Source organism: Myiozetetes cayanensis, unplaced genomic scaffold, assembly GCF_022539395.1.
Source record: "Myiozetetes cayanensis isolate MyiCay16 unplaced genomic scaffold, myiCay2020 scf22, whole genome shotgun sequence".
Lineage (NCBI taxonomy): Eukaryota > Metazoa > Chordata > Aves > Passeriformes > Tyrannidae > Myiozetetes > Myiozetetes cayanensis.
The window spans coordinates 9,719,763-9,781,001 of NW_026087434.1; the positions used below are offsets into that span (position 1 = coordinate 9,719,763).

The window sequence follows — 61,239 nt, forward strand, 5'->3', positions numbered from 1 at the left end:
AGTTTGCTCTCAGCTTCAGCAGGATTTTAATTCGACACTCAGCAAGAAGCCAGAGAGAACAGCAATTGCAAATTCGACTGCTGGGAATGAAATAAAGCTGATGAAAGGATAAGAGCAACAAAAATCCCCTTTATTCATTCATCTGATTTTACTGTTTGAAGTTCTCCAAGAGCTGCTTCCCACCCAAACTCCTCCCCATAGATGTGAATTGGAGGCCGTGATAAAGATGGAAAGAGATGATCACAGGCTGTGAAAAGGGCAGGAGGAGGAACAGATCAACAGAAGAGGCAGCAAGAGAGATTTGGGAGTCAGGATCCCATGACAGATTCCAGGGAAGGTGAAAAACCTTGTCTAGGTGCTGAGGCCACAGTGAAAAGCCAGCAGGAGAAACAAATAGCTTGACAAGTGGTTTGTTTCTGTTTATTCCAGGATGGACTCGATCCAACATCAGGTGGAGTTGACAAGTGCCCATCCATTACCCTCAAGGGGCTTTGGATCCGCTGGAAATTGAGCCATGGGGTAAACTACCATGGTTAATTAGCCAAGATCCTGTCCCAGGCCAAACACTTCCAGATGGGTACTGAAGTGAGGAATGAATCCTTGTGGGTCCCCACCACCACCTCAACCACCCCAGGATCCGCTTTCCAACCCTGAGTTTTGAAAACTGCCTGAGGAACAGGAGAAAAAGCCACGAGGGTTTCCCCAGCAGCAGCAGTTGGCAGGCACTGCACCCCCCAGGGTTTTTTTGTTTTGTTTTGTTTTGATTTTGGTTGGTTTTTTTCTCATGGGACATGTTTGACAATGCTCCTGGTGACAGCTCAGGTTCCATGGCACAGGACAGGACAGCTCAGTGAACAATACCCACAGGAACGCTGCTGGCATTTTTAGCCCAGCTGTGTGTTCTGTGTGTTCTTTGCAGACACAGCATTAGTCCTTTTTTCACTTCTAGTTTTTCTGCTTATGAAGGGGAAGAGAACATGGTAAAAAGAAGAAAAAATAAAAAAAAAAAAAAAAAGAGAAGGTGGAGTCCAGGATAGAAATCTCTGGTGCTACACCCGAGACGCTCCAGTGTGCACATGCAAAGAGCAACCAAAATAGAAGGGGTGGTTTCTCAGCTGCTGCTGTTAATTTGACAGTCACTTAGACCAGGGGAACATCTGACCCCAGAGCAGGATGGGTGATGCCCCAGCAAGAGATACTGGGCCAGGCTGGTGTAAACAGGGATGATACACCAGATCTGTAGGCAAGAGCTTGCCCCTGCTATCAGAAAAGCAGCACTGCCTTGAATTAAAAGCAGCTCAAGCTGCTGATTTCTCTCCAAGCCTGGCTTTAGTCACCTTTCCTGCTGATCTCTGGCCTGTATCCCCCAGATGTCCCACCAGCACCTCTGCTGGGAGGTGGTTGACAGGGACAGCTTGTCCAGCCCATGGGAGCCATGGAGTAGGAGGAACACCGAGCTGGGGGAGCAGCCAGAGCACAGAAATTCAGCAAAAAGTGCTTGTTTATGTGAAAACACGAGGAGGCAAATAGTTGACATTAAGCTTTCGGGCAGGCTGTGGGACTGGGCAGTTCCTTTCAGCCCTCACACAAAGGCACCCTTTTTGTCTCTCTGCAAAACAGAAAGGAGATTGAAGGGTCTGTGGAATTCCTGGGCATTTTTTTCCCCTGGGAGACGCAGTGGCCCTGCAGTCCAGTTCCAGGAGGATGGAAAGGACGAGATGTTCATGGATGGCTCCACACCCCCCTCCTGCCCCGCTGCTGTCACAGCCCCCCCAAACCCGTTACACCCCCAGGATCTCCTCTCCTCGGGATCAGGACCCACAGCTACACCCACCCCTGGAGGTGGTGGAGGGAGCCATTGCTGAATCCATCCCCTTTGAGAGGGGACAGCAGCTCCAACCTGCTGAGCATCTCCAGTCCAGCTGATACACCAGGTTTCAGGTGTGTCCTGGGAGCCAGGACAGGTTACCTTGGACTCATCAATACACACAAGCCTCCAGACCCCCCCAGTGAAGAGGATCAAGCCCACACCAGCTTCCAGGCCTGCCCAGCTCCCCAGCCACACCCATGCTCCTGTCCCAGCAAGGACCAGGGTATTTCTGCCGCTCCATCAGTGCTGTTTCCAGCAGCGCTGAGGATTCCTCTCCATTTTCTTCATGGAAGAAATTACATGACAGTTTTGCCCCCAGAAGTTTTGTGCCCCAGAGAGCCCACAGAGGTCTTGAACCAACCCAACCCAAACCCAACACCCAGCTGTTCCACAGGGCACCTGTGGAACACGGCAGGGCTCTTACTCCACCTCATCTTGGCAAAAGCACAGGGATTTCTCCAGGTTCATAAAGGCACATGGATCTGCCTCCTACCTGACCCTCTGTGAGCACCTGCCAGCTCAAAGACTAAGGATCTGGCACAGATCCCATGACCCTGCTCATCCTGAAGCTCCTCACACCCCAGGGCACTTTCTGCCCATGTATGGTGTCCTTGGTAGGCTCTGCCACGGGTGCTAGTGGAACAGGGGTGAGAGCTGAGAGTCATCACCAGCAGGGCAGCAACACCTCCATGCGAGTGAAAAGTGCCAGAGAAACCCAACCCTGATACAGCAGCCACAGTTTCATGGAATCACAGAATGGTTTGGGTTGGAATGGACCTTAAAGATCCTCTTATCCCACCCCCTGCCATGGGCAGGGACATCTCCCACTAGCCCAGGTTGCTCCAAGCCCTGTCCAACCTGGCCTTGGACACTTCCAGGGATGGGGCAGCCACAGCTTCTCTGGGCAACCTGTGCCAGTGCCTGCCCACCCTCACAGGGAACAATTTCTTCCTAAAGAAGTTCACTGGATGAAAGTCCCATTAACACCAGGACACGGTGCAACTCCTGCTGTTTGCAGCCATTTCCCCACCCTACCCACTGGGCAGCAAGGGGAGAAACAGCATCTTCCAAGTTCATTTGGAAATCCAGCACATTTTCCCCTTCCTGCCCATGCCCAGCACACAGCCCAGGGCAATAAGGTCGTTTCAGGACAGCCCTGGTACAAAGGCTGGTGACACAGAAAATAAAACCCCCATTCTCCTGCAGCATGACCCCCCCAGTGCCAGCAGAAGTGTGTCATCCCATCAAGCACAGGGAGGGAACAGCAGGGCATTGTGCCCACAGCACAGCCCGGCACGTGCTGGTCGGGGGGAGCACCAGGACCTCCCGTCGGGGAGGGCAGAGGAGTTGGCAGAAGAACCTTTGCCCTGTTAACTGTGAGACTGCGAGAGAGGAAAGAAAAAATACAGAGTGCACAGCTACATCTGATGGAGGCATTTTGGAGAATAACCAGTCCCAGCCACGCTGGGGCTGAGCATCAGCTCCCATTTCCCCCAGGAACTGGGAACAGCCTCCCCCAGCCCTCCCTGCCCGCTCCCACCCCCTGCACAGCAAGTGCTTTACTTGAAATCACAGAATATCCTGAGTGGGAAGGGACCCACAAAGACCATCACAGTCCAGCCCCTGGCCCTGCACAGATACCCCAACAATCCCACCCTGTCCCTCAGAGCATTGTCCAAACCCTCCTGCAGCTCTGGCAGCCTTGGGGCTGTGCCCACTGCCCTGGGGAGCCTGTTCAGTGCCCAACCAGCCTCTGGGGGAAGAACCTTTCCTGAGATCCAACCCAAACTTCCCCTGACACAGCTCCAGCCATTCCCTGGGTCCTGTCCCTGTCCTCAGAAAGCAGAGGTTGGTGCTGCCCCTCCTGAAGGAGTTACACACAGCTATGAGCTCTCCCCTCAGCTCCTCTTGCCCAGGCTCCTGGAGCTTCCCCCTTCACTTTTAACTCCTGATCACCTCTGGAAAGGATCCCAGAGGTAAAGAACAGCCACCTCCTCTGAGAAGCCAGAGGAGCCCTTTCTGCTCCCCAGCATCTGGCCAGGGGCCACATCCCCAGCTGGTTTTAGGGCTCTGATCCCTCTGGAGCACCGTGCATCCCCAGGGAGAGCTTAACCTCCTTGCTGGCCACCAGAAACAAGATCAGGACTGGGGTGTGGAGGAGGAAGCAGTGCTGGGGTGGACAATGGGCTCTTTGTCTGCCTGGGAAGGGAGACAGCACCAGTTCCATGGTGGGCTGGTGGGACAGAGCAGATCCGCCTGCTCCTCCTTCGCTTCCCGGAGGCCCCTGCGAGAAATCCTGGCATTGCCACTGCAGAGCAGGGCTTTGCTTGGAGCAAACTCATTTCAGAGCTCCAAGAAAGCTTTCTGCTGCTTGGAGCATTCTTAACTCCCAGTTTGAGTTTCCCTAATAAATCCCAGATTGCTCAACTTCCATGGCACTGGGCTGTGAGCTCAGGCAGCAGTTAACCCTTCACAGCCCCAAACAAGGAGGGAATAACCTCCTGCTTTGTTTGCCTTCAGGGACTTTTTTGGGATAAGCTGCTCACTAGGGAAGGGGACAGATACTCACAGTATCCATCCCCAGCCCAAAATCCAGCACCCCTGCAACACAGCACACACAGATTTCCTGCAACCTGTACGAAGCACAGGGATAAAGGGGCTCCAAGAGAGTGGGAGAGGGACTTTGGACAAGGGCCTGGAGTGACAGGACAAGGTGGAACAGATTCACACTGACAGAGGGCAGGGTTAGATGGGATATTGGGAAGAAATTCCTCCCAATGTGAGGGTGGGCAGGCCCTGGCACAGGTTGCCCAGAGAAGCTGTTGCTGCCCCTGGATCCCTGGAAGTGTCCAAGGCCAGGTTGGATGGGGCTTGGAGCAACCTGGGCTGGTGGAAGGTGTCCCTGCCCATGGCAGGGGGTGGAATGGGATGATCTGTAATGTCCCTTCCAACCAAAACCATTCTGGGATTCTGTGATTAAGGCACAACTGTTTGTGGCAGGGAAGGGATGTATCCAGCATCTTGTCCTCACATCTCTGACCTTCTCCTGCACCTTCCAGAGTGTGGGGTCTGGTTATACCAGGTGCTGCAAAGCATCCTGGGAGTTGTAGTTCTAAGTACTCTGTCACACATGCTCTGTTGAATGCTTGTATGGGATTGGCTTATATTACCTGTGTGACGTGGCAGCATTTGAAACTGCTATATAAGCTGGGACTCCTTGAATAAACTCTCTCTCTTCTTACACATCACGTTGGTGTCGCCATGGTCCCCATGGGACTTATTATTTATTATATTAATAACTGCTACATATGGCGCCCGGAACAGGGACCTAAGCCTTATCCTGAATCAGGAAGAAATACGGACCAGACGTCAGGTACCAGCCTATATTTAACGCTGAGGGACGTCCGCCGTGAAAAAGAAAGAAACGCCAGGTACCAGAGGAAGGGAAACTCTGATGGGCGAAGGCGGGAGAAACCGCGAGTGAGCTCGAAAAAAGGCCTGAATTCGGTAGGAAATTGCCTACGTTTTGAGAGGACGCTCTCGAGAAGAAAAATCTACGTCCCAGGTGAGAGGGCGGGAGAAAAAAGAAAAAGAGAAAAAATGAAAACTTTTAATTCACGTGAACCGCAGAATATTGCAAAAGCTTTAAGCTTAATATTGAAAAGACTTTGGAGACAAGTTAACAAACATAAAATAACTGGACTTTTAAAATTGATGAAAATAACTGTTTTAGAACTACTGTTATTTACAATTCTTAGTGAAATTGCTTGGAAAGAGGGGTGGAGAAGCAGAGAGAAAATAGAAATAAAAAAGGTGGACACTTTAAAACCCTCGCAAGGGAACTCGTCCACAGAGAGAAACTTTGATTCTTCCCCTCCCCCAAACATTGTAAAACATGGAACTCCACGTGCTACTGCTGTGTGGAAAGGGGGAGGGGGTCCAAGAGCACGGAAGAAAAGCCTTAGAATATACCTTTTTGTGCTGAATTTTCGCGGATACGAGAATTCCGGGAAAAAGGCGCGTGTCGCGGGTTATGTGACTGGTAAAAGGGAACAAACTTTGAATCCCCAAGCCATGGCAAACTTGCAGACACGTGGAGACCACGCCGGAGCATGGGCGGCACCATCTTGCCCATGCCGGGAGCAGGAGGTAATGCCTTCTCTTCCTGTCTCGTGGCCATGTTATGGACTGCCTCTGCTGGAGGCACGCATGGAACATGGTCCGTGCTGGGAGCCGGTAGCTAAGCAACAGCTGCTGTGCCTACCAGCAACAGCGGCGCGATGTTTAAAAAAGATCCGTGATAGCCGCTCGACGTTGCGAGCAGCGAGCCCGGCGGCGGGCACAGAGCGTGGGGCTGTCGAGGTGCTCGGCAGCCGCAGCGAGTCAGGCCGGGGACGGAGCTGCGCACGGCTCCGCAGGACTGCTGGCGGCGGGGGCGACTCCGGACCCCCCGGGCCCGGCGACTCCGGGACGGGACTCGGCAGCGACGGCGACCTCCTCTCGCGGTGCCGGCTGGTGTCGACCAGGCTGCGGCGGCGGTTCCTGCGCAAACCCAGATGGCAGCGGCGGCGGCACCACCGGGAGCGGCGGGCCCGGCGCACAGCATGGAGGGGGCCGGGCGGCCGGAGCGGCGCCGCCGCGGGGCGCCTCTGTCCGGAGCCCGCAAGCGGGCCAAGGTCCGGCCGAGGCGCGGCCGAACGGGAGGCGGTGACCCGAGCGCGGAAGCCCCGCCGCAGCTGGCGGCGACTCCCGCCGCGCCCCCGACCCGCGTAGAGCTCCCGGCGGAGCTCCGTGTGGAACCCCGGGCCGGGGGGGCGGCCGCCGTGCCTGAGGAGAAGCCGCGGGACGGCCCCGCGGCCATCCCGGGCGGCCGAGCAGGCTTGCGTCGGGACTGTGGCACAAGTTTGTAAATACAGCTGGGGCGGCGCGGCGGCTTCGGCGAGCACGTGTCGGCGGCGCAGAACTGCGAGGCCTTCGCCGCCCGCCTGCCCTTGGAGCGCGGGCAGCCCGTGCCGGCGGCCGGGCCGTGCCTGGAACTGACGGCCGCGTCCCACTACAGGAGCCAGCCCGCCCGTGTAGCCGCTCCCCTGAAGCGGACCACGCGGCCGCAGCAGCGCGGCCCGGAACAACCGCACATCGGCACAGCGCGGCGCTGACCAGCGACATGGGCCCCACCGTAAACGGGCCGGGCCATGGCCGCAGCAACTCCGGCTCCTCCGGGAGCCTCAACAGTGATAACACCGCCTCCCCACTCCCGTGAGAGAGGCGGCGCCCCGGACAAAGACCTGGGCCGGGGCCAAAAATAGAAACACTGAATTTACTGACTGTTTTTACATGTTTTACATATAAGCCTTTAGAAATTATTACAAATGTTTTTGTCTAAAATAATTTAGTTAACTGTCTTTAGTTTTCTATTTAATAAGATAGAAAAAATCCAACATTACCTTCTAATACAGTTTTAAGTTTCTAATTTCCTTGTAGCTTTGTTTAAATTACTAATAGTCACATTTACTAAGTATTGTTTAAAATTGTTAAATTCTTAAATGTATCTAAATAAGTTTAAGTTTATAACTATCTCCTTTAAGTAGTAATTAGCATCTTTAAGAATTTCTATTATTATTAACAGATTATAATAGTAACCTATTAATTTCTCTAAGTACACACTCAAGAATGTACACACTACTTACCTTTATGTACACACTTACTTACACACTACTTACTTTTATGTATCAGTATTATACCTTTAAATTCATTAACTTTCCATATTCACAACAAAAGAAGGGGAGTAAGACAGTGAGAATATGCATGTAAATAAGTAAGTAAATCCTGAGTCAAACAATTTTCATTCTGACCAAACACTACATAAAAGTTTAAGTTATATAACTAGAATATGAAAGCAAAGATTACATGTATGCATGAATGAAAAATGATTGGGGTGGCCACCCGAATGAGTGAAAGAGACATTGTGTGAATGTATGAGTGTATGTGAACCATTTACACCTTATACAAAATATCTGAAACGAACACACACAGCAAACACTACCTCTAATACATCGCCTTAATAAAAGACAAAACATGATCTTCCTCTAAACTTTTCCTTGTGTTTTAATAAAGTAAGTTTTCCCCAGTTATATGTAAACCCTCAGATTGATAAAAGTTTTTGTTCTACCCAATTGCAAAAAACCCTTAGGTAAATAAGGTTTAAGCAAGAAATAAGTTTACTATGTCAAGTGAAAAACGTTTTGTTAAGAATTGCACTGTTTTTTAAATTTACCCTGTCTTGTCTTATTAATAAAAATGGGGGAATTGTGGGGTCTGGTTATACCAGGTGCTGCAAAGCATCCTGGGAGTTGTAGTTCTAAGTACTCTGTCACACATGCTCTGTTGAATGCTTGTATGGGATTGGCTTAAGTTACCTGTGTGACGTGGCAGCATTTGAAACTGCTATATAAGCTGGGACTCCTTGAATAAACTCTCTCTCTTCTTACACATCACGTTGATGTCGCCATGGTCCCCATGGGACTTATTATTTATTATATTAATAACTGCTACACCAGAGGTGCTGCCTGGAATGGCTGTGGAGGGACTTAAGTGACCACAGCAAAGCAGGAAAAGCAGTGAGTGCTCTCAAAGCACTGATGGCCATAAAAACCTTCAAAACCTCTATAGAAACAGAGTCTTCTCAACATTTTCCTCTCCACCCAGGCTTCCCTCCAGTCTCTTTCCACTGCTGCTTAGACCAGTGCAGCAGGCTCAGCTCAGGAGGAGACACCAGCTCAGCAGAGGCTCCTCACCCTCCTGCAGCACCCAGCTCCACCAGAGAAGAGCCACCACCTTCACACCCCAGCCCAGACAGGCATGTCCTGAGGCCAAGGGGACAAATCTGGCCCTGCACAAACCTCCTCCCCAGCTGCATTCCCAACCTGCCTCCCCTCATCTCTCCCCTGACTGACCCCAACCCAGGCAGTCTGGGGGCTCAGGTTGTGTTAAAATCACCCCACTGTTAATCCTGTTATCCACTGGGGTCTCTCATATCCCCACTTCAATCCTGATGTTTGTAAACACCCTGGGAATAAAAATCAACCCAGTGCAGCAGGGCCATGTACCTGGAATCCCAGCCAGAGCATCCCCCTTGGAAATCCTATGGATGCTCCACTCCACAGACCGAGGAAGAGCCAGGACACCTCATGTGTGTATGAATAAGCACATGGAGCTTGAGCTACACTTTGTGACTCAGCAGGACTTTCCCTGGAAATGAGCTGGCCTGGGGAGTTATTTTAGTGCAGCTCCTGTTTTTAGTGACTCTTGCAAGACTCCCACTGGCTGAGCAACGCAGCAAACCTTGCTGTGAGCTGGATCTTCCTGGAAGCTTACTCACTCACGGAACTTCACCCCCTTAAACCTTCCCAGAGGAGTCAGGGATGTTGCTCCCTGTGTGCAGATGAACATGCAGAGTTGGAGCTGTCATAGTTTCCCTGGTGTTTGTGCCTCTCCAGCCATGTGGGGCTATGCTGTCCCCACATTAATCCCCCAGGAATGCCATGGCATTTCCCCAAGGGCTCTGGCTGGTAACCCAGCAGTGCCAGGGCAGGGAGAGCACCCACACACCTGGTGACAAGGTGCACACTGGAGACTGAGACCACCCTGACATCCAAAGGCCACGCCTTGGAAAGCTTTCCAGGGAAAGCTGTTCATCTCCCCACTCCCCAGCCCCAAATCTCACTGTTTGCCTTAACCAGCAACAAGCTGATGGAATTCTTTACAAGCCTTCTTGGTTCTGCATCACCCTGTTCTACTGCAGGTGTCTGATGGTGGGGAAAATCAGAGCTAAGCAGTCTTAGTGCTACTGAAGAACAAGCATTGACCACATTTTCCCTAGGAATCATTTTCCTGAGATATTATCCAGTGTGCCTCTGACAGAACAGTCAGTTTTCTCTCCAAGAAGACCAGCTCAGTGGGGCATTTTCCATCCTTATTTCTGCAGCAGACACACTGTCCCTTGCACAGGGCTTACAGGCACCTCAGTGGTGATGCTCCAAGTCTTGTAGTTGGAGCAGAGCCCAGACAAGGGTCCTGTCCCACCAAGGGGCTCTGCCCCAAGCACAGCTTGTGTGCAAGACCCCAGCAGCTCTGAGCCAGCAGTGCAGGCTCCTTCCAACCTTTCCCAAGTAGAATCATGGAATCACAGAATGGTTTGGGTTGGAAAGGACCTTCAGGATCATCCAGTTCCATCCCTTGCCACAGGCAGGGACACCTTCCACCATCCCAGGTTGCTCCAAACCCCATCCAACCTGGCCTTGGACACTTGCAGGGATGGAGCAGCCACAGTTTCTCTGGGCAACCTGTGCCAGGGCCTGCCCACCCTCACAGGGAAGAATTTCTTCTACAAAGCAGAAATAATCAGATCAATATTTTGGCAGCCAACACTGAGCTTCCTGCTCTCACAGCCACATTCCCAGGCTCCTCTCGCACAGGGATCACAAGCACAGGGAGTTGGCTTCAGCGAGGCTGTAACATGCAGTCACCTGCAGTGCCCTCCCAGGCACTGACACAGTTCCAACACCTCCAGTACTTGTACAAGCAGTTAAAAAAAAAAACCAGTGCTGACAGTTAAAACATGCCCTGCAGACAGGAGGGACTGGATTTGGGATCAGATGAAATCCCAGACCTGAAGGGAGCAGAAGCAGGCTGGCAGCACGGGCAGGGACAGCAGCTCTGAGGATTAGTCAGAGAGTCAAAAGTTCACGTAATTCCCACAGAAGGAAAGTGCTGTGAGGGCACTGCACTCAGGTTAAGGACTTAAACAGGAGGGAAAGGGGATGTTCTCAGCCAGGGCTTCCCCCTCACAACACATCACTGGCCCTTTCTCCATGGGACAACCTCAGGGATACTGCTCCAAATCCAGAGGCTGAGCGTAAAGCTGGGATGGGGTGGAAGACCGGGAGGTTCCCCTGAAGTCCATCCTCACCCAGAGAAACAGCTCAGACCCCGGTTCAGAGGGATGTTTGCAAACCTCCAGCTTGGCTGTGACCCTGCCCAGCCTGGCCCTGCAGGGGCTGCCAGGAGGAGAGCAGGCTGCACGAGGGGGGTCTGAGCTGACACCAGCCCGTGGTTCTCAGGCAGCAAATGGGGGTGATGAAGCTGCTGGGGTGGAGAGCAACAAGCCTGGGACACCCAGTGCTGCTCCCAGAGGGCCTTCCTGCCTCCTGCCCTGGGAACTGCCCACCCAGAGCATCCCTGAGTAAAAATTTGGATATGAAGGCAGGCACTTTCTCCCACATTTGATACAAATTCACATACAGAGGGATGCTGGAGCACAACAAAAACTCAAATCCAGGCACAAATCTGGCGCATTTACAGTCAGATCTATCTATAGCATCATAAAAATTAAACCCAGAGACCAACAGGAAGTCAAAGTGTGTTTTGTCCTTCCTCACAGCCTCCTTACTATTGGGTTGTCCCCAAACACCCCAGCAAATGCCTGAACAATGCAGGTTACAGCCACACAACAAGGAGACTTGGCCCAGATCCTCACCCAGCATAAATCAGCACCGTGTTAGCAGAGCCAGAGCTTTATGACAGCAGCAGATCTGGCTCAGGCTCAGCCCACAAAACCAGCTGCCACCGGGCTAATGCAACACAAATTAAGCATCAGGTTTTCCAATCAAGCCTCACATCAGAAGTAGAGCTATGTGATTTAAGTTACAGGCACAGCTTCAAGCTAATATTTGGTTTACCTTAATTACTGGGTTATTAGCCTCTGCAGCAAACCGAGCCTGATAGGCAAGATGCTGCTGGCAGCCAACATGAACTGCTGAAGAGTCATTTCCACTGATGCTCCCTCAGTCACCCAGTGCCACAGCCACAGTTGGCTCCATCTGCCCAGTGGAATTCGGATCCCTTTCCCTGTGAAAAAGCTCTTGGCTGGGATCACACGCACCCACATCTGTGGAGCCCAGCCCAGAAGGACCCAGCCCTGCCAAGGGGTCCATCCAGCTGTCAGGTGGTGCCTGTTTGACATGTAAAGCAGGCACAGTGTCAGTGTGAGCATTGCTGGGCTCCTGGCTGGTCCTGCACCACACAGGAACACGAAGGAAGCTCCGGGTTCCCGCTTTTCCTCCCTGCCTGTTTTGGTGTCCGTAATCCCCACAGAGAGGAAGTAGATGAGTCAGGGAAGCCACATATTGCTCCTTTACCAAGACATACTATAAATGACTCAGTAAACACAGGAGACAGAACACATGCAGCGATCCAGAAAGGATGGGGGAGACTCCCAGGGTGGCTCAGACCCAGACTCCAAACGCAGTTTGATAACCCCGGGGGGTTCAGCTGGCTGGAGCACTCAGAGCTTGCTGAGGAGAGCCCAGATCATTCCCACTGTGTGGTTCAGCAGCAGCTCAAACACTGCTCTGGCAAGTCCTCACTCACAGCTTGGGAGCAGCTGCTGGAGAAACCCTCTCCGATATCCATTTGAATGGACACCCCCATTTCTGCCTGGGAATGGCTTCTCACTTGCAAGCTGGACAGAGAGCAGATCAAAAGCCCACACAGAAAACATGTCCCTCCTCACCCAGCAGCCTGGCCTGAGAGGCAGGGTGACATCTGCTCCTTCCTAGAGGGGCCACCTGTCCCTCGAGGGGACATTTCCATCCTGTCAGTCACTCACAGCCCCTCAGCAGTGTTGGCTGCTGTTGTCACACCAGGACATGGCACTGAAGGGGTCCGTGGTCCCTGCCTGCTGGGCAAGGCACTGGGATAGAAATCCATCTTGGAGAGGACAGAATCTCATGTACCTGGGCAGGTTCGAGCAGGTGACAACTGAGGGATGAAGCTGCTCTTCCATGGCTTTCCTGGAAGACTGAGACAGCCACAAAAATGAGCTTCTCCACACCTCTGTGACTGGGAGCAGGAGGCAGAGCTTTCAGTCAGGCTGTCTCCTCTCTTCCCTGCCTACCCAGCCTGGAAGGAGTTTGGACAAGGACTTGCACTGAGCTAAGAGACCCCAACCCTGCAGCACAACACTCCACTCTTCCCAGACTGTTTTGGGAGCTCCATGAAGGAGCTGTGCTTGCAAACCACTATCTCCAGCAGCGGCCAGAAGGAATTTCACCGAGCAAGAGGTCAAACCTCTGTGGTTTCCAACACTTCCCTTCCACAGGGCAGCCCCTAATCATAAAGCTTTATGTGCAGTGGTTCAGAACTGCTGAGGCTGGAGGTGCCTCTGGAGATCATCTGCTCCAACCTGCCTCCTCCCAGCAGGGCCAGCAGCAGGTACCTCAGGACTGTCTGGGCAGATTTTTAATAACTGAGGATGGAGACTCATCTGCTTTATGTTTTTTCTGCTTTAATGAAAATCCCAGTCTCTAATCATGGAAAAAAGGTTTTTGTGTGAAGGCACTGAGATCAGGAGGCATCCAACCTCAACAGCAATAATGAGTTGAGCTGTCTGAAAGCGAGTTGGGAGGAAAAAAGCTTCAGCCTGGAACTATTTTGCTGGAATAAATCTGCTTTTCAGAGCTCTTGACTTTTTGACAAGATGAAAAACTCCAGCTGGAAAATATCCACTTCACATCAAAAACCTGATCAGGCAAGAGGAGAGAAGATTCTGCCTTTCAGTGAAAACGATCTCTCCAAGTGGAAAATCTGTACTGTTTGTTTTCATTTTGTCATTAAATCCTCCTTAGCACAGGAAAACATTCCCAGACAGCTCCACTGATTAGCAACTGGGCTGCTCTGCCATCCTGAGAGGTGACACCGTGCCCCAAGCACGGCATTCCTGACGCCGGGCACTGCTGGCCCCACGTGTCTCTGCTCCTGGCTGAGGTACCTCTGCTCCTGGCTGGGGTTTCTCGTGGCCCCAGACTGCCTCCTGCTGAGCTGGAGGCCCACAGGACATGTCATTGCCCAAATATCTCTGGGGCTCCAAGCCAAGCTCTGTGCTCAAAAAAAAAATCCCTGCTCCAGTTAACTGCAAGCCCTGCTTTTGGCTTTGCTGGACCCAGAGTCTCAACCCCCAGCCCTGCATGAGCAACCTGGCCCTTTGGAACCACAGGATCACAGAATCAACCAGGTTGGAAAAGACCTCTGAGATCATCCAGTCCAACCCATCATCCAACCCCACCTTGTCACCCAGACCATGGCACTGATGCCACATCCAGTCTGTCCTTAAACACCTCCAGGGACGGGGACTCCACCCCCTCCCTGGGCAGCCCATTCCAGTGTCTGATCCCTCTCTCTGGGAAGAACTTCCCAATGTCCAACCTAAACCTGCGCTGGGGCAGCTCAAGGCTGGGCCCTCTTGTCCTCCTGCTGGTTCCTGGGAGCAGAGCCCGACCCCCCCCGGCTCCCCCTCCTGTCAGGGAGTTGCAGAGAGTGAGAAGGTCCCCCCTGAGCCTCCTCCTCTCCAGGCTGAGCTCCCCCAGCTCCCTCATGGATTCATTTAGGTTGGAGAAGACTTCTAAGATCACAGACTCCAACCATTCCTGCAGCACTGCCAAGGTCTCCACTAAGCCGTGTCCCAAAGTGACACAGCTTTTAAATCCCGAGGGATGGTGACTCCTCCTCTGCCCTGGGCAGCCTCTGCATGGATCAGGAATGGATGGACAAGGTCATCTCTCCCCTCAGCTGCCGTGAACGTGCGTGCTGTGAGAGCCCAGCACACATCCAGGACCCGCCCGCATTCCCTGGAGATGCCTGGCTGGGAGGAGCGGGGCGTGTGCCTTTCTGACACGAGCTGTTCTGGACACGGCCTGCAACGTGAGCCAGGGGCTGGAACAGCAGCTGTTTTTAGCAGGAAGATGCTGCAGGGCTGTCACAGCCCTAAAAATGCGAGGTGGGAACGTTCAGTGTGCGGCCAAATCGGCCTCGGGAACTGAAACACCGGTCCGGACGATTAATCTGCCGTGGGGAGGGAACACCCCCCAGCCCGCCCTCCTGAAACCCAGGATGACCCAAATGCAGCTCCCCAATCCCTCGCTCCTGAACAACAAACAAGAGAGAACAAAGGCATAAAAGGAGACCCCAGACAGACCCCCCACCAGATATAACCCAGGAAGGGACCGGAGTGTACGAGCAGCAGGACCGCTCCTGCTTAGTTCATCCGTGTGGATGGGCACATTTATTTACTCCAGTGACTGTCTGACGTGGTTTAGCCACAGCAGATCCTCACTTGTGTTTTGTTTCCCCCCCTAAGCCCCAGCACACCTTCCCCCCACCCCATGGCCCCGGTGCTGCTGCTGGAGCAGCAGTAACTGCACACGACAACAAAGGATTTACAGGTCCAGGAATTAAATTCCCTCCAGGAGCTGTGGTTGCTGAGTTATGGTGGGGTTTGTGTGTTTTTGGGAGCCTCCTGGAATGACCTGAGTGATTGAAGCAGCTCTTCGATGACTTCCTTTTTTCCTACTTGTTAGCAAGTCCCTGATGGCTGCTGCACACCACAGAACAATTTATCTTCAGAGGGAAAATACAGGCCTGTGTTCCATCAGGAATGTCACAGCAGCACAGCAGAAGGACCCTCCCAAGTGAACTGGGTTTGGTGCCTGAGCAGCCCTTCCCAAACTAAACCTTTCCCCTGGGCTGGGAGGTCAGTTTTAACAAGTGAAGCTGTGAACAGCTTTGTCATCAAGGAAATAATGAGAGCGCTCATGTCACCACTGGTGTGACCCACTCTGTATCTGCCATCTGCAGCAACTTTCTGTCAACCACCAGTTTCACTCAGCACAGGAAATTCTCCCCATTTTCAGACCACAGCTCATCAGAAGCAAAAGCAGCTCTCCCAGAGCCCTGCAGCCCTTCCAGAGCCCTGCAAACAGGCCATGGAAAGCCAAAACAAATGCTTTGTCAGGACACAGGGTGCTCGTGCTTCTTGCCTGTGGCTTGGTAACTGCACACAGAGCTACAGAAATCTGATGAATTCCCACAAACAGACATTCCTGTTACCAAGGGATGCCCTGCTCCTCTGCAGGGACCAGTTCTGGCTCTGACCAAGACTCACTTGGGCACCATCTGATCCCTATGAACAAACCCAAAGCACACTTCAAACCTTTTTTAAAGATAAAAGAGGGTCAGTTTAGATTGGATATAAGGAAGAAGTGTTTTACAGTGAAGGTGAGGAGGCCCTGGCACAGGTTGCCCAGAGAAGCTGTGGCTGCCCCATCCCTGGAAGTGTCCAAGGCCAGGTTGGGTGGGGCTTGGAGCAACCTGGGCTGGTGGAAGGTGTCCCTGCCCAAGGCAGGGGTGGCACTGGATGATCTCTAATGTCCCTTCCAACCCAAACCATGCTGTGATGTTAGGACAGCACTGTCACTTTTGATCTGCCCCCAAATCAGGACAACCCCAGGCTCCTTTCCCTAGGATTAATGCTGGAATGTGAACCAGGACACACTGACCCAGTGCTCACCACCTCCACAGCTCTGCAGCTTCAGAGCAGCCTTTTTGTGCCCTTTAGATGGCAGCAGCTTTCTGAAAGCTGTGGGAACACTTGGATAAGGGAAAAAAAGATGTGAGTCTGGGAGATGAATCTGGGTGAGCAGGAGGTCAGGGACAGAGCTGGGTGTGCTCACACTGCCCAGACACACACACAGGCTGGATGGATGCACCTCTAGAGCTGGCCAGAAGTGCCAAATAAATGCAAGGAACACATCCAAAACGACCCAAAGAGCTTTGTGGTGATTTCTAGAGGGACTGTTAATCCTTTTCTACACAGGTTGCTGTGTACAAGCATCAGCTCCCTCAGCAGGACTCAGCCCTGGACCCACCTGGGCTGACAGGGGCCACCAGGCAGCAGCTCAGCGGGGACAGAGGTGCCAGCAGGGCACGTGTGTGATCTCACATTGAAACCTTCAGATCAGCCACCCCCAGGTAAAAATGTGCACTGCTTTTCCACCAGCACCCCCAAGGGGTTTGCTTGCAAGTTCCCTGCATCTCTCACACATTCCTGCAAGGAAGCTTTTGAGATCATTTCCAAGAGAAGGAAACACCACCTAGGTCTGGACACCAGTAACACAAGATTCCTAAGAAATGTGAGTGTCCACCACTGAGTTCATCACTTCCTGCATTCTCCTTCCTCAGCTGTGCTCAAGACAACATTCCTTTGAATTTCTGCTGAGCTGTCCCTGGAGAACAGCTCAGCCCTCCAGAGTTCAGCCTTCCACCACCCTCTGCTCGCTCCTGCCCTTATCTGCATGGCACAAAACATGAAAGTGAAAATCAGAACACAATCTTCCCAGGGGTGCAGAGACAGAGGGCAAAAGCCAGAACCAGGAGAACAAGTGGCCCCCACAAACCTGCCCTTTCCCTGAGCTGGTAGGAAAGGGATGTCTCGGATTAACACTTCATAAAGCTGGTTGATTGAAATAAAACGAGGCCCCCTCAAATGGAAGAACAGACCACTGTGTCCAAAAGCATCCAGAGGTTTTTGCTGCCAACTGGGACACACCCTTGGCTGGAGCTCCCTCAGCAGAGGTTAAACCCCCGTGAGGTGCTGGGCTTCCAAACCATCAGCCACATCCAGCCCATCACCTGTGGAACTCAACCCCACACAAATTTAACACCCAAAGCACCCATTGGATCTCAGATACTCCTTGTTCAGAGCAGCCACATCAGGGCATTTGGATCCAATTAGTTTTCCTAATCTGCCCTGACAGGCAGCCAGGGCTGAAGCTGCTCCAGCTGCACATGTGGCTTAGAGCAGGAAAGGCACAAGTCCCTCAAAACATCCTCTTCAGGATCTCTTTCCCAATAGGGCTGTTCCTCACTCCAAAAGCAAAATCACTCCACTGAAGTTTTCCTTCTCAGCAAAACTGATCAAGTAGAAACCTTTGCTTCCCATCTCCAGCCACAAATTAACAAACCCCTTGGCAAGTTTGTAAGCAGAGCCTATGGTTTAGGCAGAATGAAATTCCTTAATTGTTTGTGGAGGTTTTGGTGTGGGGTTTTTTTTTTGTTAGGAGCAAAGAAAGTCCGTGCTGCAGAAAGCCATCCAGCTCACACAGACACCTCCCTGTGCTGCAGCAAAGTGTTCCTTTGGCACATCCAAGCTGCAGCCAGGAGCCAGAGCTGGGAGGAATGTCACACCCCAGGGGCAGACACAAGCAGCAGTGTTTGGAGCCAGCCTGGGACCACTGGTGCTCCACACCAGCACCAACCCAGCTGGGCTGGGCACACACCCAGGCCCCTGAACGTCTGGAATCACAAGATCTCACATTTTGGGGAGGAAATATTTCTTTGCCCGGCTTTCCCTGCTGCTCCTCCATGCCCTGAGGTCAGCAATGAAAGCAGCCCAGACCCCACAGCCCAAGGCAGACCTGCTGCTCTCCCATTTTGGCACATCAGTGCTCGCCTGACCTGGCACAGGGCACCACCAGGAGCTGGCACTGCTGTCCTGTGGGCAGAGCAGCTCTTGCACACCACAGCAGCACTGCCAGCACACCCCAGGGGCTGCAGGGCCCCACAGAGATTTTAATTAGGACCCTCTTTCATGGTCCAGGTCCATCCCTCACTGTCAGTCCTCATCAGCTGACACAGCAGAGCACAGCACAGAGGAGAAGTGAGATGATTCCTGCTCCTTGGCTTGTGGAAGTGAGGAAAGTTTGTGGAGCCCAGCTGAGGATCTCACCCATTTGGGTCTTTCTTTGGGCTGAAGTTCAAAGAGATCTGAAGGTTAAACACTCAGCTTTTGTCCAGCTCTGGGGTAGCTGGAGAAGAACCCAGATAACCAAGTGGCCCCAAGTGGTGACTAAGGAATGAGTGGGGATGGGTCTGGCTGGGCAGGACAGAGGAGCACCCAACACCCAGCTATCTCCTGCTGGCCCGTGGGTACCTCAGAGCAGCCTCCAGGTTTCCTTAAGAATAGGGAAGAGCAGGCAGAGCATCTCAATTTCCTGATCATGCTTCAACTGCTATTCAACCTGCACTCTGGATCCATTTTTCCACTATCCAAACTCCAAAATGAACAGACATTCCTTTCAGCAGAACCAGCCAGGGCTGCACTGAACTGCCTGAGCCCCTGCAGAGCTCCTGACTCCAGCTCTGGCCAAGCCAGCCCACAGAGGCACGGGAGGAAGTGAAGGGCCCATGGCTTATCCAGCAGGTCCCAATCCAACATCTGCTTCCCATGTTCCCCTGGGCAGGGCTCCAAGTGCATGGAGCACATCCATCTGCCTGTCTGTCTGCATGCTGCACATGCCATTTGTCTCCTCCAACACTCCTGACCACTGATCCCAGCAGAGCATGGTGGAGCAGAGGAAAAAGCAGCTCCCCAAGAAACACACCTCATCCCCTGGGGCAAAGTGAGGCTGCCAAATCAGAGCTGCCAGTGGGACAAGCAGTGAGCCCTGCCCAAGAGACAGGGCTGTGGAGCAGCTCAACCTCAGCAAGAGGAAACCAGAGGCACACAGGGCATCCTCGCCCACAGCAGGCAGGGCTGGCATAACCCTTCCACCTGGCTGGCAAGAGAAACCTCTGCAGCTGGGGTATGGACAGGGCTGGAGGATCCAGTGGGAGCAAGGAGCCCACAGGGAGCCAGTCCCACCCACCTTGAGATGTCTGGAGCAGGACTGCACCCCAGCACGTTGTTTGGCTTCAGGACAGCCTGACCCTCACCCAGCCCTGGCCTGGGGGAGCCCGTGGGGCTGTGGAGTCACACACTGGTCCTGATGAGAAACAACTGATCCCCTTCAGGATGGCAAGTGCCTCACAGCCCAAGGCCAGCTGATCAACACACCCAGTCAGATGTGGTGGCATCCAGCTTTTTAAACCAAAACATCAGCCTCTCCAGATGGAAACGTCCTTGTGCTGCAAATTCTGCTTGGAAAACAAGGAGGACAGCCCAGGATCGTGGTCCTGCTTTTGCACTTGGGAGACCACACCTATCCATGGGATTCACTGGCCAGAGATGGCAGGAAATGTTACAGGAGGGTCCTGAGGGTGGGAGAGAGACAAGGATCTGTCAGTGGTCCCACTATCAAGAGTCATCTGCAGCATCAGGGACTGTCTTAGCTGGAAGAGCATCTTCACCTGCACTTACAGCTCCACAGGCAGCCACAGAGGCTGAGCCAAAACATTCCCAGCCCCAGGTAGAGGTCTCAAGAGCATGCAGAGATGTAGCAGGTACGTGCAAATACATGACTGCAAGAAGGTAGAAAACACCCAGGGAAATGCAGAACACCAAGAGTCAAACTGGAGATTCCATCATCACTGAATTACACCCCAGACTCCACCCTCACTCACCTCCTACACAAGTGTAGGAATTACACCCTGCTCACCCACAGGCAGGCTCTGATGGCTCTGCAGAGCCCGGAGAATGCGCAGAGTTTGATGCTCATGCCACAGTTAGCACACCGAGCCACACAGAAAGTGATTTTTGAGCTACCTGCTGCAAACACAAATTCCCTGCCCGCTCCCACTGCACGGGCAGCGAAGCCTGAAACGGGCCACTAATGGCTGCAATTAGCCACTAATCAACCTCAATTACTGGGGATCGCTGAGCGGGGAAGTTACACCTGGGGAAGAGACCAGCTATAAGAACTTCAATGAGCCGCACTGTTTTCTGCTGAGCTGCCCGGAACAAAATCCGGGTATTTTCAGCTATTTTGGGGCATCCAATCCCACATTTCCCCGGGCAGCCCTTACCTGTGCACGGGCTACTTACTGAAGGTGTCGGCAGGAGGGTGTTCCATCCATGTCGAGTGGTCGAATTCATCCTGCTCTGACAGCTCCAGGATTTCCTTTAAAAAGCTGCCCATTTGTCTCCCTGGATCTATAGTGGGGACACAAAACAAACAAAACTGCAAATACCAGTCTCACCAGTGAGTACAGGCAGGGGCTGCAGACTCTCCTTTGTTTTCCTTTTCCATGCCCTCCTTCTGGGCTGTTGATCCCCCCAGACCCAGCTCATCACTCTCTAAGTCACCTTCCAGCCCCAACCTCACCCATCCTTATTTTCATACCCTCAGCCCCCCTGTGGATGCAGCAGCCAAGCCTGGAGCAGGGTAAGTTCTGCTGGAATTGAACTCCAGGACACACCCAGGAATCCAACCATTGTTGGGTGCCTATGACAGCATAAAACTGCCTTCAACAGCAGCACCTGATGAAGTGAGAGGTGGAACTCAGCCCAACTCCTGGGGGTGCTTTTATCCCCCAAAGCCACCTCCTCAGTCAGAGCCATCAGCTGGGCCCTGCTCCAGCCACCACAGCACACCTTTGAAAGGGCATTTGAAATTCATGGGGAGTTTTTCTGTCTTTGCTGGGTTTCAGCTGAATCAGCCAAGGTGGTTTAAAGGCTACCAGGGCAGAGGCACTCAGTGCACTGCTACAGAGCTCATTTCCTTAGGAAGTAACCCTAAAATCAGCCTGGATGTCTCCAGTTGTTCCTGTTGTCCCTTGTACAGCCTCATCTGTCTCTCTAAATGTTTCTTTCTCTCCTGGTTGCCTCCCCACGAGGACATGCACTTTTCTGGGCAGCTGATCCAGATCCTGTGTGCAGCCCTGTGGCAGTGCAGGGACTGCATCACCATCCTCCTCCCACACCAGCTCTCCAGAAACTACAAATCTTGGCTAGAAGAAGTCCTTCTGGTCGCTTTGGTGATGCTCCCACTGTGACTCTGCTCCTGCAGTCTGTGCTGCACACACAGCTCAACTGACACTGAAAGGAAGTAGGGTTAGATGGGATATTGGGAAGGAATTCCTCCCTGTGAGGGTGGGCAGGCCCTGGCACAGGTTGCCCAGAGAAGCTGTGGCTGCCCCTGGATCCCTGGAAGTGTCCAAGGCCAGGTTGGATGGGGCTTGGAGCAACCTGGGCTAGTGGAAGGTGTCCCTGCCCATGGAAGGAAAGTGGAACTGGATGATTTTTAAGGTCCCTTCCAACTCAAACCAGTCTGTAATTCCATGATATGATGCTATATCATCCTTCCTACATGCTGTGTGAACAAAATACATCCAGCCCTCTCAAAGAAACACCAGTTAAATGGTTAAAACAACACTGGCCCATGCACACCCTGGAGCAGGTCACCAATCTGTGGGTATTGCCCCCAGATAATTCAGATGAGTCTGTCACACCTGCCTGGGTGTCCAAAAAGCTGGAATTAATCCTTGGCTCCATCCAGCAAGCACCCTATTTTGCTGACAGATTGGAAGTTTAATCAGTAGCAGGAGTGTATGTTAAGCTGCTCTCCATCAAGGGTGATACATCCAGAAATGCCTCTGAGATTTGAGGCAAGAAAAGAAACCTTAAAAAGCCCCAAATGTTCTCATGTTGTGAGCCCATCCAGGGAATCCCATCCAGAAACTCCTGCAGCCTCAGGAGACCAGCTGGCCCAGTTGTCCCAGTCTCCAGCAGCACTTTATACCCTTTTGCAGGCCAGGGTGCACCAAAGTCAATCCCAAACATCTCAGCTTCCCCTTCCTGATGCATTAATTACACGAGCATCCAGACAGCTCCTCCTGCAGTGCCCACTGGCTGTTCTAGTCTTGGAATAAACCACATTTCCCATCAGAAACCGTGGAAAGGGAGAGTCTGGGGGGTAGTGTGGGAAGGACACACATGAAGACCTGACTGTCTTACATCTCCATCACACACTGGTGTAGGAAAACCACTCTAACCAGGGGAACATCCACACAGAAGCAAAGGTTATACACATTTTGGGACAAGATTAATTCTGCAGGCACAGAGATCTCATCCTGGGTCCTGTAAAAGCTGGCTACTGGTCTTAACCATGAAGTGACAGCTCAGCTGCTGCTTTTAGCTTGTCTTTGCATCCCCACACGCTGGCCATGGGGGTGTGTCCATGCAGGGGGTGCAGGGCAGCACCAAACCCCAGCACAGCCACAGAGCATCACCGTGGATCAGAGCCTAGCTGGATCAGTGCTGGCTGTGTATCAGCTCACAAACCCTTGAGACTTCTAAATATTCTGCTTTTACCTCCATGCACTTCAAGAATATCTAGCCTGGCCCCAGGAGCTGCAGCCTGCTGGAGCAGGAGATGGATTCATGGCAGATTCTGTCTCACACTGAAAAGCCACAGAGGGGAATGTTTTGCAATAGCAGGAGCAGGAAGGGGGTGACCTCATAGATACTTTCTGCACAAAGCCTTAGGGAGCTTCTGATTCCTCCCAGAGCTTCCAGTTTTGCTTCTTATGACAAATTGCAGGAGAAGTGGAGTCTGTGGGAGGAGGCTGGGCAAGAGCCCATTCACCAGGGGTCTCATCCTGTCCCTGATCCTCCTTTCCTGCTGCAGTGCAGGGATGTGTGTGCTCTGAGCCAGAGCTGCTGTGCTTCCCCTCTCCTGGTCCCTGCGTGGGGGACAGGAGGGGACAGGAGGGGACAGGAGCCCCTCACACTGTCTGTGATGTCCCACCAGGTCAGTCCCCACCACAAGTGCCTTTAGGCACAAAAATAGATGTTTTCTGATGCTTTCTATCTGAAACACAGAGCTCTTATGGAAAGGGTGGATTTGCACCTGCAGCAGGTGGGTGAGGGCTCCCTGCAGGAGGCTGGGTGTAATTCCATAGCCCATTGCACACAGGGTAGGGATTTGGAGGCTCATGCTGTGTCTGGATTGAGTAATGTCTCTGGCAAGAAGCAGCAAGTTTGGGAAGTGTGTAATGGTGCCTCTCGTGCCATGAGAGCCTCGAGGGATTCCCGGCTGTGGAGGGAGGAGAGGACAGACCACCCATGCAGCCACTGCCTGCCCTGGGGCTCTCCCACCGGCAGGACCTGGTAATGCCAGGACAAATCCTGCACCCAAAGCCATGGATATGTCTCCTCCCTGCCAGCCTCCCCTCCCATGGGATCACTCCCAGAGGAGGTGTCAGAGTGTGACCCCTCCGTGTCCTCAAAGGAAGGGTGAAGGCTGAGCCAGATGGGGAGGAGGGAGAGCAAACCTTCATCTTATTTTTGGGCAGATTTTAATAAGCACAATCCTGAGCAGTGCAGTCAAACAGAGGGAGGGGGACGCCCATGGCAGGGGCTGGAAGGGACTGGGGTGGGGCAGGATGGGGAGGATGCTCCCAAAGGACAGCAGGCAGAACCCAGCAAGTTCAACTGAGCCCAGCAATTCCACCTGAAACAACCCCAGGAGAGGCAGAGGGGCTGGGCATCCCCCCAGAGCAGCCCCTCTCTGGGTTGGGGATCACACGAGCCGTCACCATCCCCATCCCCAGCAGCTGGGTCTGGACACAGTCTGGCAACTCTATCCCTCTTTCCAGGGAAGCTGGGGGCTTCTGCAGCTGAGCCTCTGTGGTAGTGACAGGAACTGTTTTCATGGAGCATCGTAAATAAAGAGGCATTTGGTGAACACCCACAGGCAGAGCCCTGGGCCCAGCCAGGAGTTTTGGTGCTGAGGTCACCGCTGTCCCAGCCCCAGCACGTCCCAGCCCTGTGCTGGGAGGAGCAGGGGTGGAGGGAAGGAGGGCTGGTGGGTACACCCAGCTCCTCCCAGCCCAGCAGGAGAAAGGGTGAAGGGAGGAAAAGGGATTAGAGCTCAGGGTGATGTCGTTCCACCTGAAAAAGCTGCCAGGTCACCTGCACCGTGGATGTTGGTTGCTCATCCCAGAGATGATAGCAGAGGGGTGGCTGAAAGGAACAGCTGTCCAAGGCAGCTGTGATGGAAAAAAAAAACCAGGTCTACATCCTGCAAGGTTATATTAGTGAAAGTAGGAGGATGCAGGTTCAGAATAAGCAAAAAGAAGGTTTTTTTCAGTGTGTAGTTAAACTGCAACAGGTCCTGTGGATGCTGAGCTTGTGCTGGTGTAAGAGCAGCAGAGAAGTTCAGGGAAGAGTTTCCATGGGGGTGATTTATCTACACTCCTGCAAACCACCCCTAGCTCGAGCAGTCCCTGCCCTGGGAGAGCCTGTCCCTGTGCAGGAGGGGTTGGCAGCTCTGCAGCCACCCAGCTCTGGCCACTTTGGGACAGTGCCATAGCTCTGTGCTGCTCCAGGGATCAGCCCAGCCTGGAGCTGCCCAGGCAGCCTGGGTGGCACCAGGCAGCGATGCCAAAGGGCTCTCTGGCCCCAAGGGACGCAGAAGTCCAGCCCTGAGGAAACACATTGACACCAAGCACTAAGGAGGCTTCCAGGAGCTCTCTCTGGTTCACACATTCCTGGAAATGAATAATCACTTCCTCTGGGAGCCCCCAGCCCCGGGAAGAGGCGCTCCAGCCTTGCTCTGGAAAAAGCAGCATGAGGACAATCTGAGCCATCAGGGCTCCAGGCTGGGCTCTGGCAGGGCAGGGAGCCAAAGCCCCTCCTGCAGTGACAGAGATCCGGCCCATCCTGGCTGAGCTCGGCCACATCCCTTCCACTGAAGCCCTGTCCCTGCAGAGCCAGACCCACCACGCAGCACTGACCCACACCATCCTCCCCTGGGCTGTGGCCCTTTCCAGATGCCTTTGCAGTGTGCAAGAGGGATGTAACCACTTCCAGGATTTACTGTTTATAGCCAGAGGTGCTAATTCTGGGCACAGAGAGGGGGATCCTACAGGGAAATGCCTGCAGAGCCACCTCCAAGTCATCCATCCCCCAGGCTGGGCCCTGCTCAGGGTCACATCCCAGAGGTCTCACTGGCCAGGAAAGTGGGTGCTCTGTTTGGGGAAACTGAGGCAGGGAGCCAAGACTGCCCAGTTCTTCCAACAGGGTCAGTGCTGGAGCTGTGGGCAAAGCCTGGAGATCTTCTCAAGGTCAGAGATAGCTGCAAGTCAAAGGAGTTAATCTGAGGACATCCCCAGCCCCAGAGAATCCCGTTCTGTCTTGCATCACCTGCATTCCTCCTCACCCATCTGGTTAAAAGACCCTCAGGGCTGGGCTGACACCAAGAAGGTCTCCAGTCCCAGGGAAGGGCTGGAATCCCACATTTGAGGGTGTCCCCTGCAACAGGAAGGTGCACTCACAGTGTCAGAGTCACCAAAGCCACCCCTGGGTGGTAACACTGCCAGGTCATGATGACATTTTGGGCGTGTTTGGGGTTTTTTTCCCTAAATGTGGGCTTTTTGCTCATTTTTCACGCACCTTGACCTGTCTGGATGGGGTTTGCCTCCAACACACCGGGAGAATATGGAGCAACATAGAGGATGATTTCCTGATGTCCTTGTGACTGGTGAGAAACCATCTCCCCTCTCTGGGCAGGAGCACAGCAGCAGAGGACAGGGACACCATGGCAGAGCTCCAGGAGGCAGAGAATGTCAGCAAGGGCTTGGAGAGCCCAAATGCCACATTGGTCACATTACAGGGAGGAAAGAAAAGAACTGGCCACAGATTAAAAAAAAAAAAAAAAAAAAAAGGAAGCCATGAAGGAGTGTGCAAAACTCTGGCCATTGCCACAGATCCTGACACAAGCTCTCCTGACAGCCTCTTAGGGATGAGCTTTGATACCCAGGCCTGGGTACAGGGTTGGACAGGGCTTGGAGCAGCCTGGTCCATTGGAAGGTGTCCCTGCCCATGGCAGGGGGTGGGACTGGTTGGTCTTTAAGATCCCTTCCAACCCAAACCATTCTGGACTCGATGCTTCCATGACATTGTGTTTCTCATCCTGGCTTTCCCAGAGCAGCAAAGCCCTCAGCATTCATTTCCACAGTGTGATGGAAAAGTGATGCCGAAGGGTCCATGTCACAACACACTCATGGAAGTGCCCCATAGCGTTCAGAGGCATTTCCAGGACTGGGCAGGATTATTTGGCCATGGCCAACTAAACATGGAACTCATTCCAGCTTCCTGGGCAGGGGCAGAGGAGGGGCAGGACTGAGCTCTGCTCTGGGGGGACCAGGGCCAGCCCCCAGGGAATGGCTGGAGCTGTGTCAGGGCAGGCTCAGGGTGGATCTCAGCAAAAGGTTCTTCCCCCAGAGGCTGGTTGGGCACTGAACAGGCTCCCCAGGGCAGTGGGCACAGCCCCAAGGCTGCCAGAGCTGCAGGAGGGTTTGGATGATCCTCTGGGGCACAGGGGGTGACTCTTGGGGATGGGCCTGGGCAGGGCTGAGGGTTGGACTGGATGATCCTGGTGGGTCCTTTCCAGGTCGGCATATCCTGGGATTCTGTGATTCCCTGCTCGAAGAAGCTGATTTGGGGGACAGACCTGCACCGAGCTCGGAGCCCCCTCGGGCACTGCAGCCCGGGATGTGCCACATCCCCCGGAGTGGCCCCAGCGGCGGCTCCCGGGCTTCTCCATCTCTCGGCGTGTGTGGGAGCCGCGGAGCCAGGAAACCCCAGCAGGCTGTGAAAGGGCAGAGGGCAGCCTTTCCAGGGGCCTTTCCAGGGGCTGCTGCCGAGCGAGCGCTGGGCAGGACGAGATAAGAGGATCTGCGGGAAATCTGAGTCACCCGCGGCCGCTCGGCGGGGCGGGAGCGATGGGAACGCGCGTCTGTCCCTGAGCGTTTGTCGGACAGTTCCAGCGCCTCTCCCGACACATCAGAACAACTTCTCGGATTGTCAGGGGATGGGGGAAGTCAAGGACCACTTTTCCTGTTTGTGAGCTGCGTGAGTAGCCGTAAACAAGCGGCCTCTCCAGGGCGATTTCCTCCCCTCCTTGTGCTGCCTCATTTATTCCATGTAGGAAACATTCCAATGCAAATCAGCCCCACTCCCCCTCTCCTCATTCATGGCTTGGACTTTTTATTGGGGGAGGAAAGTGCCAGTTTGGGACTCACCACCTCATCTGGGCAGTGGAATCTCCAGAGGATGGAGATTCAGGAGAGGGTTTGGGAGGCTCAAAGAAGGCACCCATTTGGAGGGGTGAGGAGCTTTGTCACCCAGGATGGCTGTCATGGCCTTACTCTGTCCACCCATGGTCACATTGGCCTCTTGTCTTTCATCTTGTGCACCAAAACAAAGTCTGTCCTTTTGCCCAAATTTAGGCAGCCCCCAAATAAAAACCCAGGATAAAGGCCTTCAGCTCCATGGCTTTGGATTGGTCCAGCACAACATGACCTTCCTCATCGTGGAACTACACAAACCAGCCAGGTCTTCCCACAAAGATCCCACCTCAGGGAGCAGAGGCAGCACCTTTTCTGGAAAGCTGGGATATACCCTGGTTTATTGGCACATCCCCAGCGTGTGTTTGTGTTGGTGGGAAGAAGAGATGCAGCCAGGAGATGCACAGCTCTGCCCTGAGTAATTAAATATCGAAAGTAATATCCTATTCTGTTGTATAACTGGGGAGAAACAGTTACAGTTGGGGAGGGGGTTGTCACATCTGGGGCTGGACAGCTCAAACCCATCTGGGCCACCACGACTCCTTGGGTGTGGGTGGGTGCTCATGGGTGGTCCATGGGGTCAAAAGTAGGTGGATTTGACTTCCCCTGTATGGGATGAGTTTAAACCAAGTGACTAAAATGTAAATCAGTGATTTAAAACTTCTGCTAATGACTGATACTGTTCAACTGCCAGCCAACATATGTCACAAACTGCCATAAACTGCATATCTTAGAGTGTCCAGACAGCGCTTCCACATGGATCCATGTCCATGCTTTAATCTCTCCAGACACTGAAATCCTTCCCATTTCCCCTTGCAGCTGCTGAGTCCTGCAGAGTTGCAAGGTTCCAGCCTTTCAGTTGTGCTCATTTATTTTATTTTTTTACCCTTTCCTTGAAGGACTGTGACACATCCCACACGTCCCACGCATCCCCAGCCGTGTGCCTGCAGGACCCTGAGGCTGCTGGCTGCACTCACTTGGGCGTTGCTAAATCATGTTTTGAAAAAAAAAAAACCGGCTCACAGTGTCCCCACACAGGGCTGTGAGCACCAATATTTGGCTTTTTATTCCGAATGACACGGGAAAAACGGAATGTCTCACCTCCGACCCCGGGAAGGGTCACACAGATGGCTTCCAGGCCCGGCAAAGCTTCAGGACATGGGATAATTCCCAGGCACATGAGCTGTGCTGCTTCCTCTTGTGTAACTACAAGATATTTGCAGCTGCAAGTCAGAGGTCCTGCGTGCTCAAACCGCAAGAGCAGAGCCCAGAGCTTTGCCAGGAGGGGCCTGAGCTGGAATTTCCTTCCAATGCATATTTAGACTAGGAGAGACCTGAGTTCCTGTGGAGTTCACATCTGGGGCTGCTCCCAGCCAGGAGAGGATGCTCAGGAGGCAGAGGAGGGCTGTGCCTGCAGTTATCCACCCAGGGAATTGCAGAGCTCCTGGTGCTTCCACAACTTTGGGTGTTGTTGAGCCTCGGTTAAAGCAGTCGCTGACGTTCAAAAATGGATGAAATCCATACCAAATCCATGGATCCTGTACACAGATCCAAATCCAGGGCCATGAAACCCCTCTGCCCAGGGGCTGAGCAGGTGAGCAACAGAGGGAAGGTGATTTCAAGCTGAGAAACTGCCTGATAAGAACAGCAACAACCTCCACCCGGCTTCCAGGGTGCAGACTCCCTGGGCCTGGCTGGTGCTGAGCTCAGCCCCGGCAGCTGGAGGTGTTCAGAGCTCCCTGAGGATCCTCTGACAGCCCAGAGCCCAGCCCCTGCCCCTGGGCCAACAGTGCACAGCAGCCACAGCACAATCATAGGATGGTTTGGGTTGTAAAGGACCTTTAGATCATCTCATCCCAGCCCCTGCCATGGGCAGGGACACCTTCCACTAGCCCAGGTTGCTCCAAGGCCCTCCAACCTGGCCTTGGACACTTCCAGAGATGGGAAGTTGCCATGACCTTGCATGCCTGAGGGTATCTATCCGTGGGTATCAGGTATTACAGTTGTCACAAAATCCATGAGGAGCTAAATAAAGTGGGATTTATCAAGTGCTGCAAAGCTCCTGCTGTGAGGGGACAGTACCCCAGAGCCCTGTGCTGTGGGGTCCCCTCTGCCTGGCTCTCCCAGCTCCAGATGGACAGATAATCCCATGGATGGTATGTCCCCACCTTTCAAACTTCACTGCCTGAGACAGAGACATGGACCTATTCCCAGACCATCTTTTCCTGGGAGAAATCCCGGGTACATTCACAGGGAGGAGAGTGAGGGGATCCTAACCCCTCGACATCCTCCTGCAGAAAATGTGCAGAAAGTTGCATTTCTCCTGCTCTCTGCAGCCTCAGAAATTTATTTTATAAGGGATTTTTTAACATGAAAAAAAAAACAGGCAGACTTTTTGGTGTTTCAGAAGCAAAGGACACCTTCCCTTGGCAATTCCAGCTTTTCGTGGTGCCCAGCACGGCACAAACCCCATGAGCCCCAGCACTGCTGCACACCCTCCCCTCCGAGCTTGGCAAAGGGCCACCAGAAAACAGGGAAAATGTGTATATTCCAAAGAAATCTGCCTTCACTCACACAGATTTGCATGGGTCAAGGTGGAGCCAGGCAGCCACAGCCAAACTCCTTGCAGCTCGAGCGTGGATCAGCCCATGGATCAGCGCATGGATCAGCCCATGGATCAGCCCTTTCCTGCCCTTTCCCATTAGTCACTCCCTGCCTGGGCTTTCTTCTTCTTTTGCAGAAATACTTTGAGGATGACAGCTCTTCCTACAAATGCCTATAAATTTCTTGCAGGCTTGGATGCAGATGTAAAATCCTCCCTTAGTCATTTGGACTCTCATTTTTAATGGACTTTGCAACCTGAGGACATGAATTTGAAGATGTTCTTAATACAAATTACTAAGCAAGGAGGGGGTGATTTAGAAGCCAGCTGGGCTTGCCTGAAAGCAGAGGTTTGATTTGTAGTCCAGCTTGGTGAGTTTTATGCTTGAACCCCTTTTAATTTCGAGGGCTCAATGGCCTGGTGTGTTTGGCTCAGGTGTGGGGCTCTGATTTTCCTGTGTGAAAGGATCTCCCTCAGTAGGAGGGTGAAAAGCAGGATAACAGATCCCTGTGCTATTCCCTGCCCAGGGAGTCAGGTTGTGAACAGAGAATACCTCCTGCTGCTGGTTTTTGGGGGGCAGGGGGGACATCCCTGAGCTCTCCAGCTGCTTGTAGAGAAAAAGCCACCCAGATCTTTACCAGGCCATGAAGGCACCTAATTCCAAGAAGAATCATAGAACTGTTAAGGTTGGAAAAGCCCTCTGAGATCACTGAGTCCAACTTTTCCCCCAGCACCACCATGTCACCACTAAGCACGTCCCCAGGTGCCACATCCACATAAGTTTTGAACACTTGCAGGGATGGTGATTCCACCACTTCCCTGGGCAGTCCCTTCCAATGCCCTGCATTACTTTCAATAAAAATATATTCCCTAATAGCCAATCTAAACCTCCTCTGGCACAACCTGTGGCTGTTTCCTCTCGTCCTGTCACTTGGAAGAAGAGACCAATCCCCACCTGGCTCCACCCTCCAGTCTGGGAGTTGGAGAACAACCCTGGGGAAAAGAGAGTCTGAACTTTAATGTGATACAAATCAATATTGCTAAAAGAAAGTCCTGTGAAATGCAATCCTTACAGGGCTCTTTCCTCCTGCCCAAGCAGTCAGGACTCACTTTCTGCTCTGGCCACAAGCTTTGTTTACTTCTGCATTTCCAGGTTGCCCACACGGAGGGCTGGGCTGGCAGTAAAGCTTACACTGGCAGTCTGGGCACAGGACAGACTTCCTCAGCTTTGAGAAGGGAATGGATTTTCTTTCCTCTGCCAGGGTTGTCCTGTGGCCCTGCAGGACGTGTCCAATGAGCTCCAGGTCTGCAGGTCCCACCTCAGTGCCTGCAGCAGCTGGAGCAGCTGTGCTTTAGGGTCTGTCCCTGGTGGTCATGGGGCTGGTGCAGACACCACAGCAGGGATCCCAGCACGGGGAGGTTTTGGACAGAGATGGTCCCAAGCTCCTCTGCATCTATGCCAGCAAGTGCATCAGCCCAGCCTAGAGATGGCAGCTCCTTCCTTGCTCACCCCACATCTCCTGGGTGGCCCTGCACCCTCCACATAACATCAGTGCAGCCCCCCCAAAATCCCCAGTGCTCAGCTAGGGCAGTGAGCAGTGGGGTGGGCAGCAAACTGCCTGGGCACAGACATAAACTGGATGGAAATCTTGGAAAGTCCTTGGCATCCCATGTAGTTTCCTGCCTGCTAAAAAAAAAAGAGACTTTAAACTTTGTGAATGAAGAGCAAGAATTCAGGGCTCTGTGGTGGTGGGAGGAGGGCAGGGTACGCTGTTCCATCAGTGCCAGTGTTCCCAGCCAGCCATGGGCACTGATGGCAACAGGTCACAGGGGAGAGGAAATCAATTCTTGCTACTTTTAATAAAAATATAAACCCCCAAGCCCTGCTGAGGCCAAGTCATGTGTTACACCCATGTTCCTGGATCACAGGATCAGCTCCCCCATCCCTGCCCATGCAGAGCAAAGCTGAATGTGACACAAAAAAGGCCAGGGTTGATGTGTTTGTGTTGCTGAGCCAGGCTGAGTGCACTGACGTGATGTTGCTGCATCTCCCTAGTCCAGGAGCTGTGACCTGGCAGCCACTGGTGCCAGGTTGTCTTATCCCAAGTCCTCTCCTCCCAAAATGTCACCATTTGAACGGCAGGGGAAGCACTGAACTGCCACTCTGTAGCACCAGTGGCAGGTGCTGGGGCCTGGAAGCACCTGTGCTTGGAGCTGTGGAAGCAGGAGCAGGGGCTGGCACACCAGGAACTGCTCCATCCCTGCACCCCAAACCCAGACGTGCTGCTCCAGGAACACCCAACCTGTGTCCCAGGAGGGGTGCTGGACCCACAGGGGTGCAGTGGGGTACAATGTACCCCCAGAAATTTGGGAACCGGCCCCAGGGCTGAATGGCTTCCTAGGGAACGTTGATGGAAATCACAGTTTATTCCCCAAAATCGGGACGGCCCCGAGGTCTGTTCGAGGAGACAGCCCCGCCAGCCGGTCCCACACACGCAGAGCTGGCAGTAAATTCACTTTTTACTTACTTTTTCCAGCTCCAGTGGTTGCTCACACCACCCTGTAAGAGCAGGGCGGTGAATCATGTTCCCGTTATATCCCGCTCTATCCCAGCGCGGCCCCAGAGCGCTCCGAGGTGGTTTTGGTGACTGTTCCCCTCTTTGTCCCCCCTCTGCGAGGCACAGGAGAGGTGACACCCATCCCACCGCAGTCCCGCGTTCCCAGGGGATGTGCCGGGCTGGCAGGTTGCTCCTGGAGATTCCCACCCGCCACAGGATTGATCCTCGGAGGAGTTTCCGACAAACGCTCACAGAAACCTTTCATTTTTTAATCGTTATTTATTTAATTATTCTTTTTAAAAAAAAAAAAAAAAAAAAAAGCTTAAGAGCTCCCTCTGCCGGGTTTGGACGGGAGAGGGATTGGATGGGATGGGAGAGGATGGACTGAGGTCTGTGGGAGGGATTCGCGGACAGGATCGACACCAGGGCTACGGGGGATGAGGAGGTTTTGTGCGGGGAATCGCTGGTTGACAGTCCCCTGAAAGGTTGCCCAGGGGATGCTGCTCCACAAACGGAGAGAAAAATCCCGCAGGGATGTTACAGATTTTCCTCCTGTTGTGCTGAGGCTGCTCTTGGGAACAGCGGGATTTGGGGTGTCCCACTCGCAGCAGCTGCAGAAGAGCTCGGGGGGATCAGTCTGAGCGTGGCTTGTGATGCCTGATGAAGGTCCCACGTCCTGGGTGTCGGTGCCAGAGCCCCCAAACTGCCCTGGCCACTGTCCTGCCCCAGCTCCTGGCTGAGCCCCACCAACAAGGATCTGCCCTGTGAGCCAGGGATGGAGCAGGATCCAAACAAAGGCCCCATCCCCTTCTGCATCCAGTTCAGATCCTAATTAACCCAAATTTCTGCGCACAACCCCGCTATTTAAAACACGAGAAAGCAAGTGCTCCATACCCTGGAATTGTGTGAAAAGGGGGGTAGTTTTGTCCTAGGTGATGTTTTGGGTCGGGACCTCTGCCTGCAGGTGGGTTTGGGCACCTCCAGTGGTTCTCAGGTGCTGGGAAGTGGGACCAGAGGTGACACAAATTCCTTCTGCCACAGGGTCCAGATGTGAGAGAGGGCTCCTACAAAAGCAAAACCTCAGAGGAGAGGAGATGGATGACAGGCATGGAAGGTCCCACAGGGGTAGAGGATCTCTCTAAGGGGGAAAGTTACACAAACCATAAAAAAGGGCCGAACTCTGGTACACTGGTACACTCAGTAGGAAACCGTGAGTAACTGTCTCTTTTAATCTGGAAACACAAGAGCAGGCAGGAGCAAGGGAGTATGTCCTGTGGCAGAAAAGCTGAATGACTCATGCACTCCAGAGGTTACTATGGAGTTGTTTACATGTTGCTTTGGGACTGAAAAAAAAAATAAAAAAAAAATAAATTAAAAAAAAAGATAAAGAACTCACCCAAAATTAATGAAATAGGAGGAGGTTTGCAGCTGGTAACACGAAGAGGAATAACTCTAAGGCTAAGGAGGTTTCCAGGAGGAGTCCAGAGGGCTCAGGGATGAACTCACAGAGTAACTAATCCCCAAAACAACTGCTGCTCCTGGTGCCGGATGGGTGGAAGGTGGCAAGTGTGATCCTGATATTTTTTTAAGAATTCTTGAAGGACTATGAGGGAACAACAGACCAGAAGGCCCAGCTCCCATGTTGAGCCAACTGGAGTTCTACAGAGCAGGATTCACAGAGAGAAGAATCAGTGAAGAGCATCGATGTGGCTCTGGCCAAGGAAAATCCCACCTGGCAAATATTAAAGCTGTTTGAAATGTGCAGCAAGCAGCTGGGGGATGAGGTGATCTGGCATTAACAGCCATCAAATGGATAATTTACAAATTAATAGTTTGGGGGGAAGATCCAAGCTGCTCCAATGAGCAGATCCAGCAGGATCCCAACAGCAGTTTAGGTCTGTTCTTGGAATTTCAAAGCCCATGTTTAAAGCAGTGCAACCCCACGCAAAACTCAGTGTCTGTGCCACACACAACTGCAAACACAGAGGACCCCTGGCCTTCCCTTCCCTCTCCAGGTGGGCACCAAATTAAGTTGGAGGCAGTTTCCACACGAAGGAGATGCAACACATCTTTCCATGGATGTTATCTGTGTGGAGCTCTCTGCCACAGGACACTGCAAATACCAGGAATCTCTCTGGGCTTGGAAAGGAATTGGCCAAATTAATGGCACCAAAATCCATCAGGTGACACTGAGAGAGCCCCAAAGCTGTGGAGGTACCAAGGGTGCTCCTGGGAACGTGGCTGTGCTTGCCACTGCCACACAGCTTTGCAAGGCACATGGAATTCGCTGCTGCTTGAGGCAAGGCTTGGGTTTGAGGGGTGCACTGTGACCCAGGAGACATTCCTGCAGCTTCAGGACATGGCTGGGAGCAGGGAGAGGGTGCTGAGAGCACCCCAAGTGATGCTTTCCCCGAGGAAGAGGAGTGGAGTTCAAGCCTCTGAGCGCTGTGGGCGAGTGGTGGAAACCAGCACAGCTTGTGCCCGACACCAGCCACACACTGGCACTGGAGGGGAGGACAGGAAGGAACTGGAATGGCATCCAACACACCCAGTGTGCTCCCAGGACACACTCTCAGCACACACAGGCCCACGTGGCCTCCGTGGCACGAAAATGCTGCTCTCAGTGACCCAGAAATAGCTTTTCCTTTCTGCTGCCTTACCAAGGCAGTGGGGAGGCGCTTGGCTTGCGGTGGGTTTGCAGGGTGGGAAGGGCTGCCTGCTCCCAAACTGGGGCTGTTTGCTCAGGAAAGGCAGGAGGGAAGCGAGAAATTCCTTCCTGCAGGGAGCCCTGGAAGCGGCGCTGGGTCCTGGCCCACGTCCACCCTCCCCACGGGCAGCTCTCCCTTGGAGAGGTCACACTCCCTTTGCCCTCCCAAAGCTCACACAGCTTTTTGTTTAGGAAATACCAGCTGGGATGTGCTGACCCTTGTGAGCAGGGCTGAGTGTGGCCTTGCCAAGCTGCTATGATAGACCCCTCCCTGCAGGCCTCCAGCCCCAGCAAGTCTCCAAGGAATCCGTGGAAGAAAGGACAGGTTCCAAGTGCCCGGGGCTGCCTGGCACACTCTGCATCCTCCTGTGCCCTTCCCCAGCACAGGGGGAGGGGACATGGGGAAAAACTGCCCTGAAAGCTTTTGTTTTAGAGCATCCAGGTGCATAATGATAACATGTTAAAGCACAGGACCAGGAAAACCACTGCTTGTGTCCCTGAAATCCTTCCTTGTGTCCTGGCACCTTCCCAGGAGATCCAGCACCCAGCACAGCGGGGGAGGGCACACCACAGGTCCCTGCTGTGACCAAACAGCCCCAGAGCAGCTCAGGACACACAGGAAGGATGAGACCTTGTGCTCCCCAAAGCAGACAGCAAGTGTCCCCGGGGCCTGTTGTCCCCAGGCTCCTCACTGGCCCAAGGCACTCTGCTCCAAGGACTCAAAAATGGAAAATGAGGATGATTTCAAGCCCACCTTTCCCCTGTGCTCACAACATCAGGGGTGTACTTTGCTGTTTCAGAGCAAGGAGTATTTTATTACTATTACTTCTGGAGTATTTCTGCTCTGGAAACCCTCAAAGACCCCACCCAGGTCTGGAGGGCTGAGGTGGGGCCAGCATTACACAGCTGATGCTCAAGAAACTGGCTTGGTGTGGAGCTCTGAGGCTTGTGGTAAAAAAAGGGAAAAAAAAAAAAAAAAAGCACATTCAGAGAATTTCTCTGCTCTCTGTGGCAACTCCCACTTCCTGCTCCCCAGGAAACCCCAGCACACAGCGAGTGAAAATCAAACAGGACTCACACCCAAGTGCAGCAGCGATAAGAAATTTGGTTCTGGTCCACACTGGGGAGAAATGCAATTAACTGCCAGTTTCTCAGGAGCCAAAAGACTGAACGTTTGCCAAGAGGCTAAAAATAAACCCAAAAGGGCTCTATTTAAAGGCACGTCCTAAGAAATGCCTCTGTCCTTGATTAAATAAACTGCGACTTCCAGCAAAGCACTATTTTCCAGCAATTCGGGGGGGAGCTTTGGCAGCAGGAGAATAAACATGAAGTCCAAAAATTTTAACACTTTTTTAAAAAAACGACCTCGTGGCTGGAGCTGGGCCAGGGCCTCTGACCAGCAGCAAACTGGGGCTCGCTGGGCTGGAGCAGGAGCAGGAGCAGGAGCAGGAGCAGGAGCAGGAGCAGGAGCAGGAGCAGGAGCAGGAGCAGGAAGGATTCCTGTTCCACCACGTCTGACCAGCGTCCCCGTGTGGCTGGAGAAGTGTCTTCACTCCGAGGTTTGACTGAATTTTGCTTGTTTACGTTGAAATAAACGATCCTTTCCATGTAAATGGGGTCTGAAAGTTCCCACGAGCATTTACAGTGACAAGCCAGAGCCCTGAGCAGGGGGCACCTCTCACTGCTCTCAGAAGGAGCATTTCAGCCTCTCCAGCTGAGTGACAACGACCCCAGCTCTGTATGGCAACAACTCCAGCACACCTAGGAAGAGTTTCCACAGGGAAAACTTTCAAAACCCCTGGGTGACAGGAATTGTGCCAGAGCTCATGAAAAAGCACCGTTTAACTAGAGAGCTTTAACCCTTGCTACAGCTACAGGGCAAGAACATGGTGTGGAAACAGAGCTGAGCCATGAACCACAGAAGGGATGTCTGCTCTGGTTAAACAAAGCATTATTTTAATGTCAAGATTTTATAAATACTTTTATTTACAAAAGGAAGGTATCAATCCAAAGAGTTAAATGTACAGCTCCCAAGTATTGCTGGAACACAGGCAGAGGAACCATGTGAATGCAATCCCACAATTTACAACACCCACTATTCAAAGAGAAACCCACATTCTTCATTTAAAATACCTCATCCAGAGTTTTCAAGCACAAACTCCTTGAACAGAATCCCACAAGAAGGAACAGACCACTTTTGTACAGATTTTGAACTCCACACACAGAACACACCACTCTCTGCCATCCCAGTGAACGCTGCAAGCCAATGTCTCATGATCCCACAAAAGGCTTTTTTCCCAGCCCACAGACTCCTCAGCACACCACATGGATTTCAGGAAGGTGGAACCCTGTCAGTCTCATTCCCTGCTGAACCTACACCCTCCTGGCCTGAGGAAAAGCCCTGTGGCCCCAACACACACTGCAGGACACCTGATGGCCTCAGTGTGACAGGTTGGTCAGGGCTGCTCTCACCTCCCCTCAGTGGGACTGTGTGTGCAGCCTTCCTGGGAACTGCTACACTCTCCATACAGGCACAGGCCCGCAGGGAGAACAGGGATTCCCATAAATCCAGGGGTTTGGGATGTTACTGTGAGATCTGTGAATGCTTCACATAAACCAGGGCCTGGAGCTGCTCAGAGTTCATTTCTGCAGCTTCCACGAAACTCCCGTGATCTTCCCACTACTCCAACAGCTCCATTTCCTTTGGATGTCCTTCACTGACACCTCTCAGTGCTGTTCCAATCACAGAATGAGGGATGCAGAGCCAAAAGGTCACTACCTAAACTGCAAAAGCAGCAGCAACAACCTCCAAGAGCAAAACACAGAGATGTCCACGACAAACTATCTGAGGCACCAACTGCTGGAGGAGTTGAGGAGTTCCCAGGTGACAGAAGGCTCAGCTTGTGCATGGCTTTTCTGAAGAATCTCCAGCAATTATCTCTTAATTCATCCAGTAGTTCTAAACCTGCAGGAAACCCACCTAGGATGTTTTTTGATTTAAAGTCTAAGCAAATTAATTCTCATTGATCAAACTAAAGAAAGGACTTCAAACACAAACTGCTAGTGGAAAATGGAATATAAGTTGCCAGGAGTGTTAACCTCAAGTCTTGCACAATTTATTTACTTCTTTTGATTCACACCTGGTGTGCAGCTCCCAAATCTCATGGTCTGAGCAACTGTTGGTCACTGCTGTGAATCCAGCCTGGCTTGAGGCTTCCACCACACTCAGGATGCTGTTTGGTCCTCTGTAGCCACGGTCTGCAAAAGGCAAAAGAAAAGGAGAAAAAGGCAGGAGAACTATGAGTCACTGCTGTGATTCTGGGGGCAAAACATTCATTTCTGGGTAGCCACTGCCATGGTATAAAAGATTTTCAGAAGCAAATCAAGCCACAGCTTGATGATCCCAGCACAGAGTGCCAAGGCAGGTGATCAATGTTTGCTTTTCTGATCATACTGATGACAGTAATTCCAGCAAATATTTGTGAGCTTGTGGCAGCCAAACCACCTCTCCCCAGAGTCATCTTATACAGCCAGAAAAACCAGTAAAGCTGCAGTTAAATGAAGTGGAACAGGGATGGTTGTTCCTACTGCTGCAGGAGCCCCATGGAAGGCAGAAAACCCAGAGCTGGGGCAGAAAAGGAGCTGTTGAGAAGAGCTGGTTGGAAAGGAGAAATAACATAAAGGGCAGTGGCAGCCCTTTTAGCCAAGAGTCTTTTTTCCAGTCATATCCCAGCAAATCCTACGGCACTTGCCCATGGCACCAGCAAATTACACAACGCTGCAGATGGGACTTGATGCCAGTAATTAGCAAGAGACCCTGTGACTTTAAGGGAGCCCAAATTCACGAGGAGGCAACGTGTGAAGGGTCCCACTGCAGAACCCAAAGTAACAGCTCTTTTCTGGAGCCACAGAGTTGTTTTTCCACGGTGTTTCCAAAGCCCTGGGGACCTCACCTGCCGCAAGAACTGCTTCCCAAGGTAGTTGGTGGCCATGCTGGTCAGGTTCTTCCTGCTGCCAACTTTACACCTGATGTAACCGTACAGGTTGGCTCCCTGGAGCACCACCCCCATCACAACCACTGCCTGTGGCACAGGAGAATAAAGTCAGAGTTACAGCACCCTGTCTGTGCAGGGCAGGATCCGTTATGGAGCCGAGGAGGGGACTCACCAGCCACTTGACTTTGAAAGAGAAGAGAGCACTGAAGGCAAAAATCACCCAGATCATGGGACAGGTGATCAGGCCTAACCAGAAGATTCGGGACTCTGCTTCAGATGAGGTTTTACCCCCTTGTGCTGATACCTAAAAACGGGAATGAAGATCACAGAGTCACAAGGATCATCGAGTCCAACCCTGCACAGCACCATCCCCACGAGTCACACCATTGCCTGAGAGGATCAACAGGCTGCTCCACTGTAGAGATCTCATTGCCCTTAAAACACAGTGCAGAATCCCTCTGCTCCCTGGTTTTTGCCTCCACACAACAGCACTGGGTGATTTCAAGATTAATTTCATTATTAATCACATAAAGGCCTCTCAGCACCAGAGGGTGTTTCCATTTATGGGATTCCTTTTGTCAGTTTTCTGTCAGACACAGTGCAGGCTGAAGCCTCAAATCCTCTTGTAATGCCTGCTCCAACCTGGCCTTGGACACTTCCAGGGATGGGGCAGCCACAGCTTCTCTGGGCAACCTGTGCCAGGGCCTCCCCACCCTCACAGGGAACATTTTCTTCCTAATATACAATCTAACCCTACTCTCTTTCAGTTTGAAGCCCTTCCTCTATGTCTTATAACTAAAATAAGGATCCAAAGTGGTAAATATGTGACGTCTGACAGATGTGACAGCAGAGAGGCATCAGGAACACAAAGGCAAGCAACAGCCAGCACCAGTTGTGTGTTTCTTCCTACTTCCAATAGTTTTCCAAAGCAGCAAAAAGGCTACATCAGCTGTATCAACCTCACACCAAGCCTTTCATGTGGGACTTTGAGGTTTCTTACATTAAGCTCAATACATTATGAGACCTTTTAAATGACTCAACAATCAAAAAGCTCATCCAGCAGCCTTTGGGAAACAAGCCTGTAGTGACAGACCTGTGGCTGGCAGTAAATGTGCAATCTACCTTCAGCCACCAATTAATGGGGGGGGGGGTCATAAAACAGAAACAATTAAAAGAAAAAAAACAAAAACAAAGGAATTTACCTTCCTGGCTTCAAACACCCAGTGACTTCTACCATCATCATCCACCTGGTTCCACCAGCGAAGGCCAACCATCAGTCTGCCTGTGACATTCTGGAACAAGAGGAGCAATGAGCTTCGTGTCTCCTGCTAAAAGAAACCTTTTGCCAAAGTTCAGCTGCCTGGGTTGCTGTTTTCCATGGTTGCTTGTGTGCCTCACATTCGGGAAAACAAGATTCCAAGGCCCTTATGCCCACAGCTCTCTAGGAGGTGCAGTGCAATGTCAAATGAATGATTTCTGCTGGTTCAAAAGTGGTCTGATAACAAAGCTTGTGCTGCCTCAAAAGAAAGTCTAAAACATGCTCTCCATTTGGTTTCCAAAATGACACCAAGCACGCAGACTTGTGATTTCATAACACCTTGCAACCCATCACAGAACTTGAAGGGGGTTTTGGGGTATCCTTTTGCAGCAAAGGCACAAAGAAGTTACTTTTTTGAAACATGAATGTCACTGTCAATTATTTTTATACAGTAAGGCAAAGATAACAAAAAGCATAAGAGGAACTTACCTTTACAGCCCAAAAGTCACAGGACAAGAGGAGGATAATGGTCACCATGCAGGCAATAAAGCTGCTAGTTAAGAGCTCACAGAGCAGATAGACAACTATGGCACTGACTCGGAAGAATAAGTGGAAAAATGATGCCACTGGGTGCCTGGAATGAAGGACAGGACAGTCACAGCTCCTTCAGACAAATGACACTGCCAAGAGACCTCCCAGGATAAGGATCAGCATCGTAACATGAACCCAGGGTGCAACAAGTTCTGAAAACATGGGACACAAACTGAGTGGGAGGTCACCACAAGGAAGAGACATTCTGCATGCAGGGACATCCCACATGCAGGCAGGATTTGGGGTGGGAGGGGACAGGGAGCTTCCCCTGGTGGTCAACACGTGGCAGTTTTTATGGGGTAAATCTAAAGGGGTTCTGACAGAGAAAGCTCCTCTGAGGGAAAGATGCCACTTCTCAACACAGCAGAGTCACCCTCCTTCCTGATTCCATAGAATCATGGAGTGGGTTGGGGTGGAAAGGGCCTTAAACATCGAGTTCCACCCCCCTGCCATGGGCACAGACATCTGGCACTAGCCCAGGTTGCTGAGTTTCTCTGGTGTCCAGGTCAGAAACGAGAGCTGAGGTCACAGCACGAGGGTGGACACTGCTCCAGGGGGGTGATTTTGGGCAGAACAAGGAAGGAGCCACCGGACTAAGCAGGCCAGGACTTGGCAGAGAGCAGGGCAGCACAGAGCACATTTGGGGGGAGATGATGGAGCAGCCCAGCCCCAGCACCTGACATGGTGAGAACCCCCCGTTACACAGAGCTGTGTCACTGTGGATCCCTCACACACAGGGATTCAAACACAGATCAAGTGTGAGGGCACCCAAAACCACGAAAACACAGATCTACCCACTCCAACTGAGCTTCTGGAACTCACTCACTTATCCAGAAATTACTCTCCATGAGTATTTAATTAATGAAGAAGACACTTGCCATTACATATTTTCATGTAACATGACAGTCCTTCCTTCCTCACACTCCAGCCCAGAGCTCATCTAGAAACTCCCTCTGTGGCCACTGACCTTATTTTTGACTTTTTTGATCTCCTGGATAAATCATCATCTGCATCAAAGAGAGACACGTCCTCAATGTCATCACTGTCCTGAAGAGGGGAACAGAGAAGGGTTACATGAGAAAAATGAAGCCATGAATCCATAACTTCAAGCAGGGACAGTTTTGATCACCCAGAAAATCAGAGGCACCTCAGGATCAAAATTAGTTAAGGAAGAACCACATACAAAATAAAAAATGCACAGAATCATGGAATCTCCTGAGTTGGAAGGGACCCTCAAGGATCATTCAGTCCAACTCCTGGCCCTGCACAGACACCCCAACAGTCCCACCCTGTGCCCCAGAGGATCATCCAAACCCTCCTGCAGCTCTGGCAGCCTTGGGGCTGTGCCCACTGCCCTGGGGAGCCTGTTCAGTGCCCAACCAGCCTCTGGGGGAAGAACCTTTTGCTGAGCTCCACCCTGAGCCTGCCCTGACACAGCTCCAGCCATTCCCTGGGGGCTGTCCCTGGTCCCTCCAGAGCAGGGATTGGTGCTGCCTCTCTTTAGGAATGATTGTTTTGTGCCCTCAGTGCCAGTCCCAGCCCAGCCCTGGGGCTCTGCAGCTCGTCACAAACACTGACTCTCCCAGCGCTTCACCAGCACCTGCTTTCTAAGGAGCAGCCTCGGAAAGCTGCTCCTTTTGCCCGAATAACAACCCCGGTGGGAGAAGGTTCTGTCACTGACCCTTCAGAGAGAATTCCCGACCCGAACTGCGGCCAGGACGGGAAACCGCTGCGACTGCAGCCTTGCCTGCTGTGACCCTGTAAACAGCGGGCCGAAGCGGCGCCTGAAAATCGACATAACCAGGCCCCACACGTGGCATTCCCGGAGCTCCGCATTCCCGAGACAGGGAATGTGTGCGTGCCAAACACCGGGCGGCCGCGGAGCCCGGCGAGGGCTGCTGGGGACAGCCAAGGGCTGTTGGGATGAGCCGCCTCTGTGTCCCGGGGCCCTCAGGCACCGCTGCCGGGCCTGATCCCAATCCCGATCCCGGTCCCATGCCCAGGGTCCCGCCCCGATCCCGGCTGCCCGATCCTGGCCCTGTGACAAACGCGCAGGGCCCCGTTCCCAACCCCAACCCCAACCCCGATCCCAATCCCGATCCCGGTACCGGTACCATGGTCGGAGCCGCCACTTCCGCCTCCACCGCCAGCGTCACCTCCACGGGCCAATCGCGGCTCGCCCCGCCCCCGAGGCACCGCCCACATCCCCTTACGTCACACCCGCAGGCCAATCGCGACGCGTCCAGCCCCCCGGTGACTCCGCCCCCGCCATCCCGCGCGTGCGCGCTGAGGGGGGCCCGGCGCGAGACGTGTCCGTGCGCCGCTCCCGCCAAAGGCCCTGAGGGGAACGGGGGGGGGGCGGGGGCGGCACCGCCTGAGGGACCGCCCGGACCCCATCCCGACCCGATCCCGACCCGATCCCAATCCCGGACCCCATCCCTGATCCCCATCCCGGACCCCATCCCGGACCCCATCCCTGATCCCCATCCCGGACCCCATCCCGGACCCCATCCCGGACCCCATCCCGGACCCCATCCCGGACCCCATCCCGGGTTCCCCATCCCGGACCCCATCCCGGGTACCTCATCCCGACCCCATCCCGGGTACCTCATCCCGGACCCCCTCCCGACCCGATCCCAATCCCAATCCCAATCCCAATCCCGACCCGTTATGACCCGACGCAGCAGCACATAACGTTCTATGTTAAATTATCCAGAAGTCCAAAAAAAAACCCCCAAAAAAGTAAAGTAAAAAATTCCGTAGAAAAACATCTCAAGGGGACGGTCTCGCCTGCTTGTGTTTTTTTTTGGTTGGTTGGTTGGTTTTTTATTTGGTTGGGTTTTGTTTGTTTTGTTTTTGTTCGGGTTTTTTTCGGTTGTTTGGTTGTGGTTTTTTTGCTGTCGTTCTGGAGGTGTTTTGTTTGTTTGGGGGTTTTGTGTGTTTTGGGTTTTTGGTTTTGGGTTTTTTTTGGTTTGGTTTTTTTATTTTATTTTAAAGCCTGCTGCTGAACGTTTGCTTGGAAGGCAATGCAAAAAGAAAATGGCCAAGCTAATAATAATAATAATTATAAAAATAAATAATAATAAACAATAAAACCCCAAAACAAACAAGTCAAAAATATCACTGAAAAATATCTGAAGGGGACAGTCTTGTGTCTTTAGGTTTGTTTGTGGGTTTTGGGGTTTTTTTATTCACCCTGTGAAGCACTGGGTATTTCTGCTGAAACGGCAACGCTTCCAGCTACGACCAACACCCACTTTGTTCAGAAACACCTGTGGAGCTGCACAGACAGAACCACCATGACATCAATATGGTGTCAGCACATCAGGGTGGTACCTACACCTTGGGGGTGACAACAGGAGTGACGTCTGGTTACAGCAAAATCACCGAAACCCCCTTGACCCCTCTCCGAGGGGGTTTCTCTGCTCACGGGTGCGTCACGTCCTGCACGACCCAGCTCTGCCACTGCACCCCAGGTCGTCACCTCTGCACTGTGAAGGTGCAGGTGGACAGGACGGGTCAGTTTAATTCAGTAGTGAGTGGTTAATGTGGTAAAACTGACAGAGAGTAGGTTTAGGTGAGATACAGGGAAGAAATTGTTTGCCTATGAGGGTGGGCAGGCCCTGGCACAGATTGCCCAGAGAAGCTGTGGCTGCCCCTGGATCCCTGGAAGTGTCCAAGGCCAGGTTGGACGGGGCTTGGAGCAACCTGGGCTGGTGGAAGGTGTCCCTGCCCATGGCAGGGGGTGGGACAAGGAGATCTTTAAGGTCCCTTCCAACCCAAACCACTCTGGGATTCTGTGAAAAACCACCTCCTTTCATTTACCTCTGTGACTTCACCTGCCACACGTGGCACCTTGCCACAGGTTAATTCCCTTCCACTGCATCTGTGACACCCTCTCCCAACTTCGCATCCTCTGTGCTGAGCTGAAGCTGATCCCAGGACCTGGTCCAGCTCTGCCCTTGCAGGTGATCTCACACCCACCCCTGCTGGCTGTAGCACCTTCCCAGTGCCTGAGCACACACACCGGGAGGGAGGTGCTGATTTACAGCCCTCTGATCCTCCTCACTTCAGCACGGCTAAGAAGGCATCAGCCTTTCCATGATGTTTTCCCATCGGGCTTTCACTAGGAGATCCTTTTTTTCTCCAAGGGGGCTGTGCCAAAGAGCCTCTGGCTGCAGCTGGGCTGGGCTTACGCCTGATTTCTTGGCAGAAAGTGCCATCCTGTGGCTGCCTGTGGAATCCTTGCTGCTTCATGCCTGGAAACCAGTGCCAGGCAAAGCCACCTCAGGCAGTGGCAGTCCCAGTGGCACAGATGTGCTGATCCAGGCCAGTTCCCAGCACCCCCACGCTTTGTTATTTTACACTATTGCAAGGTCTGGCTTCATCCCAGGCTTTGGGAGTTGAAGATGACATTAAAACAAACAAAGCAAAACTAATCCTGACCCCCCTGTATGGAGAGTTTCAGAGGCTTTCATTTCAAAGCAGAGCTGCAGCTGAAAGGCCCCTTGGTGTGTCAGCAGGCAGTCTTAGCCTCTAATGCAAGAGAATAACTGAGATTTATGGTATGCTGGCCTAAATACTCAAAGTTGGACAACTAGAGAGGTTTTTGTCCTCCTGGTTCAAGCCAATCTCAGTCCTGAGCGTTAGTGGAAATCACAGAATCATGGAATGGTTTGGGTTGGAAAGGACCTTAAATATCATCTAGTTCCAACCCCACTGCCGTGGGCAGGATACCTTCCACAATCAAGTACGTTTTTAGGCATTTATCCACAAAAATGGGGAAATAGAAACTCTTGCCTTTGTTTTATACTTAAGAGGAACTAAGTTTTAAGCTGATTTCCAACCAGGTCCTGGTGCTGGGGGGGCTGTTCCTCCCCAGGGCAGTGCTTGGTGTTTGCCCTTGCTGAATTCCCTTGTCTCCAGCCTGTCCAGGTCCCTCTGGATGGCAGCACCTCTCTGGGATAGCAGCCATTCCTCCTGGGTGGCTCCTTATCAGCCAGGGCATTAATTAATGAAGATATTAAACCAAATCAGGTCCAATATCAACCCCTGGACTACACCACTAGTTACTGTCCTCTAACTAGACTTTGTGCCCTGATCCCACCCCCTGGGCTCAGCTGCTCAGCCAGCTTTCAGCCCACACACCTTCATCTCAGACGCTCTAATCAATCCACATGAACTCTAACAAGATGTTTTTATTATTATTTGCACACAGCTGTGCTAGTGTCAAACGGTGTCATGTCTGTAGTAACAGCAGGTGGAGTAAGTTAAATCCAGGACAGGGCTCGTTCCCTTTGCTGCCTTGAGAAATAGCTGGATATCCCAATAATATTTCTTAGGAAAACTAACACTGGGGATGTGTTTTAGAAAGCAGACTCATCTGGACACCCAAACCCTCAGGCAGTGGCTGTTAGTTGGACTAGGAGATCACCTCAGATAAACACATTATACCCAAGTTCAGGAACAGGTGTTTTCCCCTCCCCAGTAAAAGAATCCACAGGTAGGCCTTTCACTTTCCTTAGCCAGGCTTTCTGCCTTGCCCTTTCCTGATCTTCCATGCGCTCTGCCTGCCGTGCCTGACCCTGAGCTGCAGCAGCAGCTGCCTCGTACGCCTGCTTTGCTGTCAGAAGCCTGAACCCACTGTCCCTCTGGAAAGGGTCTGGATGATATGAACAAGAGGGCTCCGTTCTCCTGGAAACTTCATTTTTCATCTGTGTTGGTTTGATCAGCTCAGAAGAAGCTGTACAGAGATCAGTGAAGTGAACCCCAGCTCTGGGGAGAGGAATAGCCTTACCACGGCCCCCGGGGACTTTGTTTTGTCCCAGCAAAGCCTTGGGACGTACAACACAGGGGGCAGGGATGGAGGATTTCACACTGGGGCCGTACAAGGAATTTTTCAGCTTGAGCCGCAGCATTTTGGTTTCGAAGGGTGTAGAAATTGTTTTCATAGTCAGAGAGTCACTGTGCAGTCTCGCTCGCTGGAGCTGCTCTGTCTGATCCTTTTTGTGCTGCAGAGGGGTTTGGGACGTTGGTACCTTTTCAGGGCGGTGTTGCTGACGTTCCCGTGGATATTTCCATGATTCCCTGGCTTTGGCAGAGTGCTCAGTACTGGCTGGCTTGCAGGTGTTCTGCAGTGCGCTCATGGTTAGGAGGAACTTCGGAGGGAACATCGAGTAATTTGAGTGTCTCCTCTTTTCAGGCTGCAAAGTGTGCTCTGCCTCGTCAGGCTGTGCAGGTGCAGGGACAGAAGGGCCATGTTCTGCTTCACCGTCTGCATCCAAAAATAAAGCAACACATTTGGAGCTGGGGATAGTTTTTGTGGTACTTGTTGGCAGGGCAGCACTTGAGTCAGAGCAGAGATGGGCACTGAATTGGCACACGTGGACAGGCCAGATTTATCTGCAGAACAGGCAGTGTAGGAAGCTTCAAAGCAATGGTGCCATTGCTGTTTGCTCATCCTTGGCCTCACTGTGACACTGCCAAAGGAGAGAAGTCTGCCTTGGATAGCTGAGAAGCGTCCCTTGCCATGAACCAGAACCAGATTCTTTTACAGATGTTGTGTTTGTGTGCGGATGGTTCAGTGTCCACCTTGTTTGAAACTCTGGTTTCTAAAAGCCATGAGGTTCCCCACCACCTCTCCCTCTGCACCCCCTTCTTGTCCTACAGTTTGTGCTTTGGGAAAAGGCTTCAAGACAAGTCAGTTGAAATCTTTGCTGGAAATCTTTGATTAGCCAGCATCTGGGAATCACTTAGAACCATCACCACTCAGAGCTGCTCTTGGGAATCATGAGACTTTTCATAGCCTAGCTCTGCTGCTTGTTTTTCTAAATTAACAGGATTTAGAGCTGTTTCATCTGCACATTGTGTGACCCTGTGTTACCAAGAGACTTTCAGTTGGTACAGATCTTCTGAAGGAAGATGTCAGAGTATGTCTGAAAGTTTAGGATCCCAACAGGTTCTGAATAAAACACCTGAGCAAAACTAAAGGAGACATGGCCACAGATATTATTGTGATCTCAGTTCTGTCTCATTTTCAAGTGTCAGGTTGCCATGTCTTTGCTGGCTGACACAATTTACATATTATTTTCAACAATTTTGAGTTGCTGCTATTGATTAAATACCAACTGCCTAAATAAATTTTGTGCTGAATTCTCCCACACCTGATAAAAGAAACAAAAAATAGGAGACCATAAAAACCTGGAGAGCAGAGCCCTACAGCTTGAGCTGAGCACTTGTCCTGTGTGTTTGACTGATCTAAAGCAGCTCCTGTAGCCACCCCAGGATCACTTTTACCACTGCAGACCTGTCACCCAGAGTGGGCCTGGCTTCTAGAGATCCTTTCTCTTTGGATTAATCCATTCATTTGTCTCAGTGCACTTCTTTGAGGAACTGCTGTCCTACCTGGCTGCTGGGAAGCTGCTGGTTTCTTCACTTCACGGGAGGGAGCTGGCAAAGAGAAGAATAAACCATCTCTAAACATTGCTGGTGTTAAACTTTTCTTTATTACATAAAATCTCCACAACTGATAGGATTTCACATATTTGTTACTGTTTTGTTCTTATCACAGCTTCTAAATGTATAAGTATTAGAAATAATCCAAAGGTACTTGATTACTAGAAAACCTTACAGAGTTCATATGTTGATTTTAAAACATATTGTCTATTCACAACCCATACTTTTTTGCCTCTCAAGTTAAAATGTAGTGCACTCCCTGTTTGTTTCCTGTTTCTACAGCTGTAGATCACAGAATCATACAAGCACAGAATATGCTGAGTTGGAGGGACCCACAAGGATCATCCAGCCCAACCCCTGGCCCTGCACAGACACCCCAACAATCCCATCCTGTCCCTCAGAGCGTTGTCCAAACCCTCCTGCAGCTCTGGCAGCCTTGGGGCTGTGCCCACTGCCCTGGGGAGCCTGTTCAGTGCCCAACCAGCCTGTGGGGGAAGAACCTTTTGCTGAGATCCACCCTGAGCCTGCCCTGACACAGCTCCAGCCATTCCCTCAGGTCCTATCTTTTCCAAGCAGAGCTGCATCCAGGAGGTTGGCATCTGATGGCATCTTAAAAGCATAAACACTTTCTTAGCCCTTCAGATTATTTGCAATATCCAGCTGGATTGTGGAGCTGGAAGATTTGTGGTACACACTGCATTGAGTAACTCTGATTTTTAAAAAATAAAATAACATCACTATGTTACAATTTAAAAGGTGTCTGTTTATATGCAGCTGCATTTCCCAGTGATGGCAGATCTTGAATGTAGGTGTTCTATAACTTTCTAGAGTATTTTAATGAATAATTCAAGCCCTGAATCAGCAGTGTGTTTCCATGCCCACCAGCTGTAAGAATATGAATACTACTACTGATTTCTCTATTACTCAGTCAGAAAATGACAGTGCCTGCCTTGAAAAATCTGTTGAATTTATACTAAACCCTCCTAAAAAGGCAGAAATGTTTTACAGAAGCCTGAAAAAGACAGAACTATTGAAATGCAGCAGCACATCTACCAGACTGCTCTTGCAAACAGCAGAGTCTGTGTATTGACTGGGATGAAGGTACTGGGGACTTGAAGTTATTCCTAACTCGTTTTAGAAAAGCCAGAGGCTGAATGTAATACATTTGGATGCTCCACGGCCTTTTGGTGACTGGCTCCTCATTTTCTGCTGCCGAGTTGGGGATCTGCTCGACTTCCCCTTGGGCTGCTTCTCCTTCACCTTCACCTCCCTGTCGGCAGGTAAGGAATAGTCCCACGTGACGTCCTTGAACTGGAACATCAGCACTCTGGCTGGGGAGTTGATCACCATCCTGGGGAAGGGAAGGAAGAGCCATTAACAGCACAAGTGCCACGGACACGGCAGTTCCTGCTTGAGGGACCCATTTGTTGCTGTGCAGATCTGAGACAACCATCCCTTGGCGAGGGAAGGAGCACAATTAGCCCCATCAATCAGACACTGCACTTTTAACTTGTACTCTCTATGAACTCTCTGGGGCTCTTTTCGTTCAGCTCTGGGGCAAAATTACTTTTAAAAAAGTTAGGATGAAAATTGCCAGCAGTGGACTGAGCTTGATCAGTGCAGTCCTACAAGAAACTGGAAATATCATATCATCAGGGACATCACAGTGTAGATTGGAGGGGTGTGATGGGTCTGGTTGGGATAGAATTAGTTTTCTTCACAGATATCCATTTATTACTGTATTTTAGAGTTGTAACCAAACCAGCATTGAAAACACACCAGTGTTTTAGCTATTGCTTCCACAAAAGCTAGGAGCTACCTTTGACTAATGGTGCAGGAACCTGGAAAGATTTTCCATTACTGGCTTATATACAGAGGCTGTAGGACAAGGAGTCTTTGTCAGGCCTTGGCCTGACTCTCCAACCTCTTAAAAAACTTGGGTTATGAATTCAGCTTTGCAGTTGGGTCCATACCTTAAGTTGTATAGAAGCAGGAAATGGTATGTTGCTTAATGAACAATTTGTATCTCTTTTCAGCCATTGTGAACAAAACCAGATTATAAGTAATAGAGCCCTTCAAAAGTTATTTGTGAGAAGGAAAAATACACAATTCCTTAAATTGCATTGTAATCTACCTAATGTGGTTCAGAGACTGATGGCAGCTGTTGTCACCAACCTGTTTTCTGTCACATGGAGAGAAGACACGGGGTCCCCATTGCTGTTGACCACCAGCACGTTCAGGCAGGTTCCAGTCAAGAAGTTAAAGACACGGATCTTTCCATCAGCACAGCCACTGATGACTCTGAGGTAGAGGAACTCCACAGCCAGAACTTCCCTGAAAACACAGCAGGTAAGTGTTGGCACATTCCTGGTGTTTTCACGAGGGGACACGGGCAACTCTCATTTTGTCCTGGAGGAGATGCAAAGGTCTGGCTCCATCAACAGGCTGAACTGAGGAGCTCATCAACATAGTCAAAAGCTCTAACAGAGAAGTCCTTCAGAATTACTCCAGATCCAAATCAACCAGGCCAGTGCATCCTTCTCCTGGAAGGTGTCGCTGTCCCCAGCAGGGGGGTGGAAGGAGATGATCTTTAAGGGCCCTTCCAACCCAAACCATTCTGTCATTCTGTGATTCTGAGCTCCCCATAGCAACCAGCCTGGTTCTGCCCATCTGCTGCATTTCAAATTCCAGTTCTATGGAGGAAAGTCAATGAAAACAGTCTATCACTCTACAGTTTTCACAGTTCTATATACAATGGAAGTATCAGAAAATGGCAGAGCATACAGATGGTCAGGTTCAGCATGAAACTGGGCCACCTCCAACACAGACAGAGTCTGTTCCTATCCGGGCAGTGTGATACCCTGTGGCTCATGGGTTGGGATCCTTGGAATACTGGACTGTGCACCCTCAGTCTTTAGTCATCCCTGTTTGTGAACAAGTGCTTGTGGATTTGCATTTCGGGTTGTGGTGCCTGGCACAGCCTTTAGGATGAAAATTGTTGAAAAGGAGGATATTTCAAACACTAAGACTGACAGCTGAGGCATTTTCTTTTCCTGTAAGGGATGCATTTTCCTTACAGGTTTAGTACACTGTTGAATACAACTTGAAACACATCTGCTTCCTACTTAGGATGGAAGAAAGCCATTAGGCGTTTCCTGAGTTTTCCCAGCATGCTCCATCCCAGGACAAATCCATCGCTGCCTCCTGAGAGGAGGTGCCACTGATCAAAGGACAAGCAGCTCACTGGGCCTTGGTGCTTCTCTAATGTCTGCAAAGTAAAAGAAACAGGTGAAACACTGTCAGCAAAGCTGCTGAAGTACCTGATGGCATTCAGGACACCAGCCCTATAATGTATTGTTTTGTTGGGTGGTACTGCAGCAATGCACCCTCTGGATGGCTGTGTTAGTTTTATGGTCACTTAAAAGGAACATTCTGAGCTTGTTGCTGATGATGAGCTACTAGCATGGAATTAACATCCATTCTGCATCTTTATTATGTGTGATAAACAGATGTTACTGCACCGAGACCTTTGTGATCCCAGGAACAATATCTCAGATATCCCATCTCCAGCTGAGCTCAGATTGCAACAGCCAGGCTGGAGATGGGATATCTGAGATCTCTGGGATATCTCTGAATTTTCAACCCTCTTCCCCACAGGTAAAGAGCTTCACTCCTTTCAGAGGTATGGACTAATGCTGATGGCCATAATGCCAGGGAGGGGGTGGAGTCCCCATCCCTGGAGTGTTTAAGCAGAGCCTGGATGTGGCATCAGTGCCATGGCCTCGGTGACAAGGTGGTGTTGGGTCACAGGTTGGAGTTGATGATCTCAGAGGTCTTTTCCAACCTCACTGACTCCGTGATTCTGTAATTCTGGATGCCTGATAAGGTGATTTATGGACTCTGGCCTCCAGCCTTGCAGTGCTGAGCAGTTACTCCGCTGCTTCAGCTTTATAAACTGGTTCTGAGACCAGGTTTCATATTTTGGGCCTCCACATTTTGATACCTCCACATTTTAATACCTCCAGCCACAAGTCAGTCGAGCCCTCCCACCCTCTTCTCAGGTTCTGAATGTTTGTACCAGAGCAGAGATGAACATCTCTAGAGAGAATGAATAATCATGGGTGTGAAACAAGGCAAATCAAACCTGCCTTAAAATCAACAGCTGTTGGAAAGTCAGTTCTGAAATTATTTGTCATCTCTTTTATTGGTTAAGACTTCTTTTGGGATTGTTTTGGGGGGTCATTTTGTTTTTCAGAAAATCTCTGACAAAAGCAATAAAACTTACGATAAACCAGCACAGATTTTTGATCATTTAGCACAAAATTATCCCCCTAAGAAGCAACTCACCTTGATCAGAGCACCTGTGTCAGCACACCAGACCTTCACCAGCCCTTGCTGACACCCACTGACCACGTGGGTCCCGTCCATTTTCACTGCCCAGACAGCAGTCCTGTGCATCAGAGTGTTGAGGCACTTCCCACTCTTCAGGCTCCACACTGTTAGGGGCAAAGGAGAGAAATATTAAAAATACATCTGCCCAAATGATGAGTTTTGCTGAGCACAACATGAATTCAAAGATACTACTGGAATTACAGTCACACCTTGTCCCTGCAGCTCTGCGTGGAGCCCAGTGTTGACTTGAAAAGGATAATTTTGTGGCAAAAGAATTGAATGTAAAGTGCAGAAAATAGCACATCTTGTTCATCCTTATTCTACAAGGAAACCTCTGGCAAAGCTGGAAGTTGATAGCACTTGCCCAGGAGTTGGGTTGGCATTGTAGCCACAAAGCCATTAAGAGAGAATGAAAGCAGAATTGATGAGAATTAGTCAGAAAGACAGCTAGAGACTGGGTGTCTCAGCATTGGCTCTTCTAGAAGCAAAGATATGGGACACTAAAATTCACCCTCTGGCTGACACACTTCCTTCCACACTCACACTCAGCACAGCTCCCATTACCCTCCACTGTTGGCCTTGAGCTGAAAGCTCCTGGTCTTGGCTCTCACCTTTCACCATCCCATCTCCACCTCCTGACACCAACTGCTCTTGGTGTAAATCCAAGCAGGTGATTGTCCCATAGTGACCATTAAAGGTTTTCACACAGGCACCACTGTGTATATCCCAGCATCTACGAGGCAGCAACCGAAGAGGGAAGACAGTGATCAGTTTAATTGGTGGCTTATTCATCTTGTTCATTAATAAGATGCTCAGAGAGGTTGTAAATGCCATGTCTAAGATTGCCCAGGGAGTTGGTAGATGCTCCATCCCTGGAAGTGTCTAAGGACAGATTAGACAGGGCTTGGAGCAACCTGGGCTAGTGGAAGGTGTCCCTGCCCATGGTAGGGGGGTTGGACTGAATGGCCTCTAAAAGTCCTTTTCAACCCAAACCATTCCATGATTCTGTGATGATTATCTAATACTTAACGTGCCCAACTCTTCTCCACCCCCCACCAAGGTTAAAACCAGGAGTTGTTCCACTGAGGTGTCAGAGAATTTGGAACGCTCAAGTCAGGCTTAGTATTAAATTTTTACCCCTGTACTTGCACTCTCCCTGGATTTGCCAAGGGGCTGGTATCCCATGGCACAGCCCCAGCTCACCTGATGCTGAGGTCAAAGCCTGCAGTGAGCAGGAGCCCTTTCTCCTCACTGAGGTGGAGAGCTCTGGTGCTCCCAGGGTGGCCATAGAGCAGATCAGACACCTCTTTCCCTCCTGGCACCCTGAGCAGCCTCACTTGTTGGTTGGCAGAGGCAACGGCCACCAAGCTCCCACCACTGTAGTGGATCATTCTTCTCCTGTCTGACCTGCCCAAGAAACAGTGATTGAGGTGAGCTTTAGCCATCTGCAAGGCACAACAGCTCTGAGGCTGACACAGGCAGTGCTCTGGTGCTCAGCTGAGCAATCTGATGGGCAAAAGAGGGTGAATCCTTTGCAGGGCACCACAACCACCGTCCTAGTTCTGCACACCCAACTTTCTATCAGGAGGGTGGGATTAAAGAGGGGAGAGGGCTCCTCCCAGCCCCATAGCCCTTGTGATACACCATGGATTGCTAGCCCTTATGCCTTTAAAAATAGCTTCTCTTGGTACCTTTATTAAAATAATGGATTTGACATGGAGATTCCTTAATAACGATGCTGAGACACCCTTCTCCAGCCGTGCATTCTCATAGAAGGATCCCAGGGAGATGGACAGAGTTTCTAGAGCTGCTGTTTGGCCCCACAGCTGAGCAGTCTACTCACTGGGCCATGAGGACACGGGTGTTGTAGGAGCCACAGAAGACATTTCTCTCTTCCAGCTGGATGCTGTCGGTTTTCAGGTTACGATAGGCTGCCTGCAGGCTGACTTCCTCTGTCTGATGGAAAGAAAAAGAGGGAAAAGTAACTGAGGGAGGGAGAAACGCAGCTTTATTCCAAAGAATTGAACATCCTGGTCCCCACTACAGGGATGAGCCCAACAGAGACACACAGGGTTGCTGAGGAACACCCAGAGTGCAGGAAGTCCTTGGTTAGCCAAGGGCTGTTCCCATGCCATGTTCCATGGCAAAAATCAAAGCCCTGAGAGCTGCATCCTTTATTTTGTGGGAAGAAGGCCCAGGCTTGGCAGTACCCCTGGCCTCAGGGATTTGTGTGCAACTGGGGGTGGGCGAGGATGAGGGAGGAGTTTGGGAATGCAGGCTCCCTCCCTTGTGAGAAGGTACTGAGCAATCCCTTCATGATGGGGAAGGCCAGAAGCACAGAAGCAGGAGTGGGAGAAGAGTAAAGCAACTCCAAATGCACTGTCCTGTCTTCCTAGGCATGTCCTTCTTCCTCCCCAAATCCTCCAGTGCAGGATCCACGGAGGGCAAACAGCTTCCAGCATACCTTCGATTTGCGTCTCTGGTTGTTGTTTTTCTCTTCGATGACATCGCCCTCTTCATTTAACAGTGGAATTTGCACACTGACTTTTTTAGCATAGTTTGGAATGGTTTTTCTAGGGCACAACTCCTGGAATGAAAAAGTTGAGGCAACAGTTACTGCAGAGCACACAAGGGAAGCTGCTCATGTGCTGATGCTTCAGCAGGTCCATGGGATGCTGAAGTTACACTCAGAGCTGAGCTGCACACTCTGCCTTGTTGTTGTTTGAGACTGCCTTGTACTTATGACTTTGTCTATCTAAGATTTAACTTCTTGTGAAAAGTAATTGCTCTTTAGGTTTTTTCCCAAACTCTGGTCTTAAGCTTTCAATAAGCAGCAAGATTTCGAGCACATCTCATCTTTGGTGGGCACTCAGTTCTGAACCCAAACCCACTGAGATGAGAGGTTCTCAAAACACCTTGGTCAGCATTTAAGGTTGATTTTGAGCATGTGAAACTTTCCATGGAGCCTTCTTTGAAGGTTAGCACAGAGCTGAGGTTCTGTGCTCGCTCCACAGATCAAAGCACGCAAAGGCTCCAAATTGTCTCGTGGGGGATGTACCTTTACCCCTCTCTCAGTGTACAGCAGGTCCTGCTAACTACAAGTTTTGCTCTCCTGTGTCCCAACCACCACCTCCCACTCCTCACAAAGAGACTGCATTTCCATTGCCCTTTCTGGAGCAAATAAAGCTCATTTCTGAGCTGCCTCAGGGAGCTGTTGTAGCTCTCCCCAATTTCCACTGGTCTCAGAAGTCCAGTATTTTCACTGTGACCAAACTCTGCTTTCTTGATTACAAGAATGTTTTGATCCATTTTTGGAGTCACAGGCTCTCTAAAGGCCAGTAAAAGCTGTTCTCTTGTGCTTACTTGAGACAGTGTGAACAGGTAACCTGGTTTTGCTCTGCAGATGGAGACTGGCAGAGTCGGGAGGCAGCCTCTAGCACAAGTATCTCCATGTAAAGTCTTAGGCAGCAGCAAAACACCCTCTTTTTGAAGAGCATAAACCTGGCAGGAGCACAGGTGCCATACCTTCAGCTGCAGGAAATCCTGCTGTACTGTCGCTCGACACTCACGTTCCTCTTTGACTCCTTCAGCCAGAAAAGCCCAGTGACGGTTCACATCAGAGCATGCACTGAGGGATTTCTCATCCAAAAACCCTGAGAAATTAAAGGGACAGATTGGCTAACCCCTGTCCACGCTGCAGACCATTCCTTGCCCTCAGGGGAAACCACCCTCGGAAAATCAGAGCAGCTTTACCCAGGATGTACATGGACAGCTGGAGGGGCAGGCAGCGAGTGAAGTCCTGGCCCTGGCTGACTTCAGAGTGTGGCTGGAGAGATGCAGGAACCATGGTGACATCTTCATCAGCTAAAAACACAGGTGAGTTGTCCTCTGCACCAGGACCCTCCTGAACTCGGCGTTTCGGGGCTGGGAGCACGCTCCTGGTGAGGGACCACCTGGCAGACAGGGGAATTCACAGTCCTATAAGTGCCTGGGTTTTGGTGGCCCTTCACAGCACTGTTGTCAGTGAAGCCCTGCAGGAGTTGGTTGGTGTTAGTCTGAGTCTTCTGCTTGTTACTTTGGTGCTGTATTAACCAGAGGAAAATGCTGACAACACTCCAGGTTGGGGTGTGAGGGACAGGATGACAACTCTTCCCTCTCTCCCCTGCTTTGGAGAGTGCTGAGGGCTCTCCACAGATGGAAACATCAGGGGATCAGGGAGGCCACAGGAGACTCTGGATGAGCTTGGTGGGGATGAAGTGCAGCACTTTTCTCTTTACTATCCCAAGGCACTTTATCTCCTCCACATCTCCCTGTAGCATGGGAGGGTGACTGTCCCAGGCTCTAAGGGGACACACCAAAACCACCTCCTGCAAGGACATAACACTGCTTTACTGAAAAGACTGGAAAACCTTCTCCTCCTTTAGCCATAAGATTTCCTTCAGTAAAAACACGGCTAGAGCTACGACACTGCAGAAGAAAAGAAAGGGGGACTAATGTCTCTGTTGTCCCCAGGACAACGGAAAGTTAAACACAGCTAAAGCCCCGCTCACGTTCGTGATTCCTGCTGCTGTTTGCCGACACCTCAAGCATCCTTGCCACACTCCAACACCCCTCAGAGGGTCCCCGGTCACCCTGCAGCCGAGCAGGTCATCTGCTGTTCAGCTCAGCCCCCCGCGAGTCTCAGCCGCGGGTACCAAGAGGGGTTCGGAGCTCGGGGGGACCCCGCACAGCCCCTGCAGTCCCTCGGGGGGGACCCCCACGGCATCGAGCCACCCCCCGGCCCCCTATGGTGGCCTCGGAGCCCCGGCTGGGTGCCGCTCACCTGCCCGGGGTCCCCTCCTGTCCCCGCCGCGTCGGGGCTGCTCGGCGACAGTTACCGTAAATATCCAACCGCCGCCGTATTGCTGCTAAGAGCCGCGCAGCCCGCGGGCAGAGCCCGCTGATCAGGCTGGTGACGGCGGGTGTCGGGCTGACCGGGAATGTGGGGCTGACGGGGATTTTGGGGTACCGGAGCGGATGCTGGGGTGACGGCAGCCCCTCGGGATGGGGTCCGGCAGGCAAGGCAGGACAGGGCAACCCTTTCCCCCAGGAAAGAAACCTCAAAGCCTTGTGGTCTCAGGTGGAGCTGAGGGGCCACCCGGAGCACTCCTCGGGCAGCAAGACCTTTGTGTCCTGGTACCCCTTTTCTGGGAGGAATCTTCATCCGTGTTCAGTTTTGGGAGGCAGACTCGCAATTTCGGCTCTGGCTCTCGCAAATGAAGGACACCCCTGTCCCCCGCCGTGCCGTGACAGCTCTCAGGGAACTGTCCCGGCGTGCTGGGAGCTTTGGGAAACCCCTCGGGAGCAATCCCGGGTCACCGAGACACTTTTTACTTGATGGAAGAAGCTGTCATTGCCCTGACCAAGCCTTGCATGTCCCCTCCAGTCGCTGCCCGGTTTGTCCCTGCCTTGCCTCCAGTGCAGCGACCCAGGAGGGGACGTTCTAGCAAACAGAGACCAAGGGAGTGGCACTATGGCTGGCCACATGCCTGCTGGGCGACAATTTCCCATTAAACTCCTTTCTGGTGGAAAATAGATCAAAAAATAGGAAACCCACATTTTTTTCCCAGAAGGATTTTGAGGCTCTACTTGGGGTTTGGAGGAACATCAACCCAAGGTGTTGTGGTTGTTCAGGTGTGCAGTTAACTCCTCCCACGGCTCCTCTGGCCTCTTCAGGGCTTCTCCAATTTGTGCCTTGCTCTGAGCACCAGCACATCTGGCTGCACACGAGCACATCTGGCACGGGCTCAGCCACCACACCTCTGGCCGAGAGCGCTCACAGCTCTTGGCAGAACGAGCTGGTCACAAGCCAATTCCCAGCAAAAGATGAGATTCCTCCTGCAGGAGAGTGCTGGAGGAAAAGAGGGTGGAGGTTTGGGTCCATGCTAGTCCCTGCAGAGGAGGGAGACCCTCAGCAGAGGGAATTAAATGGTGCTGGTGGAGAGGAGCCAGTAGCACCCCCCCAGAGCAGAGCAGCTCCCAGTCCAGCTGCAGGATGAGTGGCCAGGATGTGTTTGAGCACCCCTGACAGGAGCAGCCAGCACCTCTGCACCTGCATCCAGTTTTGGCCACATAGAGGGGCAGTTTGCAGGTGTCAGGCCAGGGATTTTGATGCCACCAGCTGGGCTCATCCCAACCAGGCTCTTGGGGATCTGTCCCACATCCATGGTGTGATTCCTGACACCTCTACACCAAACCTCTCTCAAATCACCAAAAGAGTGACTGTCAATGGACCTCCAAGCCCTGGGATGTCTCTGTTCCAATATTTTGATTTTCCCTGCTGGTGGCCAGAGGGGTTCCTGCCCCCACCAGCTCTGCAAACACACTCAGCCAAAGGGATCTGGGATCCCAAAGGGAAATGGGGAGAGGGGGTTGTGATGGCTGGAGGGGCAACCCACAGCAGGGCCAGGAGCCCCATAGCTGAGGCCAGGAGATCACTGTGACTCATTTGTTTATCCCATCCCACCCCATCCCATCCCTGCTCTTCCCATGGATTGCTCCAAATTCTTGGCTTGGTTGCCTGCAAGTGGAGTTGCTCGTGGGGTGACTGCGATTTTGGCAGGGGGGTGAGAGCAGCCTCTCACTGACTGACACTGCTGTTTTGTTGTTTTTTTTTTTTCCATGGCAGCCAAACAATACAAAGAAATCACTCAAACAACAGGAAAAGAAACAGCCCTGGGGATTAATTTGAGCTGCAAAGTTTAAATCCATTGGAAAATTCCCACTTCTGTGGGTGAGCTCAGGCAGAGCCTGTGCCCACTGCCTGGACACCGATGGCATTTCAGGGCAACACTCTTTGCCACAGCATGTTTATTGAAAGGTAAATGTCTCTAATTAAACAATTAAAAAAGGGTTATTATATTTTATTATATTTATACTTCTATATATTTGTATATTATGTTGTGTTTTGTATTACATTATGAAATATACTATATAGAAGAGGTTCACAGATATATGCATTTATGTGGTTTGCATTTTATAAAATTATTACTGTTAGTAATATATAATATTTATATTAACCATTTATTAATATAAATGTATTTTATTTGTTTATATTTTATTAATAAAATAGAGGAAACAAATACATCACCCTGGAATTTTTGAGTCCAGGCCACCAGACAGGAAATATAACAAGAAACAACTCCCAGGGATGATGAATTTGTGTTCTTGAACTGCTTGATGGAACTTTGCTTTGAGTTTCTCTTCATAATACATAAAATTAATTGAACCAAAAGACCCAAAATATAGCGTTGGTGTAATGTCTCCTCTTAAGTGTGCAGGAAAAAAAAGGGGAAGGTAGAAATTGACCTTTCTGCCCCAAAAATGAAAATAGCAGAGCAGGGTCTGCTACAAACCCACATGGAAAGGCCACCCAACCTCCCTGCCTTTCTTCTTGCGCCTTTCGCATCAAAGCCAATTTTCCAGCTGATTCCCGGATTCCACCCTGGGTGTGAAGCAAAGCTACACCCACAGGTTTCCCTGATCCTGTGCTTTGCTTCAGCCCTGCTGGCTTAGGCTAAGCTGTTACACGTCCTCTAAGGCAATTAATTTTGTCCTAATGCCATTTTCCCCCTCAGCATCCCAAAGTCTCCAAGGTGCTCCGCTCACCCGGGGGCCTCTTCCACAGGGAATGAAGGATGAGTAAACACCCCTGCAAAGCATTTCAGCTCTCCCCTTTTCCCCTCTGCCAGCCCAGGGTGAGGCAACCCCAGCAGCCTCTCAGTGAGTGGCCCAGACCAGCTCATGACTAAGCTGGGAGTATTTTTGGTTGCTCTTAATAATGCAGCAGGACTCGCTGCATCGGAGCCTGGCCGTAATGATGTCATTTGTCATCACTGTCAGCCCCTCTCATTGCGCTGTAGCTCCATGGCAGTGTGATGTTAAAGCCCCTGTCACACTCCTGGGGGCCCTTTCTGGGCTTTGTTGTGGGATGCCTCAAGAAAATCCAGTTTTACACCACTGACCAACCCTGACCTGTCCCGGTGTGTGCGAGAGGCACGGTTTGATTTGTCTCAGTAATGAAGCATGTTTTGTTTGGTCCCAGGGATTTCTCCTGGTGGGAGGTGGGCAAAGCAGTGGCCAACAAAGCATC

At 51.6% G+C, this 61,239-nt stretch overlaps 2 protein-coding genes across 5 annotated transcripts; both read right to left on the reverse strand.

Annotated features, from left to right (window-relative positions):
* Positions 1–37,351: 37,351 nt before the first annotated feature.
* Positions 37,352–43,434, reverse strand: TVP23C (trans-golgi network vesicle protein 23 homolog C). Of its 4 annotated transcripts, none has more exons than XM_050318942.1 (7): positions 43,376–43,434; positions 42,229–42,308; positions 41,160–41,304; positions 40,615–40,704; positions 39,585–39,716; positions 39,371–39,499; positions 37,352–38,675 (listed from the first exon to the last, which is right to left on the reverse strand). In XM_050318942.1, exons 1-7 carry the CDS (start codon positions 43,376–43,378, stop codon positions 38,643–38,645), a joined length of 612 nt encoding a protein of 203 aa, XP_050174899.1. In that variant the 5' UTR covers positions 43,379–43,434; the 3' UTR covers positions 37,352–38,642. The 4 variants fall into 4 exon arrangements, with proteins under 4 accessions (XP_050174899.1, XP_050174898.1, XP_050174900.1 ...); XM_050318941.1 differs by having other exon boundaries at positions 43,370–43,388; XM_050318943.1 differs by lacking the exon at positions 43,376–43,434 and adding an exon at positions 42,943–43,091.
* Positions 43,435–46,696: 3,262 nt separating this feature from the next.
* On the reverse strand, positions 46,697–56,955 carry LOC126641840 (F-box/WD repeat-containing protein 10-like). The gene is made up of 12 exons (XM_050318937.1): positions 56,862–56,955; positions 56,634–56,761; positions 55,573–55,695; positions 54,952–55,064; positions 54,312–54,515; positions 53,720–53,841; positions 53,064–53,212; positions 51,842–51,984; positions 50,892–51,050; positions 49,880–50,067; positions 48,666–48,710; positions 46,697–47,535 (listed from the first exon to the last, which is right to left on the reverse strand). The coding sequence occupies exons 1-12, from the start codon at positions 56,953–56,955 to the stop codon at positions 46,697–46,699; spliced, it is 2,307 nt and encodes a 768-aa protein (XP_050174894.1).
* Between the last annotated feature and the right edge of the window lie 4,284 nt (positions 56,956–61,239).

Bases quoted from the DNA above. Each gene is read 5' to 3' on its own strand.
- TVP23C (XM_050318941.1), bottom strand. The intron at 40,705-41,159 runs GTAAGTTCCTCT...CTCTTGTTCCAG, and splicing joins GTGACTTTTGGGCTGTAAAG to AATGTCACAGGCAGACTGAT. The intron at 38,676-39,370 runs GTGAGGTCCCCA...TGCCTTTTGCAG, and splicing joins GGAAGCAGTTCTTGCGGCAG to ACCGTGGCTACAGAGGACCA.
- LOC126641840 (XM_050318937.1), bottom strand. From the start codon at position 56,955: ATGGTTCCTGCATCTCTCCAGCCACACTCTGAAGTCAGCCAGGGCCAG. The intron at 55,696-56,633 runs GTATGGCACCTG...TTTTCATTCCAG, and splicing joins AGGATTTCCTGCAGCTGAAG to GAGTTGTGCCCTAGAAAAAC. The intron at 51,051-51,841 runs GTAGGAAGCAGA...CTGTGTTTTCAG, and splicing joins ATGGCTTTCTTCCATCCTAA to GGAAGTTCTGGCTGTGGAGT.